At 38.3% G+C, this 72,089-nt stretch overlaps 4 protein-coding genes across 6 annotated transcripts in view; 2 read left to right on the top strand and 2 right to left on the bottom strand.

Moving 5' to 3' along the window:
* The window catches only part of LOC135467820 (general transcription factor IIH subunit 1-like), a 12,248-nt gene extending 4,184 nt beyond the window's left edge, over nt 1-8,064 (top strand). For both annotated transcript variants that reach the window (XM_064745697.1, XM_064745696.1), the window contains exons 6-14: nt 198-291; nt 1,229-1,375; nt 2,411-2,490; nt 2,952-3,218; nt 3,679-3,882; nt 4,314-4,404; nt 5,460-5,575; nt 6,253-6,345; nt 7,216-8,064. In XM_064745697.1, the coding sequence (XP_064601767.1) occupies nt 198-291; nt 1,229-1,375; nt 2,411-2,490; nt 2,952-3,218; nt 3,679-3,882; nt 4,314-4,404; nt 5,460-5,575; nt 6,253-6,345; nt 7,216-7,299 (1,176 nt within the window). In that variant the 3' untranslated portion in view covers nt 7,300-8,064. The remainder of the gene's footprint in view (nt 1-197; nt 292-1,228; nt 1,376-2,410; nt 2,491-2,951; nt 3,219-3,678; nt 3,883-4,313; nt 4,405-5,459; nt 5,576-6,252; nt 6,346-7,215) is intronic.
* A 6,764-nt stretch (nt 8,065-14,828) lies between these two features.
* LOC135467881 (uncharacterized) lies at nt 14,829-33,141 on the bottom strand. The gene is made up of 14 exons (XM_064745790.1): nt 33,113-33,141; nt 31,430-32,006; nt 30,446-30,627; nt 29,236-29,319; nt 28,763-28,884; nt 28,044-28,132; nt 26,825-27,006; nt 26,027-26,251; nt 25,518-25,753; nt 24,890-24,991; nt 24,432-24,565; nt 20,413-23,834; nt 17,570-17,698; nt 14,829-16,874 (listed from the first exon to the last, which is right to left on the bottom strand). The coding sequence occupies exons 2-14, from the start codon at nt 31,815-31,817 to the stop codon at nt 16,734-16,736; spliced, it is 5,436 nt and encodes a 1,811-aa protein (XP_064601860.1). The 5' UTR covers nt 31,818-32,006; nt 33,113-33,141; the 3' UTR covers nt 14,829-16,733.
* An 82-nt stretch (nt 33,142-33,223) lies between these two features.
* Nucleotides 33,224-39,497, top strand: LOC135468966 (cell growth-regulating nucleolar protein-like). Its single transcript, XM_064747464.1, has 8 exons — nt 33,224-33,449; nt 34,408-34,544; nt 35,419-35,539; nt 36,307-36,414; nt 36,947-37,030; nt 37,359-37,665; nt 38,613-38,776; nt 39,305-39,497. Exons 2-8 carry the CDS (start codon nt 34,420-34,422, stop codon nt 39,440-39,442), a joined length of 1,047 nt encoding a protein of 348 aa, XP_064603534.1. The 5' UTR covers nt 33,224-33,449; nt 34,408-34,419; the 3' UTR covers nt 39,443-39,497.
* A 1,546-nt stretch (nt 39,498-41,043) lies between these two features.
* Nucleotides 41,044-59,402, bottom strand: LOC135466824 (catenin alpha-2-like). Of its 2 annotated transcripts, XM_064744532.1 has the most exons (22): nt 59,317-59,402; nt 58,351-58,501; nt 57,709-57,898; nt 56,963-57,129; nt 56,112-56,231; nt 55,341-55,430; nt 54,696-54,869; nt 53,800-54,003; nt 52,784-52,834; nt 51,452-51,532; nt 50,694-50,846; nt 49,833-49,925; nt 49,249-49,405; nt 48,684-48,884; nt 47,934-48,085; nt 47,498-47,564; nt 46,535-46,757; nt 45,705-45,810; nt 44,005-44,139; nt 43,591-43,683; nt 43,128-43,151; nt 41,044-42,641 (listed from the first exon to the last, which is right to left on the bottom strand). In XM_064744532.1, exons 2-22 carry the CDS (start codon nt 58,462-58,464, stop codon nt 42,486-42,488), a joined length of 2,751 nt encoding a protein of 916 aa, XP_064600602.1. In that variant the 5' UTR covers nt 58,465-58,501; nt 59,317-59,402; the 3' UTR covers nt 41,044-42,485. The 2 variants fall into 2 exon arrangements, with proteins under 2 accessions (XP_064600602.1, XP_064600603.1); XM_064744533.1 differs by lacking the exon at nt 52,784-52,834 and having other exon boundaries at nt 41,045-42,641.
* Between the last annotated feature and the right edge of the window lie 12,687 nt (nt 59,403-72,089).

The following is a 72,089-nucleotide window of genomic DNA, read 5'->3' on the forward strand; positions in this document are numbered from 1 at the left end:
GATTTTTGCCTATTACAGTATTAGCATTGTTCTATACGCACTTCTAGATTTTTGCTTCTTGTTTGATGTGCAGGGCAGGGAAAACTTCCTGTTTTGACAGGATTCGGTTTCTTAGCGCAGCGCTTCACAGGTGCAAGTCAAATTCTTTTATGGATGATTTCTCACGTAACTATATCTCTACCATTTTCTTTTTTCAGGCTGACATCAAGCCAGAAACAGATGGCTGTAATGGGGTGAACTATAATCTAACAGCTGATATCATAGAATCTATATTTAGAACATATCCCATGGGTTAGTAGGTTAATTTTCATTCATCTCAGTAAATTTCACCATATTGCACCTTAAGTTAAGTATTTTACTTGATTTTTATAGGGCCTCTTTGTGAGCTTTTTTTGTGAAATGTGATTAATTTCTTATCAGCCAAACAAGTGTTGACAAAAAAGTGGTGTTTTAAGGCCTTTATTTGCTTCAGAAAGTGCAGTAATTATCCAACCACTAGCCTGATGTTTAGAGCATCCGCCTCGAAGTCAGAAGACCTTGGATTAAGCCTGGGTCAGTTCAAACGGAACACTTTAAAAATGGTACTTGCCGCTGCCTTTGCTTGGCGCTCACCACTGAGAGGTTAGGGCAAGGAAATGTGACTGTTTGGCCTGATGACGGTATAAAGTGACTGGGCAGAGTGTCATATCTGGTGTCTTCGTCATGATACTTCAGTGGCCAAAGCGCTTTGGCCGCATAGGCTTGCCTGCCACAAGAATCCACAGTATATGTACACACACCTAATGACTTGAGGTTGTCATATGACTGCTAATTGTTAAAGTACAATATAAAACCTCAAGCATACATACATACATATACATGCACACGATGAATCATCGATGAGACACACCTTTCATATTATTGTGCTCTACATGTGTGCACGACACCTAACATTTTGTTTAACACTGCTTTCCCTGTACTTGCATACAGTAATTAGCCCAGGACTGACAAGACACTATACTGAGTCACCTGTCACAAGGAATGTTTCACACTCCTAACTGTATGACTGTGCAATGGTGAGTACTTGTCTATGGTACTAGTTGACACAAAAAAAATGGCAATCTCACAATGATATCACACAGTACCTATGCACTACATGTTGTTGTCGTATAAGGGAAATATTCTTGAGTACAGCGTAAAACACCAGTCAAATAAATAAATAAATAAATGTTCTGGTTTCCTTTTACAGTAAAAAAGAAACATGCTGAAAATGTACCATACAAGATGACAGAAAGTGAATTTTGGACCAATTTTTTCCAGTCACATTATTTTCATCGTGATCGAACCAGCTTGAGTAAAGATTTATTTTCAGAGTGTGCTAAGAGAGATGATGAAGGTAAGTTGAACTACATACACAGCATATGCCCTTATCAAGTTTTAAATCTCCACAAATCGCTTTTCTTAAAAATGTTCATTGCTTCTCTTTACAGTGCATTTTTATAGAATATTCTCCAACCATTTCCACGGCAGAATTCAGGACTTAAGCTAGTTTGCCTACATACTGGTAATCGCGTTTTCCTCTCCAAAGTCAAATTTGATTGATATTTGGGGCAAGATATTTCTCTATTTGACAAGGTTTATAGTCTAGGATATTGCTTATGAGTAAGAGTGTAATGTAAATTCAAAATTCAATTCGGATGAATTTGGTTTGTCATAGCAACTGCAGCTGATTGGTCCCCGACCAATGATCCTGCCAGTTCAACTGCTTCTGTAGGCCCAAGTTTACTCCACTCATAATGCCTGTGCATCATCCTACACCATGACAAAGTGAAAAATTCATCAATACTACATTGAAAGCAATCAAATGCTAGTAAATGAAGTTGAATAACGAAGCAAAAGATACACATTGGGGTGAAATGACAACTGATGAGGATTCCACAAGATAATTTGTTACTAAATATTTATAAACCACTTCATATTTTATACTTGAAAGAAAAAACCCACAATCTGCTTCTAGTCATATACTGGTATGTTATGGTAGAAGCACAAGAAACATGTACAGGGCCCAGTTGTTCAAAAGTGTATTAGCTAATACTGATATTAAGTCATATTTTAACTTTAAAATTTTAGCCAAACTCAGCAGTCAATGCGGTTTTCCAAAGTCAAAATATAATGGCAGCAGTTTTAGCTCATTTTTAATATACTGGTACACAATTTTTTAGGCTAAGTACAAAATTGAAAACTTAGCTTAAAGTTAAAGTTAAATCTTGTATTAAGTCTTACACCAGTTTTTGAACAACTGGGCCCTGGTCTACCCTAGCTAATTTTGCCTGTACTTAACTGAATTATATGTTGTTAAAACATTTCTACTGGAAGTATCTACAATCTCAATTTACTTGTTATCTTACATTTTCTTTTTGATATTTTGCAGATATACGAAAAGAAATTTCCAAAACGGTCAATAATTCTCTACTGGATTTAACTCAGTTGAAAGATAACATAACAGATGAGGTAAGTTCTGAGGTACCATACATGTATGTGGAAAACGCTTTGGGCTTAATTTACAAGAGTAGATATCCTTATACCTAGAAGCTTGTTGAGATCACCTTTTTGACCAAATACAAGGTTGAGTATGTTTCAAAGGCCTTATCTTTTAGGTGGCCATTAGGGTATTAGTTAGCTGTATGAATATTCTCACCCCAGCCCTGACTGGTGAGGCCACAAGCTTGAAATTTTCTCGTGCTCCGTCACCTGTTGCTTCCAGGCCTGTAAATTTGTCACTATCAGGGGCAGGGCGGTTGTGCAAATATTAAATATTAAAAATTAATTGGAAATTTTACAACTTTGTTTTTACACCGAGTTGTCTATAACCCAAAAACGTCTTCATACAAACCAGAAAACTGAACTGAGCTAAACTGACAGAGACCCTCCTAGTTTTCTTCAACAATGTGTTTGACATTTGTATTCTGCAGGAGTTTGGGAAGAATGGAGAAGACGGCAGATCAAGTAATAACTTAGCCAACTTGTCATTGATACGAAGGTTTAATCATCACTCCACCATGGTATTAAAGGCATGTGAATCTCAAGGTGAAGGGCCAAGTGCATCAACGAGTGGACAAGCAAATGGTGATAAGGACACTAGTGTAAACAATAAAAGAAAAGGGAAGCCAACTGATAATGGACTGCAGTCAAGCACCAGTGCAGATACTCAGGCTTCCAACAGACCAGCTGCTAAAAAGGTACTTTATTGTCTTCTACTTTGAAAAGAAAGAAAAAGTATATATGTTCATCAGATTTCAGAAAGGTGAGGATTTGTCATCATCTGTACTTATGATAAGGGATAAAAGTTAGTGGATGATTTTGGGAGTTTTGCACAGGTCACCACACACTAAATAAACAAAACACTAGAAGGAACTCCTTGTAAAACTGGGTAATTTTCTTACTTTGGAACTGATTTACTGGATAAGTTTCTTTCTGAGAATCTAGGGATGTCAAACTGAAATGTTCAAAGAAATATTCTTGTTTTTGCTATCATTGATCAACTCATGTCCACTTTACCAACGGTGGGACGATTTGGGATACCAAGTATAATGAGTTGAATAAATACAGCCTGTTGTCCGTAGTATGTGTACTGTGGAATGTTGGTTGCTTGATCTGAACATCAGTAACTTTCCTTTGTTTGTTATTTATGTTAATTAGGTCAAACTTAAAAATGCGGAATTGGAAGATTTGGTCGATGAGGGTAAAGTGCAGTCAGCTTCTTTGAGGTTATCCAAGATGGAACGTTATTTGCATGGCCCCACACCAGTTACAGCAACCACCTATACAACAGGACAAGATTTTCTACAAGCTTCTGAAACCGTCTCAAGAGAAATCAACCAATGGCAACCTCAGATTCAACAAGTAGGTTTAGCACTGTCACACAGTGATGTGAACAGTATATGTTATTTATTTACTTATTTATTTATTTCTATGTCACTTCTAACGGCAGCCAACGTTATGATGGGAGAGAGCCAAGCAGAACCGAGGTAAAACCCCCAAGACCATCCGCAGATTGCCGACAGACTTATCCACTCATGAAGTGGACCTAGATTATTCTCCTGTCCTATAACATAAGATAAGTCTCTGGTCGAACAAGTCAGACGCTTGTAACGATAGTGTAAAAAAAAGTTACTCCCATGTCTCAAATGGTTAAAATAGTGTCTAGTTATGACTGTCAGTCCGTTGACTAACAAAGTCATCATATGTAAACTTTTCCATATGTGACTTGTATGTTTGTGAATAGATTTTATTTTGTGTGCTGTGTCATCATTTTCAATTACATTTGTTCTCAGAGTTTGTCAGGCACATCAGCTTTATGTGTTCTGGGAGAATTGTCACCAGGTGGCGCCCTCATGACTACAACAAGCCAACATCAGTTACAGCGTAAGTTTGTTTGAGGTATAAAAAAGAAAATGGTAGTTAACAGGCATTGTAGTAATGCAATAAGTCAGAGATATGATCTTTATTTGATTATTTTTCCACAATATTAAAATTTCAAACATTTGTGGATTTCACTGTTCTAATTGTTCGTCGGGGACTATTTGAAAATAAGCTGTTAACAGCACTTCTAAGGTTGTTTGTGCATTCTGGATCTTGTGTTCTTCGGTTGTAGGTTTTTTTAAAACCATTTGCAAGCCTGTATGTAACACTCTGGAAAGTTCCTCATTAATTTGTCAAAAATTAATCTGGTTTACTCCATACACTTCAATTTCCCCAACCAGTAAAACTTTCCTTGTATAAGTGAAAAATTCTTGAGTATGACATTGAACCACAAAATGTCAACCAATCAAATGTTATACGGAATTGTGTGTTGCCGGAGACAGAGTATTCTTTTTGAATTTTATAACCATAGGCCGCACTGAGAATTATCAATGTATATTTTGTCTGTATTCACCTAATCTGATACATCAGAGAGATCATCTTTATTATCTGTTAATACACCTTCTTCACATTTTGTGCAGACCTGACATACAGTCATTAATGTATGCAAATAATATGCAAGCCTGCAGTCTGAACTCGTTGAAGTGTCCGTGTGATTTGACTTCTTAAAGAATCATGATCATGTATGAATTTTGAGGTAACGAATGCAGTGTTGCTGAAGAATGCCGAGTCTCGTAGCACAAAACTGGAAATATGGTCTGTTGTGGTTCATTTTGATATTTAGTACACATTTAGTATGTGACCACTTATGTTCAGTTTCTCATGCTGGCTTCCTCTCCGGCCTTACGTGAGAAGGTCTGTCACCAACCTACGGATGGTCGCGTTTTCCCCAGGCTCTGCCTGTTTTCCTCCCACCATAATGCAGGCTGCCGTCGTATAAGTGAAATATTCTTGAGTACAGCCAATCAAACCAAATCAAATAAATAAATAAGTAAATATGTTCAGTTTGTTATTTCAAAACAGAATGTCTAATCTAAAATGCGTTTTACCCGACACAGAAATGGTATCCAGCCAGGTACAGGTGGAGCTGCAGCAGTTATACAACGCACTCTGTGAACTACTCAGGCACTTCTGGTCCTGTTTTCCTACCTCCAACAAGTGCCTTGAAGAGAAGGTAAGAATTTTTGTGTCACGTTCAGCTCATGCTGGCTTCCTCTCTCCGGCTGGAAGGTCTGACAGCACCCTGCGAATGGTCGTGGATTTCCCTCGGACTGTACTCTGTTTCCTCCCATCATAATGCTGGCCACTGTCGTATAAGTAAATTATTCTTGAGTACAGCGTAAAACACCAATCAAATAAATAAAGGATTTTTGTGGCTGGTCCTAGATGAACATGACAGTTAGTAAAACAATGGAAAATGACAATATGTTTTCACAAGCAGCGACATATGCACTTTTCAAATTGCACCACACTATCATAAACATGGAGTAAGTCTACACCAACCGTAACAACAACAACGACACTGTCTTACCACATACACGTAACTCATTGTCTCGGCAAACATTATTGTAAGAATGTTCTCTTGAAACAAGGAACTATATTTTGTACAGACAAAGTGTCAAAATGCTGGAGGATATAATAAAATCTTATCATTTTTAGCTGCAACAAGTAGCTGTATAAATCACTCTTGTTTATCTGTCACTTGGTCCTTCACTTTATAAGAGGCTGAGTGCAAGAGGATATCATCTTTTGGCAAGATGTTACATTGTTGTAAATTTCTGCTCATTTTTATGCTAAAGCATATTGTCACTGGTATGCCACTGATATTATACTTATCATTTACCTTGGCAGGTTGTTAAAATGCGAGCCACTCTGGAGAGATTTGAAAATGCCAAGTTACAGCAGTTTAAAGATAAAATAAGTCATAGTCACTACAATGTAAATGTAAGTATGTTTTATATTTTGTCAACACTTTTGAGTCCATATTTTCAAACTACGGATGTTGAATGGGCACTAGAAATTACTCTTTTTCAACATCTGTTGTATGGCCGTGTCTGCCTTGTGTCACCTTGTATGAAGTCTGAGCACTAGCTATATGGTAGTGGGGCCTCCGTGACTCATTCGGTTAGCGCGCTAGTGCAGTGTAATGACCCAGGAGTCTCTCACCAAGGCGGTCGCTGTGAGTTCAAGTCCAGCTCATGCTGGCTTCCTCTCCGACCGTACGTGGGAAGGTCTGCAGCAACCTGCGGATGGTTGTGGGTTTCCCCCCGGGCTTTGCCCGGTTTCCTCCCACCATATTGCTGGCTGCCGTCGTATAAGTCAAATATTCTTGAGTACGGCGTAAAACACCAATCAAATAAATAATAAAATAAATATCTATATGGTAACAACTCAAAAAGTTTCTAAATTCATTTTGTCTCAGAAATGATCTTATCTGTCTGATTATGAAACATACATGTATTTGTAAACAGACAGGCCCTTGACAAATGGGAATGTGATTCCTGCCGATTTAAGTCATGAGGTTTGTGTAGGTATATGTCAAAAGAAGAACCTTAGTTTCCACATGCTCAGCAAAATGTAACTGCAGTCATGGTATGTTTGCTTAAACTGTACATCATTGCTAAAATTGTCTCATATTTATTTATTGATTCTTTGAGTGTTTTGTCATAATCAAGAGTATTTAGCTTTCTTTGATGAAAATTTTTGAGAATGGCATGAAACACCAATTAGGTAGTAAATAAATAAATTAATATATTTGTCAGTTACTAAGCAAAATATCTCCTACTAGTATAAAAGCCCAATCTCTTGTTTCAGTTACTGGGTCATATGGAAGCTATGCTACAGGCTGCCTACGGCAAGTTTGACACCTGGCAAGCAAGACGACAAAAGAAGAGATGAGAATACTGTGATTTAGCAAATTTTGACTTCTAAACTAGCAATTTAGATTAATATAGTTATATACGAAGTGTTTGGACCAGTGCAATTTAGACTTTATTCAGTGTGTGGACGATTGTCAGAGAAGATCAGTGTTTCGATATGCCAGACCTTCACTTCAGTGGTTGAGCAAGGTACTGGTATCAGTTTGGACCAGTGCTCTGCTGAAAAAGCCACAGTCAACCAATCACAGTATGACATTTGGTTTGAATTCCAAGTAAAATAAGTACTGTCTGGTACTATTATTGACAAAGGTCAACTTTGTGACATCACAATGAAACTGCAAGATCTAGGGTAAGCAGCCACCTCCTAGAGTAACTTTGTGGTCTTTAGAACCACATGACAGATCTGTACAGTTTAGCATGTTTTCAGTGTAGCATGGTAAATACTTCTATAACTGCTCAAGCAAGTCTGTCTCTTCCACTGACATTTATGAGGGACCTGCTTGAAAGAATGCCAAGGCCTTTCACATTGCAGCCAACGGCGCACACATCTGGGGATTGGAGACTCGGGTCTAAGCCAGGTTGACATTGTTCTCTTGTATTACACAAATTCTGCTTGTATTACACAAATTTTAATTTACTCACAAATTGTCACCACAAAAGTAAGAACAAACAAAAAAAAAATACACGCTTTATCCTCCCCATGGACTCCAATGGCAAATCTATCTTGACCTGAAAAGGACAAAGTCCTTTTTCAAGAGTCCTGTAACTCTGATTGTCAGTTGTGGATGGTATGTTCTCTGTTATCTGAGAAGATGCTCAGTCTCACCCTTTCTTTGATGTTGTCATTCATGATGAGAAGAGAACCCATTGCTGATTGGCTGAGTTACTTTCCATTCACATGCATTAGCCAATCTCTTGGGTCCTTTCAGAATAGTGTACGGTACTCCGGTCTTCTACTGAAGAGGCATTTTATGCAAGCCTTCACATTTTGAAGACAGATGTATACAGCGTCAGTATGAATAGTTAGGAACACATTACCACAGGAATTTCAACAGGTCATAACTACTCAGCCTGACTGCCAGATGCTTTTTACCTGGGCTTGTGACTTTAAAAGGAAACAGGTAACAAATAATATAACCAGAATAATGCAAGTCAGAGACATTGTTTTCTGATGTACTCAGTTACTCTACGAATCATCTTCAAAGAAGAAATTTTTGCGATGGACGTAGAATGCGCCGTGTTAGAATACCACACACATATGGTTAAAAGGGCAAAACAGGGCTGGGGTAACATAATTTAATTCCATCTCTGAAGTGCTGCTTACTCCCACCCTGTATACTACAAACACCTCATTGGTTTGAAAGGTCAAACCCTGAATGGGTGACCTCTGGTATAACAAGAATGGATGACAGCACCTGTGACCTGAAATTATAACCTCCATATATAGTCCATGACATGATGAGTGTGAACTGTTGTCAACCCTGTAGAAGGACTAAACGTGTTGTATGGTGTTTGATTTTTGAGAGTAAAATACAATGTGTTAAATACATTTTTGTCTCCCACCCCCACCCCTATACAAATGGTTATTGGATCTCTCAGTGTCACTCAAGTTATTACTGTCACTCAAGTTATTACTACACCACAGAAAAATAGTTTAAGAATTCCATTGTCTAACACAAAGTTTATTAGACAAAAAGTATCACATAGGAATGCATATCATTGCATTATATTACCATGATCATCCTCCTATGTTTTAACTCAATCGTATCATACTCATTTAATACTATTCCGGCCATTATGACAGTGAAAATTCCAAGGTATCATGTACCGGTAACGTTAATAATAATGGATGTAAAGCTAATGCTGGATATTTTTCTTGCCCATTGATTATTGGTTGCCGGAGACCTTGAATGTTATGAATTAAAAAGCTGAAATAAGCATAATTCGTTATTCCCAAATATTTTGGCTTCCAGTGGTATGCCTGAGATGGATTATATGTTCGCCTGTACATATATATTCCATAAGGAGTACACACTTCACACGGTTGTTTTGAAAGGCTTCAATTGTTTGAATTTGAATGGGGGATTTTTTTTTCTACACCTTATTTTAAAGTGCTAAAAATTCAAAAAGTATTAAGACATTTACTGATAGTGCTTACATTATGTGTTGTTTTTTTTTTCCCATCAAAAATATTGGAAGTAGGTAAAAGTGAATGAGGATTAAATATCTACATCCTTAAAACTTGCAAAACTTTTTTTTTTTAAATGAAATGAAATCCTGTGTTTGAACAGTGACTTGTTGAACAATCTTTACAGTAATTCTTATGTTAATACTTTCCCAGTTCGGGATTTTTTTTTTTTGCAAACTGCATCAGTCTAAAATAAGACAAAGAAGATGAAACAAATGAACTGTCCCAGGTTGGATGAAGATCTGATTTGGGTTATGAATTCAGCATGACATTTTAACAGATGTGGAGCTAAATACAGATGGTTTTTTAAAATATTACCTTAGTGTTTCTAATCATTTACCTCGCAGCAAAAACAGAATGGTTAAACTGCAAGTATTTCAACAAAATTTATAAAATGCAATTAATCAAGCTCTTTTACCAACTGCACGAGAGAAATCCCATGAAGCTATGGCTGATTTACCATGAACTTGTGATTTTGAATGCTTGCCCTAATTACTGAGGATTAAAACAGTACATTAAGGAAGCATATATGGTCATCTAAAAAGGATTAATTCGGTTTTGCCGTACAAGTTTCTTTGCCTCTGCTGGCAGACTCAGGGAAACATGTCAAAATAGAAAATACACAGTTTCGTCAATCAGTATTATTTAGCAGGAGTTTGTGTCAGTGGTAGGCCTGCATGTAGTATATATGTTGACATTTAAGAATAAATTGCAACTCTGGTGTAAATGGTGCATACCTATGCGCATGTATATGGAACAACGCTGCCCCATGTATCAGGTCTGGAGTGTTTACATACTCTTTACTGTCTACAGATTCACTGCACAGCATCATGGTTGTCTCCTCCTCAAATGTAACAGTTCAGCCTTTAGAAGCATGAATGAACCACGAAAAGGCAAGGAGTTCTAAGACTTTAAACCATGACAAACCAGGACGTTTTCAGTAGATTGTATACGTGCTGTAATTATATGGTTTGTCAACATTTTGGGGGGAAGATTTAGTTAAACCCTTCATGAAATAGACACAAGCTTTAGCAGATGTGACAGGCTGATAACCTTTACTGTATATTTTACTGTCAGCATTGAGTCCGGTAAAAATACTTACGTTTAAACTACACTGTACTTTGCTGGGAAATGTGTGAATGCAATGTTGATTACATGTACCTCTTTTTACACCTTCACAGAACAGTGTTAGGAAATGAACTGGTGATATGAATGATATAGAATAGCAAATTTGTTTATTTGTCCATTTGTTATTGTAGTATAAAATTAAATGTTTGTTTACACCATTACGTCTGTTTTATGTGGATCATTGTTCACGAGTCCAAAGATTCAACGATTTACTAATTTCGATATATTATCAGTATTTTATGCCAAGCCGATTGGTGTGTGTGATTGATGCAGTATTAATGTTGGTGGGTGGAGGATTCAGGCTTTGAAGGAAACCATCAGTTAGCTGATGAAACGCAGGACCTCAAATATGTAACAGTAGTTATCTTGGTAGCGCAGCAGAATGACCCAGGGGTCCCTCAATAATGCGTTCATTGTTGGCTTTTTGTTTGGTCATACCTGGGAAGGTGTACATGTACCAGGAAACTGCGGATGGTCATAGGTTGGATCGGGCTCTGCTTGGTTTCCGCCAACCATACAAGTGAACTATTCTTGAGTATGGCGTGAAAACACCAATTAAAGAAATAAAACACCAATTAAAGAAATAAATAAATCAAACCTACAGCGGAGCCAGTAGGAGCTGGACGTGAACGCATTACCTCATTAGTCGAGGGAATAATGGTCATCTGGGACAACTAACCGGGGGGGCCGCCGTGGCTCGTTTAGCGCGCTAGCGCGCTGGGTAATAACCCAGGAGCATCTCACCAATGCGGTTGATGTGAGTTCAAGTCCAGCTCATGCTGGCTTCCTCTCCAGCTGTACGTGGGAAGGTCTGTCAGCAACCTGCGGATGGTCGTGGGTTTCCCTGGGCTCTGCCCGCTTTCTTCCCATCATAATACTGGCCGCTGTCGTATAAGTGCAATATTACTGAGTACAGCGTAAAACACCAATCTGATAAATAAGCATATCAACTTAACCGGGTGTAACGGCCCCTTAATTTCATGGGTTATCACAAAATCCAGTAATAACTCGGCACAGTTTATTCCATGAGTTTTCAGTTCTTATGCTTATATCAGAAATGCCCTTGGACTTCACTGCCATCGTGTAGGTGAAAAAATTCTTTTGTATCTTTCTTGCGTATGCGAAGGACTTCATTGATATGAATTCAAGAGTGGGTCATAACCCATAAAGCAGCAAACAAAATTCATTTAAATTGACATGGTCGCTCAAAATTTGAATTTTTAAAAAAATTCTGAGTGCGACGTCTTAAAGTTCGTTCATAAACTAAATTACTCACGCTGAAATAAAAAGTATTCATTCAGCATGTAATTTTTAGGATCCCGAAGAAGTCTTACTGTTATTAGAATTCAACACAAAGTGGGTGCACCATTTTGCCTCATTCTCTGTGATACCGACTTTCGATCAGTCGACGAATTCGGAAAATTTCTAATATTTATACACATACATGCAGAGTACATCAGCGTGAGCAGCATTGAGAAAAGGTTACGAGTAATCTTTTTATTAAACTAAGAGTCAGAAAGGTTTGTCAGTTCGAAGTTTAACACCCTCTGCCTACAACAGATTCGCACCCACCTATGAAGTCGTAGTTTTGCGACAGTTTGTGACTTTCACTTCTTGATAAAAAATACCCGATAATCATATCATTCTGTAATAACCCAAAAAACACTTAATATTTGGGCGACCAAAATCACTTTAAGGGTCAAATAAAGGTCACCTATTTTAGAGCTGAAACAGACATTTCACCACTGTGAAAATAATCTACCCTCTAATCATGCCAAACGACAACAGATCTAAGATCCACAGAACTCTGGGAATTTTGGGAAACTGGTCTTAAATGAAAATTTTAGACCTATTATGTTTATTCGAAAGGTAGTTTAGGCCTGGCTCTAGATCATGCACTTTGCCAATCAAGAAGCCCAAATTGGTTATAACGGGACGAATTCTAGCGTAGAAAAACCAGTTTCAACGGACAACCTGGCTAACAGTAGGGAAACCAGTAAGGATTGGACAACATTTCCAGGGTGATGGACATGTTGGTTAAGTGGAAAACCCCATCGGGGTTAGGGAAGCCACATGTAACTCTGTGCTACAATCCTATCTGGTGAAGGATACCTTTGTGAAGTAAAAAAACCAATCAAGGTTAGAGAAACTGCTTGTAGCTGAGCGGAACAATCTAAGCCGGGAGAAGGAAACCTTTGTAAAGCGGACAATTCTGTCTAAGAGGAGAAAACATTTAATAAAGTGGCCAGCTCAGTCGGGGTTAGGGAAACTACACGCAGCTGAACAATCTGGGTGAAGCAAATCTGTTGTCGGCAATCCAAACAAAGAAAAGGAAACCTTATAAAACCAGTCAACTGGAGGCCAAAATGCATTTGGTGATCCTGATAACTCCAGGAAAATAACCTGGATTTAATTCCACGTTTAATAACCCAAGTAGTTTTGGAAACCATTCTCAACAGGAAAAAAACAACCGGAGTTAATGCCAGGGCCATGATTACAGGTCATAATAACAATTAATTAGAGTAACTTAGATCAACTCCTAAAATAGGAAATTGAGAATCTTCTCACCTGTCAAGCAGTTTATTTTATTTTTTTCAACATGGTAACAATTCTTGTCAATCATCTGTATTGAGTAAAAGAGACTTCTGTCAGCAAAGCACATAAAACACATGACCACGACTGATCCACGTGGTAAAGGACCTGGTTTGGTAAGGCTGGGAATCTGCCCCAGTGCAAGAAACTGTGCGCCTCAAGCAGCGAAACTGACTATAGCTGTGAGGTACAGCTACCGACACACTCGTAAGGTTACTTCTTTTTTTCAGTTGGTTTTTGCTTTTCTTTTCCTGTTATTGACAAGCATGCGACTTGTAAAGCTCCAACCCTGCACTGACGCGATGTATAGGTCATAAAATCGAAAAACTGTAGCCGGTTTCAGTCACGCTGAAAGATCTTTTCGTTTGCATTAGACACTGAAGAATTGTGATAATCGCTATACCACAAATGTAACTTTCTGAAAAAATATGCACCAGTGAATTAAATAAATATGTAACAAATGTAGCTTTCAGCCTTATACTTCCGCTACGCATAACATGTTCATGATAGCTAGAGGGCCACACGTATTCTCAAACAGGATTCACGTATGATTTCGCTATAGTTGTCAAATGTTGCGTAATACCATATCTTATCCAGTCCGATTCATAACTATTTTATGCAAGACGCCCTTTATCTTTACTCGCACAAAAGCATGTCTCCAAAGGAAAAAAATGGCCACAATGATTCGAACTCTTCGTACAGATGTCACCTGTTCTTTGCAACTTCATTAATCCACTGTACTGTGCAGGATGCCTGCGAGACTATGGCAGAAAGACGGATTTTAGGCTTCTAAAATATGACAAAACTGATCACATTATAAAGTTTATATTTCACATGTGAAGAAAAACTTTAACAAAAAGTAAACTTTTTCGCAGGTAGAAATACACGCATGAAAGTTTGTCAAGACACTTTTCTGGTTAACGTGGATCATTCTGTAAATTTAAACCACAATGCCTCGTTTGAACGAAAAATTGTCGTTTTTGATCGAGAGTGCATTTTGGGCGGGTTATTACTAAGTAACCAGTCCTTTCATGGCCATATAACTTTTATGGGTGCTTCAACCAAGATCCATTCTTCGAAATCTGCACTTTCTTATTGTACCTCTCCGGGGCCGATTTTCCCCTTTACCGTACCAGGTCCTCTACAACGGTGACCAGTGGGTCTTTCTGAAAATGCAATGTCCAACAAAAACTGGGACTTAGTGGAGTGCAGTCACTAGTGAGAAATGTTTGCTCCCATCAGATCGGATACAATGTGATTCTCCAACACTGTCCCAGTGGCAGGAGATCCTAATCAAGGACCAGACTGAATAATGTGTCAATGCTGAGTGTTCTTTTTTTTTTTTTTTTTTTTAAGCAAAAAGATGACATGTTGGGGGGTGTGGATGGGTGTGACGTATAAAACGAAATGAGCTGCACTGAAGGGCATTTTACATCGGAGACCAGATTTTTGAGCTAGGCTGTCTCTCTCTCTCTCCAGTAGGAGAAACCATAATCTTACACACCTGTGAATGGGCTTGAGATTGCCATGTTTGGCCTAAAGAGCAATTGTTTCTTCATTCACATTGACTAGTGTTTAATGCTGTAATCTGTCACCAATGCAAAGCTGAGACAGGTACCTGACACTCCTCCTGACAAAGCAGCCAGAGTTGGAGTAAAGACTGCAGCTGGATTAGAGACTAGCTGGATTAAAGGCTGCAACTGGATTGAAGACTTAACCTTCAGAAGGAACTGCTCATTGAGGCTGAGATACAAACCTCGGGAGGAAAATTCTGTAAAAATCACCTGGAGGTTGAATTAAATTAACCACATTTAAAACTGACATTTAAGAAATCCCCAGCGTCAAAGTGTAGTTCCTCTTGAGTTATGGTACAGGAAATCTCGCAATATATTGCTGATATTGATCTGTTTGTCTACTATAAATTTGGCACGATGAACTGGCATAAGTAGCAGGCTTACTTGATGTCGTACGTATGTCCCTTGGACTAGAGGATTTAGAGCACACTTATTCAGAGTAAGTGTGGCCATGTACAGTCTGTAGGAGTGCATTTCAACTGGCCTACAGAATGTTGCCAGATTATTTGAATTTTGTTTAACATCATACTCAAGAATTCTTCACTTACTGTAATTCTTCAACCTTTTCGCATGTTTGCAAAATGTTAATTCAAGCATATCCTAAGGGCATTATTAAAGGCATTCTAGGCTGACAAATTCCTACTTTTTGTGAAGCACTGAAATTGGACAACCCAATTAAAAAGGTGCATAAAATCGCACTGAAAGTTTCTCTTTCATATAAGAAAAGGTTGAGGAATTAGGGTATATGATGGCAATTAAGTTTTAAGGGTGGAGAAAACAGGAGTGCCAGGGATATACCACCAACCATGGACAAGTCTCTGACTAAAGCACCCACCCACCTACGACTCGCACACATTGAAAGACAAGAGGTCTTTTAGAAACGTTAACACTGTGCAAATGGCTACAGGAGCATCAATGACAGCTTACTGTCACTAAGGCACCATGAACAGCAACAGTAGGAGAATCTACTAATTCCCTGTCTAAGGCTAGGTTTGAACCTACAACTCTCGGGTCTTATCGACTGAAAGGCAAGCACCTTAATCACTCGGCCACGACTAGATTCTGAGCAGTACTCCACTTTCTCAATGTAATGTTTCATGGCTGTTTATGAAGTATACCACTGACATGTTAAGTAACAGGTAAGTTAATGAAATAATCTACTAACAAGATGTAACAACTTCTAAACAGGACTTCAAGGTGTCATCTTCTTGCATCATTTCTATTATTGCACCATTTATAAATACTCAACCAGCTGGGATGCCACACTTAAGAAAAATTCTATAAAAATCCCCAAAGTTTAAACCACTTTAGTGAGATTTCAAAAAAAATTAATGTTTATTGATGGATTTTTTTTTTTGACCAAACTAAATAAATGTCTACGAGAAAAACAGCGCTTCACCCCAGTTTGCTCACGCAGGATTCAGCCTTCTTCAAAAATACCATTACTCATGTAGTACTGTTCTCATACCAATACAGCACATGATAAATAAATGGTGTTTCATCCTAAACAAAAAAAAAAATGACTTCATGACTTTGCATGACAAAAAAAAAAAAAAAAAAGTACAATTAATGTCATTTTTCTGAAACGATTCATTACAAACTGTGTTGGTTATTTATTTTTCATTTCATGTGCCATATCACTGGTTGTTTCATGAGCATGGCAACCCTGTGGGGGGAAAAAACAAAACAAAATATATATCCAATAAGTCACAGATGACCTGCATAAAGTGTATATACAGAAAACATTTATTTCGTTGAACAGTGAAGCTCATGAAAGAAAGTACTGCATATCCTTATATCCTTAGTCAGGGGTGAGGGACACCCACCACCGTCCACTGCCCAGATATTTTAATGTACATGATTGTGTGGGCTGGATGGTTGGAACAGGTTCAGTACTGTACATGGCACTACTTGCTCCTATTGGGTACTTCAAATTTGACTACATAATTAGCACTAGAAGTCCACAGGCCATCACCTGGATATCTTGGAACGCGATCGCTCGCCATTCGATTTTGAAGTCTTTTTCTTGGCATACACAGCTTTTTCTACATATGCCTCAATTAATGACTTAATTTTAGCTGGGTTGATGTCTCCACTTTTACTGTGACAGATCTGAAAATAAAAGAAAAACAAAAATTACTTATCTTACTAACTCTAGTATGTAAACGATCATTCCATTTTATATATTGTAAGCAGCAAATATCTAAAAAAAATTAGGGATTATCTAAAAAAACATGTGAACATTTCTTAAGTTACTGCACTTACTGGCAATGATTTAGGATGCCATCTTGGACTGAATAGATAACTGGACAGCTTAACTTTATTTTAATCTTGCTGATCACAACAGAAAAAAAACTCTCCTTTAAAACACGGAAAATTAATCACATTCAGGTTGAGCGTAGTCTAAAAACAAATTATGGGAGGGAAAATACTGAAAAAATAATTTGGACAGGCTGATATGGTGAAGAATCTCTAAGCATGGGTAAGTTTAAATGGACAAATCATCTAGGGCCGGTTGTCTGAAAGTGTATGAACTACTACTGATATTAAGTCAATACAATTTTGGTCAAACTCAGCAACAATGGCGGTTGTCAAAAGCCCAAGCATAAAAGCAAGTGATTTACTTCATATCTAATATACTGTTACACAATTGTTTTTGAACCACACGTAAGTACAAAATTGAAACCATGGCTTAATGTTAAATCTGGCATAAAATCTTAAAACAGTTTTGAACAACTGGACCCTGAGGATAAATCCTCGACAGTTACAAGGCAATACAGCAACAACAGGTTTTCACTTATCCTTACCTTTGGAACGGACTTCCTCAGTATATCCTTATACTCCTCCTTTGAGATCTTTTTGCTAGCATAAAATGGTTTGATGGCAAGTTTGACCTCCTCCACCACCCGTTCTTGTAAGTGAAGCTTTTTCATATACTACAAAAACAGTGACATGTAAGTCGTTATACTCATCAGGGAAAGAAGCCAATATATCTGGTCAATGTTACAGTCAGGGGCAGGTTTCGTGAAGCAAACTTAGCTAAGTAAGCCCTAAACTATTGTAACTATGTATGTTGTAGAGATATGAAGTGAACTTAGCTTTAAAGGGCTACTTAAGTCTAGGTACGTTTCGTGAAACTGGCCACAGAATTCTGAAAGTGACAACTGTTAGTCTGATAATAGAGTACTGAATAACATTTCCTCTTAAACTTTGCTGGGTGTATGTAATACTGATTGCACTGTACCACACTCCCATTTCAAATATATTCACTTATTTGACCAGAATGCCATACCATTTTACATTTACCCACTTACTGATTAAGGCAGGAAATACATGTTAACCCTGCATCTTGCCAGGGAATTGACATATACTCAACTTAACTAGTATTTAGTGCTTACGGTAAATGACCTAAAGTTTCGCCCCGGGACTCATGGGATCCTAGGATTCATTGTGAAGATTGTGGTTCTTACTGACTGGGCGCCGCAGGAGAGCATCTGCGATGGTCAGGGATTATATGGACAGTCCCCGAATGTAATTCACAAGCTCACACGTCATTGAGCAGTCAGTCTTTGCTCCTGCCACCAACAGTTCGTGTTTCCCTCAGTTTTACTTCCCTCAGTACATAAAGATTTACTTCACAAATGGTGCACCTTGACTGTTTTATGATCACCATTTTATGATGAAAGGGAATTCGGGAGAAAACTCCCTGGAGATTGATGAGCGTAAGCGCGACAACCCAGTACCTGTTAATTTGTACATGTGGAGTGTCATGTCAAATATCTGTTGACATGCATGCAGAGCTCTTCATGTACAAAGCTACAATAGGGCTTAGCATTTACTTGCCAATTACCAGCAGATAATCACTCAAAGTGTGTTTAGCATCTGTAAACAACACAGACTAATCCCGTATGACTCCCGATATGCCTGACTTGCACACAGCGCTATTGAAAAGGGGTCATAGTTCAACATGGTAGTTTTCGGAAATTGCGTTTTTTGTGCTTAATGGGGGTAACTCTTCTGCAATAGGTGGACAGTTCCGATTGTAATGAAAGAAAGCGTGCATGTAGACTGACATACCAGTACTGATTTACATGGACACAGGAAGCTGATGAAAGATGTTTCTCTGTGAATTCATTTTTAGCTGAAATACATTTGTACACATATTCATTGCATAATGAGAACTCTCAGCAGACAACTGCTCACCAGATAAAGTGTGAGGTGACTTCCACGTAGGGCTAACCTAAATAATCGGTTTGTCTGCAGTGTATCTTGTGCATTTTGTTTGGCGTGGTCATGCTTTCAGACAGTGTTTGGAATTTAAAGGTTTGTAATAGGCATCACCTGTCTTGATACTTTCTTTGATTTTATTCATGGGTATATTTAGAGATGCACATGTAGGCCTACTAGTCGGTTGTCTTAGACCTGCACACCTCACTGTCAGTGACTTGACCCTATGTAGTGAGGATTAGCAACTAGATCTGTGTAGTGCCATGCAGGGTAATGAAACGGGCGGGGGGCTTATCACTCTCTTTTGTCATCTTCCTGCCAACTCAGATCGTGCGAAAGTAATCAACAGTAACTCGCGTGCGAAACTTCAGGTCATTAAACGTATGCCACCTATTCCATTGACAATTTCACATAGGGAATACAAACTTTAAAGTGCATCAAAAAGTGATTAGATACACAAATGTGGTTAAATTGATTCATGTCATAATCAAGAATTGCTTCAAGTATACAATGTTGTGCAACCATATCAGAAATTTTTTCACAAAACATTTCTATACTTGACTGTTTTTTTATCTGGCAGCAAAAACTAATTTTGTCCGGAGGGCAAGTGATCTTTTTTTTTGATCCCACGTGACAATTAAGAAGATTGAAAGTACTAATTTTATTAAATTTTCCCTAAAAAAGGCACTTTTTCCTGAATAATTCGAGGGGTGGCAACCTGTATCAGGCTATGAATCAGTATTTAGCATTTAATATACGATGGCAGTCAGCTTCATGGGTGGACGTAATCAGTGTGCGTACAGTATATCACTGACCTCAAGATAGCAACTAAACAACACCCTCTTACATCTGATGCAGATTTTCACACGAGATATCTGACCAATTCATGTAACGCCACCTCAAGAGTCCCACTACTAGGTTTTACCACCAAGCAAGATTCCCACTTTGTACCAAGAACAATACAGATTTATTTATTTATTTATTTATTTATTTGATTGGTGTTTTACTCCGTACTCAAGAATATTTACTTATTTGACAGCAGCCAGCATTATGGTGGGAGGAAACCCCAGGGGAAACCCATGACCATCCACTGCTTGCTGGCAGACCTTCCCACGTACGGCCGGAAAGGAAACCAGCATGAGTTGGACTTGAACTCACAGCAACCGCATTGGAGAGAGGCTTCTGGGTCATTGCGTAACACCACCTTGGCCCCACACTAGAGACAAAAATATCGCCAACGCGCCCGCCACCCATCCCCCCCCACCCCCAACAACTATTTCTGGGACTGAACCTACACCTCAAATGTCTAAAAAGAGTGTTAATAATGAAAATCCCTGATAAGTGATAGTCTGGGGAGAGACTGAGCCCTGAAAAGTGGCAACACTCAATGAGTACACTCATTGCAATCCCCTCATATACTAACCGTGCCAGCCTTCTGCTTATTGGTCAACTCCACCGCTGATGACGGAAGGTCGTCCGTTTTATTCAGAAACACCACACTGCTGATTTTATCAGTCATGTCCTCTTTTTTATCTTTTTCATAGTCCGGGGACACAACAATATTGTCATCATCATCCAGGGGAGACATGTCCATATCTACCACCTCCATTGTCTCACTCTGCCCAGAGGTCAAACCCTTTCCCCCTGGGCCAGACCGAGACGCAGACCCAGACAGAGTGGCTGTTGGGGGGAGAGGCACTTTGAATATTCCTTTAGCGCCTTCACCACCAGTTTTGCCACCTGCCTTCCCTAATCTATTACCTGCCCCATCTCCTCGTCGAGTCAGACCAACCAGCTGAGCCTGCAGGTTTAACAGCTTGCTTATTTCATTCAGGGGATTCACCTGGCCTGCCTGGGTGGATGCTGTCTGAGCATGGCTGGTACGAGGACTGGATTCCACTTTATGTTGCTCTGGCCCATCAGCAGACTGGGGCTGTAGTGGGTTCTGCACCACAGCATGTCTCGGGTCTTCACGCACTGGAAACATAGGGGCAAAGTGACGAGGGCCTCCCATGCCTTCTGCAGGAAGCCCCTCAAAGCCACCATTCACAGGATTGGGACGGGACGGGATCGGTGACGGACCTGGGGGAAATGGACCGGGAAAGCGAGGCACCATGCCCTGCTCTTTCAATGGATTTCTTTCAAAACGGTTTTGCACTTGGATGACCCCTTGGGGGTCCACATTGGGCCAGCCAAATCGAGGCATTCCACCAGGCACTTGAGGCAGTCTTGCAAAGGGAGGGGGTCTGTTGAGGAGGAGGGGATTCACAACAAGGTGAGGAGTGGGAGGTACACTGTGTAGGCCTGGGGGAAATCCGGGAGGCAACATACCCAGGCTCATCGGAATTTGCCCAAGGCCTTGCGGTGGCAGAACGCTAATCATGCCTGGTTCTCTAGGCAGAAAAAAACTGCCGTCTCCTAGCAAACCAGTACTGCCACCACCTGGGCTCTGTAACCTGTTGCCCATGACAAAGTCTGACCTCTGGTGGATGCCCATGGGCATGTCCGCAGGCACTTCCTCGATATTCTTCTGGTCCAACACTGGTGGGCTGGCTGTGTCCGTCGGCACAGAGGGATCATACATGGTGTCCAGCTGGGTGTGATTCACCTCCATGGACTGACTATTTTTCAGGTAGGATGCAGGAGTCGGAAGTAAAGGAGCTGAACGAAAGGGAATTTCTTTGGGAAACACACCCTTATCTGAGTTGCTACAAAGCTGTGATTCAGAGCTTGGAAAAATTGCATTTTCACTGAAATCACCCTTAGCACTTTTTTCTGTTGACTCCTGAGGATTGTCTTTGGTGAACGGTAAACTAATTTTTGCACTCTTGCTATCATCTAAGTCCGCTGCCTTATTTTCCAATTCACTCGGCCAGATGCCTTCATCTTTAGCAGATTTAGAGTCACCAGCAGTCCTGTCCTCACTCACTTTTTTAATGTCTACCCTGTCTGAGGATTTGCTCACAGATTGCTTGATACTAACAGAAGTCTCACTAGGCCTATCTTTGTCTTCATCTGCCCAGTCTGTCACATGAAACACTTCCTTGAATCCTGAATTCACCTTCAAATCAATTTTATCCTTCACCTTTGGTGTTAACTTTTCACGTAAATCTCCTTTGAATGGGCTGTCTAGTTTCTCCCTTAAGTCACTTTTACTGCGAGATTCGAGCTTTTCCCTTAAGTCTACTTTTTCTAAGGATGAATCATGTCTTTCCTTCCAGGAATCACTTCTACCTTCCTTTGAACTACTTCTGTCTTTAGATTTATCCCCAACTTTGTGGCTGGAGTCTGCTTTGTCTCTTGAGTAACTCTTAGAGTCAAGTTTACTGTTCTTGGGGCTGCGTTTCCGTCTCCCAGAAGAAGAGTGTTCGTAGTCCTCTGTTTCTTCCTCCAGTCCTTTGTCAGAGTTTCCATGACTCCTGTCCCGCCTCTTCCGCTTGTGGCGCTGCGACCTTTCGTGCCTCTCGTGGTCTGACCTTGACCCTGACCTACTTCTCACATTTCGCTCGTGTCGTCGCTTACGTCTGCTGCGATCTTTAGACCCTGACCTCTGTGTGTCTTCTTTGGACCTCCACTTGTCACGTGACCTTCGCCGATCATGGGAACGACTGCGGGATCTGTTCCGACCATGTTCCCGGGACCGACTTAGCGACCGGTCGCGTGAGTAGCGTTTGTTGCTGTGTGAGGCGTCCCCATGAGTCACAATCAAGCCTCCTTTGTCCATCAGAACAACGCGTCTTTTATCAGATGCACCAGATCGCCTCCGAGAATCGTCATCGTCATCGGACAAGTCTCTCTGTCGACTTAAGCGACTTGACAATTTCTTGTCCCGCCGGTCACCTTCCAATCTCTTCCCATCTTCACTTCTTCCTCTCGACTCTTTCTTCTCCCAGTGACTCTTGGACTCTGGGAACTCCAGCCTCTGTAACACACTCCTTCCCTCCTCCTCCCCAGCCTCTTCTTCGTCTTCATCCTCTATAGTGATCACCTCAATCGGATTTGGCAGCTTTTTCTTCTTGGGTATCCTAGGGAGTTCGGATATGGGCACTCTTGGTCGCGAGTCTTCTCTTGAACTGTCATCACTGTCCACAGAAAGCACATGGTCATAGTGAGCAGAGGACACAGCCTGTTCACCTGAGGCATCCTCTGCAAGTTCCTGCTCACCCTGCTCACTTTGCTCACCATCCACAGCCTGGTCTTCACCCTCCTCCACACCTCCACCAGCTTTCAAACTGTCCTCTTCCCCCTTCTCCAGCTCACTATTCTCTTGTACAGTTTGGTTTTCTTTCCCAATCTCTGGTGAACAAAAGCCCTCTGAGGAGGGCGTGACTGGAGTAGCAGGTGTTCTTCCCCCACTATTGTCAGAGTGCTGGGCTGAGAAATGGGGTTCATCCATAGTTTCATGTACAGTGGGGGACACAGGTTTATCCTGGAACACCCAGCCTGGGGGTGGGGACTTGTTCCTGTCACGGCAAGGTGAGACTCCCCCAGGGGAATCAAATTCTCTGGCTAAGCCCACTTCGGCGACCAGCACAGCTTCCCGTGGGTCCACCTCGCTGTCTGTATATGGGGATTTATTCAAATCTGCGTCCGTATCCACAGCACTCTCCTCCTTCCTCCCTTCAGACTCCATCTCAGTATCCTCTGTCCTAGAATTCTCCCTGTTCCTGAGGTTTTCTGCCTCGCTAGGGGTGTCCTCCATGCTGATGGTTTCTGCTTTGCTAGAGCTCCCCTCCATGCTGGTTGTTCCTCCTTTCTTAGGGATGTCCTCTTTACTGGGTGCTTCTTCATTTTTGCTGCTTCTCCCTTTGTCTTCATGTAGTGGTTTGTTTGCTGTCAGACTTCCTGTTCAAAAACAAAAACAAAAACAAAACAAAAAGTGAAAGAAAAGTATAGACAGAATAAATCTCCAGGCTTAAGTATATATTTTGTTCCGATTTTTTTCCTCCAACCCCTGAGTTGGTTTAAGATGTAATTATTTCCATATTTACTACATGTACAATGAATGATCTATAATTTCGCCTCGGAAAAAAATGAACATACCCTAATTCCTCAACCCTTTCGAATATGAAAGAGCTATTTTCAGTGCAATCTATGCACATTTTTAATTTGATTTTGAAGACAAAAACTACAATGGTTGGATTGGCGAGTTTCAGGGCTTCACAAAAAGTGAAATTTTATTAGTCAACACAGAATAATGCTTTCAGAATATGCTTGAATAAAAACCTTGCAAATAAATTAACATTAATTACTTTACCGCGCTGAAATCTAGTATAGGATAGGATATCACACAACCTTTCAAACAAACCTCAAAACAACTTTTCCAGACCAACAGAACTCATTTCCTGTATATATCTGCTACAAAGCCTAGGCATGAAGATCCATATGTTCTCATTTATCATCATCAACGGAAAGCTTACTCAGCACGTAAGACCAACTTACCATCCCTGTTGATTGTGATATCTTTGCTGGTCAGATTGAGTAGCTTCTGCTCCTGCATGATTGAACCCAGAATGTCTATCGGTCCACAGGAAGTGGACGGTGCAACCACAGCAGGCATGGACGGCTCTTTATTGCTACAAGGTAACCATTTCAATTCATTTCAATTTCAAGCCCATTCTGTTCATGTTATGCTTGTCATGTTGAAAGTGAAATAAACTCATGTTCATGTTTGAAATATACCTTCAAATTTTAATGCCTAAGTACGACATTACTCAGTGTTTCATCATATGTAAACTTGATGTTTAACACATACCATACGGCACATTACACAAAGTAGATATTTCAGGGTTGCAAAACACCAGAGCTTTTTAAAGATACCAAATATGTTCTATTATTTACATGAAAAATCGTTTAGAAAATGTCAAATTCAACCACACTTTTTTTACTCTGTAACTTACCATCCCAGTCGAGGTGGTTTTTGTACAGGACGGTGAGACTGAAGCGCTGACTTAGAGTACCTTGAGGGGCCAGGCTGTGGCTCTCCATGACCAGCTTCGTCTCTGTCACGATACAGAATATAACATGTGAGGAGCAATGTTACAGCTTGAGCAGGAGATAAATGTCAAACACATACACCGATTGGCTGACAATGGGAAGAGAAGAAACACCAACTGACTGACACTATGGACAGAAGTACTAACTGCCTGACTCTGGAGACTGGAGACAGGGCACAATAACATGTACAACAATGATAATTTGTCTTAAAAGAAGTGGGGGGAGGGGGGAAATTTGATGTCATTTGCAATACTTCATGTCAGGCAGCTACTAAGCAAACATGAATCATTCAGAACTAGGGGCCGATTCCACACAGCCATTTCTGACTTAAGTCAAAATTTGAAATACAATTTTAAGGCTAATTCTGGGGCCCAATAAATTAAAATTTGGTTTGTTATCTTTAGGCAAATGTGTCTACATTTCAGCTTCTAGTACCAAAAACTAGGCATTATTGGGAAGTTTATACATTTTGGCTTAAGTCAGAAATGACTTGTGGAATTGGCCCCAGCTTCCGTGTGCGGATGCGCTTACCCGTCCTGGAACGAGAGCAGTTCATCCTTACAGCCCAAGATAGACAGAGAGGAGATACCCACTGCTGCTCGCTGCCCCTCCATGCTCTTCTCTTGTGTCATTTTCTGCAGAGGGATAGTACGACCCACAGGGGGTTTGGAAAGGCCCAGTCGGCCAGCTATTCTAGCCTTTGGTGTTACTGACGGGGCAAAAGCGGCACTTCTGGGAGAGTAAGAGCTAGTGCTAGGTCGCACGACCTGTCAACAAATTCAGCAGATTAGAGTAGTTATGTAACTAAATTGAGACAACAAGTATTCAATCCCTTCTTTTTCAGCAAATATGGATATATCACCAATTAAAGGCCTGAAAGATATGAACTGGTCAAAAAAATGACCTACTGGCTGTCTTTAGTGCCAGGAATTACTATTTATTTGACATGCTACTCAATATTAAACTAACTATGGACTCATCTGAGAAAAGTCTGAATTTTTTCGCCCATTAAATAATGTACTTACTGCATATGGGCTTACCCGTTTTTTCTTTTTTTGTTTGGAAGGTTTTTTGGTCTTCCTTTTAGTTGTCTTCCTTCTGGTGGTCTTTCCTTTGGTAGTTTTCCGTTTTGTAGTTTTCCTCTTTGTTTTTGTCTTCCGTTTACCTTTCGTTTTCCTTTTTGTTGTCCTTTTCTTTTTTACTGGTGATTTACGAGATTTGGCAACTTTCTTTGCCTCTGTATTTGAACTCCTCGGAACATCATCCTAAAGAAGAGGAAAATCAAAATGTGTAACTAGACTACAACAGCTCCCAAAATGAAATTATATTTCTGCAATGCAAATATGCCAAATTGGAGGCAAATAAACAGCCACACTAAATAACAGTATTTTTATTGAAAACAAAAGAAAATGCTCAAATCAGGTGAAGTTATACAACCAAGGCACTGAAGTGCTCAGGGTCCAACTACACGACTTGTTTGTGAGCCGAATATTGCAGTACCCATGTATATGTATTTCAGTGAGCAGTCACACTTGATTTGTATACTAATCACATAAATAAAAAACAAATACCATAAAAATTCTGAATTTTTAAGAGTGAAGTAAGCAGCATCTTCCAATATTCAAGTTACTGACGAACGTTTCCATGAGTGAAACACTGATATATGCACACTATGTAGCTCAAAGACAAGTGGTCTTTAGTTAATGTTTAATTGTGCAAACGGACATAAGAGTGTCCTCGACCACACAGAACCAACAAACACAAGAGCACAAACTCCTTTCCCAAGGCCGTAATTGAACCTGTACAGTGTCCTAGCAATTTTAATCCTATTTAATTACCTCGGAATCTAGCATCATAGCAATAGCTGCGCGGTTGGCTTGTATGCGTGTTCTCACTCTCTCACTAGCTCGTGTACGGGGAATCCTCCGTCTTCTGACCCCTGAGGCTTGCCCAGTAGCCAGAGCCCCTTCATCCTCCGTGCTCTCTACTCGGTCCTCCAAAGATTCTGCCGAGGACCTCTCTGTACAGATTAAGTATTAGCCAGTTAAATACATCTCATCATAATCTCAGGATCAAGTTCAAAACATATGTGAAAGGAAGCAACGACAAACTAATAAGAAATGAATAATTCACTTTAATACATTTGAGGGAGACTGGACATAGCCCCTGACGCTAGGCCATTACTAAACCAGCCAGACCTGGATATGATTTATATATTTGATTGGTGTTTTACTCCATACTCAACAATATTGCACTTATACGATGGCGGCACTGCCCAAACCACAACCATCCGATGGTTGCTGACAGTCCTTCCCACTTAGGGATAAGGAGAGGCAGCCACCATGAGCTCGACTTGAACTCACATTGGTGAGATGCTCCTGAGTCTGCACCAAGCTGGCATGCCAGCCACCTCGGCCCTTGTGTTTCAAGAATAAACAATTTACAACTCAAGATTGATTAGATCACATACTTACAACACTTAAATTACAACACCTGGGGCAGATTCGACAAAGCTGTTTCTCAGCTGTCAAAACATAAACTCTATTTACCATGCTTAATTTTTGATACTGAAAGCTGAAATTTGGATACTTTTGTCTTAAGGTAACATTGATGAGGTGGGTGTTTCAACTTCTGAAGCCCAAAAATAAGCCTAAGGATTGTAAATACTGACTTTGTGGAATCTGCCCCTGAATGCACGGTAACACTGGCTACTTCTGTGGTGATTTCCCTTGTAAGATGATGGCAAGGCAAACATCAAAATTTGCCACCGACGTTTGATTCTCTGTAGTCAGAATGTGTCATTTCATGTGGTTTTGACCGAGTCAAGACCGAGTGGTTTTGACCGAGTCAAGACAGGATATTCGTTTAACTTTGGGAGTGGGATTTGTTACAATTTGAGGCAGAGCAAAAACACTATGGATTCTTTCAGTGAAGAAAGTATGTTTGATCTGAATTAAACCAGCAGCATCAGCTGCTGTCAGAAGGATAGGGCATTTTCAAGCCTTGGAGTCCATTTCTAACAAAAACTGAGAACACTGACATCATGAGTTTACAGACCTGTTGCATTTGCGGCTGCACACTCTGGGCAGAACCACTCCTCTACTGGTACATGCTGCAGAGCGGGGTCCAGGCATTCACAGTGGTACCTGCGGAATATAACACAATCACACTGATCATAATGCAAACAATCACACTGATAATAATGCAAACAATCACACTGATAATAATGCAAACAATCACACTGATAATAATGCAAACAATCACACTGATAATAATGCAAACAATTAAACTGATCATAAGGCAAACAGTCAAAGCAAGTGGCTCATAGAAACATTACCTCTTGACACATTTTTCCGTGAAACGTACAACTAAAGGTCAGTATTAAGGACACATTAATGCAGCTGCTAGTCACACATGATTGACATGTCTTCTGGTATTTATTGATCCATTGATTTATTTCATTAGAGTTGTATGCTGTACTCCAGAATATTTATTTTGTACAACAGTGGCCAGCATTATGACGGGCCGAAAACCCGGCACAGCTAAAAAAAAAAAAGAACCCACTGGTTGCTGCCAGACTTTCCAATATATGACCAGAGAGGAAGCTGTGAACTCACAGCAACTTGACTGGTGAGAGTGCCCCAAGTTCTCCGGTTACACTTTTCAGTCTTGTCAACAATGCTTACACACTATAGTATTTCATCACCAACATCAAAACCAATTTTCAGTACTTGTTTGCCAGCTACATAGTGGTGATTGTTTGCTAAATTACTCACCCTTTGTCACAGCCATCACAGAGCAAAAGACGGTCCTCTCGATCGCACTGCTGACAGACTTCGCAGTACGTAACATCATTGTCTTCATCAGACTCATCCATACTCTTGTGGTCAATGGGAAACTAAATGAACAAAACTGGCAACATCATCACATTGTTTTTGTTTTTTTTCTATTTATGGGGGGGGGGGGGGGGCAAAAAAATTCCCGCACATACTTCATGTACCTCTACAAACGTTCAATTCTTTCTACCAAAAGAATGATTAAGGGTTTTTTACTTATTCAAATAAAATGAAGATGTTTTGGAAATTGCTAAGTATTAACCTGATGATTAATACTACAGATCTGGCCTAGTCAATTAAAAAAATTACGTGAAATTCATTCATTACACATGTGGTACATTTGTGGATAATTATTCTTACTATGTACGAAAAGTTAGCTTGATGACACTAAAGCCATCAAAAAGATCACCTACCTTATGGTAAACTTCATCACTGTTGGCATGCTTTGCAAGAACTAAAATAAATACTTGTCGATCCACTGGGCAAGTGTTTACCTTCTACAATACAAGAAGATAATAACAATGTAAATTATTTTGTTCCGACATCAGCCTTAATTCTTAATTACCACTCACTGATTAGACAGATTAAAATACTGATACACTTGCTTCTCAGAGCTGCTGACCACACCCACAAAACGTATATAAATCACACTGGGGCTTAAAATAGTTTATAACCTGAGCAGTATATCTACTGAATGGGCATAGAAGTTCTGCTGATCATCTTTGTGATGCTGCTTCCATAGCACGTTTTTGTGACAGGAGACCACTGTAGTGGACTTTATTATACCTAGCTTTCTTTATGTAAGTGCAAGAATGAATTATTCTTTGATAAAGACTGTAAAGACAAAAGTCGTTATATGCATACTGAGAACTGAGAATGCTGAACAAGCATCGTTGACTGTTTACTGCCACCAACACCCCACAATCAGTGAAATTTTGGTGTTTAAATTGTTGTAAATAATAAATTACAAATGGCAACATAAATACCTTTTCTTTAAAACTTGGTCACTTTTTTCTTATTTTGACTCTTTGATTTCTGGCAAATTTTTTTTATAACTTTTCCAACAATGATAATTTAACATTATCAAGTCATGGTAAAATAAATAATAATGATACTGGTAACCAATTCAAAATTGAAATTAAAAAGGATCAGGAATTTTTTATTTTTTCTTGGTTAATGGAAAACATAGTAATTTTAACAAAAACCAACATTTGATAGAAAATAGAATAAACAAAAAATTCCATCAGAAGTTCTACAAAAATTTAGATTAGGACCCACTTTTGGAACGATCGGTCAGGTTACCCCCAACTTATGTATTTTTAAAGATGGCCCAACTGAAAGTCGCCCCTTCTTGCACACAAGTCTTGCTTATCGTTAACTGAGTACAGTGTGAGGCAACATTCAATGTATCTCTTCACATGTAGCCAGATATTACAAATAACAGAACTTGACAATTGTTTTAATAATACACATAAATATACATAAGATTAGCAAGTTACTTTTACACCTTGATAGTTATGTGTTTGCCAATGTTGAGACACTGAAATCTAATCATGGCACAATTTTGGAAGAGAAACAAAACTCAAAAAAAAAAAAAAAAAAAAAGCAAAAGCAAGCCCTTACAGTAGCCCATTCCATGATACAGTCCAGACAGAAGTTGTGGTCACATGTCTCAGGATTGCCGATATCCTGACCTCTGAACTTGTTCAGACAGATGGGGCAGTTCTCTGTCTCATCCCCAGAGTCACTGTCTTGGTGGACTTGATCCAGGGGCTCCTCCTCACCATCTTCATCAGTCTCCCATTCTGAAAACAGACATCACCGCTTCTGAACCCCTTCACACCAAACTATTTACAAAAATGCTAGTATGTGTACTGAAGAAAAATGCACAGCATAAGTATGTGATGTAATACTTTCTATGCCATAAAGCTAAACTGCAATTAGCAGAGTTTGAGGTAGCATTGTCCATCCAAGTAACATTTGTTTAAAGCACACATGAAATGCTTGGTTTTTATTTCTTCATACGTATTATATGATGTGACCAAACATATAAAACTTCAAAGCAGTTCATAAGCTTTCTTCTTGAGGTAAATAAATGGATTCAACCTTTGTTGTAGTGTTGTATCATCATTGGAGATAGCTGTCAAAACTACTTTGTTGGCAGGAAAGCCTGAACTGAGGGCACTCAGATGATCTCACATTTCCAAGTATGTTCATCCAAAATATGCATAAAATAGAGGGATTAAGAAATATAAAATACGCCTCAAAAATGACTTTTTTTTCCTCATTTTTTTGAGGCATACCTTTTTTCATCTTCCTTATGACACAAAACTTTTATAGTATGCTTTATGTCAGTTTTATGGATGGGAAATCAAGGATGGCGTGGACAGGCAACATCCAGGCTGTAGGCTAGGTAAGTTTCTCAACAATTTTAAACTTCATAAATATTTCTTCTATAAAGAACATTTTTATACAACCAAAGTCTGTTAATTAATTATTTATTTATTTGACAGGTGTTTTACACCGTACTCAAGAATACAAAGTGTGTGAACAACCGACATTTTATGGTCACATAATCATAACATAATCTGTGTTTGTATTTACTACCTTCTCCTGCATCGCTCTCTTCATCTGCGGAGTTATCTCCCTCTTCTTCCTCCCCTTCACTTCTGCTGCAATCTTCCTCCTCGTCCTCGTCTTCACCATTATCATCCCCATCTTCACCATCATCTCCATCCTCATCGTCTCCATCCTCCTCATCACCATCGTCATCTTCACCATCATCACCATCCTCGCTCTCCTCATCCTCACTACCTTCCTGTGCACTGTCAACACCTCCAGTATCAGCATCTGCCAGGTCCATGTCATCCAGTTTACCTGCAGTAGCTTCCTGTTCAAATGCCTGGCTCTTTTCTTCTTTTTCTTCATAAGCCTCATCTATAACCATTGCATTTTCATCAGAGCTGGCATCAGAGTTTTCGCCTCTGCTATCCATGACATCCAATGAAATATTCACAATTATCTGCTTATCCCTTCATTTATTCAGTCAGGCAGTTGCAATGCCTTGTTGGGAACTTTTCTCTTTGCTGTGAGACATGAATAATTATGATTTCCACTACTATAGAAGTACATGTATCTTGGATTTTAATCCAGAGTTCTTAGATTTTCTGATGGTATTTGTTGTCTGAAACAAAGACATTTAAATAAATGTAAAAACATTCAGCAACATTCAAAAATGAGTATTCAATGTAGTTAATGTTTTGACTGTTTACAATTGTCTTTCGCACTTTGCAGAAGCTTATTTCATATCTACTACCATCACAGTCAAGAATAACCATTATGAAATTCCTTCATTATGATCACCGTCTGCTATTGCAGTTCCAATCTTCTATTTCTACACAGAGTGATGTGCCAAATTTGAGTTCGGCTTACTTTTTCAAAACCTCACATACAACACGAAAAGGCATTTACAACAGTACATTAATGTTGATATTGAAAGGACAGCAACTAGAGTGTTTTTAATTTCTTTTTTATTATATTACTTTGTATTAAATATATATTGGTTTGCACATACAAAAGTCAGTTTCTGAGTAACACAGCATGGACTCTTTGTTTTGGTCAGCATTTGATACTCTGTACAATCTGACAGGAGATAGAGGAGTTGTGTTTAGTTCAGAGAAGTTGAAGACTTTCATTTCACTACAGGAAAAATTGAGGTAATGTACTGGTCTTTCTGTTTATGAAATGACTGAAATGGCATTTCTTTTTACGTGTGCTGCTTGAGGTTTATGTTCTGCAATTTAAAATCATCATTGATTATCGTTTCGCTGAACCAGTCCTTTCATGCAGAAAAGCCGTTTTCAAAGCTTAAACCATCATCATCATCACACCATCCCGATTTTACGCTCTACACATCAGCCATCAAGGAGATTGTGTGTATTTAGCTCTTGGTATGCACCTACAAGGAAACCAAGCCAGTTCGGCGAGTGTTTTAAGTTTATTACAAAATAAGGCCGTATTAAATGTTGTCTGTTGCAAATTCCGGTACAGGGTTAAAATTATCTGGAAGTGACACTTGCCGACACGAGTTAGTAAGGCATTGTTGCTTTAATGCTTTTTGACTGCACGTGAACATTGCTTTAAACATCACGTTGTATTCAACGTTTCCACGCAAATGTAATCTATCCAGCTCTGACAATATACACTGCAACTGCTGGTTGGGTCAATCTTGTATTGGCCGGGTCGTAAATTTGCAAATACAGGTAAAAATCTTCAAGAATTTCGACCCACCTCTCAACAGTCTCAGTTCCGCCATGTCGTCAATATTTATGCAAGTGCCCGGATGTTAAGCGGAAATGTCGGTACATTTTATTACGAGCATGCGTGTTTAATTCAAGACAGTTATTGCTTTATCGAGGGTGTTCGTGTATGACGTTTAGTGTTGTAATTCGCCGAATGTGAACAAAAAATCTAAATCTGATTCTACTTAAGACAGTGACCATCGATATCAATGCTAAAGATGGAGCGGAAGAGAATAAACTGGAGCTGGCTTGTTGTAGCGGAGATCTTTGCCTAAGGGAGGTAACCTGGGAACGGCTCATTCCTCGTGGACGAAATTTGTGGATCGGTAACTGTCTTTGTTCGTTCTTATTGTGTGCTGCATTAACTAATGACATGATAAATATTTATTTCACACAAGTGAAGGGCTATGATTGTCTTCTAAATTGTACATTGTTCTGCTGACACACTGGCACAGCGATGATAGGGTATTATCATCCGTGATTGATTATGAGAGGTCCAATTCCCGAGGTAAACCAGCCATCCCAAGCTAGACCGAGAAAACTACTAATGTAGCGCTCAACATCGGTGTAACCTACGTCCTCTAGACACTGTACATCTATAATGGCTTTGTATCTTGGACTGCAATGGTTATAGATGATGGTTCTTTCCCTAGCCCAATACAGTGTGACTGTTTTATACTGACTTGAGACTCGAGATACATGTCGATGTTTAAATACACCTACCTCCCAACCACAGTAATAGCCGAAAAGAGCTAGAATTGGCTAAGGCAATGCCCACGCAACTAAAACCCACCTCCCACCATAAATAATGGTGGACATTGGATGAGTGAAATATTCCATTCGTACGGCGTAAAACACCAATCAAAAAAATAAATAAATAAAATTCAGCTACAGTAAATATTTAAATCGTATCACACATATACTTGTTCATGTTTGTAACCTGTTTACATATGGAAACAGACCAAGTTTAAATAAATATCCAGCACGTAAATATCATGACGGCTGATACAGTGAGAGATTGCAGAAAAATGCAAATGATAAAATTGGCAGATATGATTGCTCACAATATGGTAGTTCAAGGCAAAGTTTTCATTACACAGGTCACAGGCATTCTTAAAGTTGTTGACTTTCATTATGAACTTGATGTCATCTAAAACTGTACTGGCACTTACAATGAATATTTGCTTTCTTTTTGACTTGGAAGATAATAGCACCTTATATAGCATTTTATAAATCAAATGTACACAGTAACAAAAATAATACAATTTATTTTTTTTTCTACAGTTTGCTGACAAAATGGTAGTTTTCAACTGTAATGCTTGTGGCGAGTCCTTGAAAAAGAACCAGGTGGAGAAGCACTACCTGACAATTTGTCGTCGCTGTGAAGTTTTGTCTTGTGTGGATTGTGGCAAGGACTTTTGGTAAGCAAAACATGCCTGGGTGAGGTGTCCACAGTCATGTCTAGTCTAACACCAGTGAGACCATTAAATAATGTGGAGTGTGTAAATTTGTATTCAAATAAAATATGCTACTGCGTGTATTATGTTTCCTGATTAAATTGTATGGGATGTACATGTATATGCATGAAGCACAGTATCATGCCTTGAATGTGTGAATTCTATCCAAAATAACCACCACACCACAGACAGATGCATTTATGGGAGAACTAAGAGCCAATGTGCATAGTATCAGTGCAGCCACGGATAATGAGTATGGTAAAATACAAAATTTTTGTCAAAGCCTGTTGCTGCTTCAACCCCGGTCTTGGACATTGAACTTTTGGTTTGCGCTGCGCGAAGCATTTGTTGGTGATGATTGAGTTGTCTGATGCTTGTTATAGGCCACTTGTTGTCCACCAATATGGTTTGCATATATATATATGTCACATGCCAGAAAGTTCATCAGTAATTTACCAGACGTTGGTAAAGGCACTCCGGTTTCCTTCACCCATAAAACTTGACAGTTTTGTAACAGTGAAACATTCTTGTGTGTGACATTAAACGGCAGACGAATAAGTACTTTTATTGGCTCCAGCCGATGTCCACAAAATATAGCCCAGTCAGTACTGATCATCCTTGGCCTTTTCTGGCATCTAATTGCTTTGCCAGGTCTTGCTTGTAAAGGAATAAAAACTGCTTTAGGCGATGTGGTGAACAGACAAATAATAACAATGTACAAAAACCAAAAAGAAAAATTTAATGAACTCATACCTTAAACAAGGCAGCCTATATTTCTGGAAATGATTCAGGAAGTTTGAATGGCTTTTAATACTTCTTTGTGGGTGTGTGTTTGCAGGGGAGACGGGTACAAGGAACATACTAAATGTATCAGTGAAGAAGAAAAATATTCTGGCAAAAATTACAAACCTAAGGCCAATGCCAACAAGGGAGAGGCCAAACAGGAGGCCTGGCTTGAGGTGAGAACACACAAAAAGCTGGGCTTGCATATATCTATTGTGAAGGACTGTAAGAGCTGTTAAAACTTGCATGGATATGGTGCAAGCATAGGTTTAAGAACTTGCATAGGTCTGGAGCAGTTGTAGCTGTAAGGCCTTACATAGTGCTAGGAAGATTGTAAGAGCTGTAAAGCCTTACACAGAGCTTGGAAGATTGTAGAAGCTGTAAGGCATTACATTGAGCTAGGAAAAGTGTAGCTGCTACGCCTCACATAGAGCTAAGAAGATTGTAGGAGCTGTAAGGTCTTACATAGAGTTAGGAAGATTGTAGGAGCTGTTAGGCCTTACATAGAGTTAGGACGAATGTAGGAACTGCAAAGCGTTACATAGAGCTGATGGGGGTGTAGATGTAGTTGTATAGAGCTAGGTGGGATTGTTTGTGTTGTAAGAAGTAAATGTAAGTTCCTATCTGACTTTTGTGATCTGTGTAATACAAAAGTATTAGCAAATAAGCTGTTGTTGCCAGACATCTAATGCCAAATAAAGACACAAACTTAAATCAAGCTCTTGTTGGTTTGGCTGCAGCTTAAAATCAGTTTAATTAATTTAATAATCCCCAGGTTCTGTCAGGATCTTCAGTACAGCGTAAAACACCAATGAAATAAATAAATATTTTAATAATTATTTTCCAGTATTTTTTACAATTAAGAGGTGTAAATACTAGGAAGTGCATATATTAAGAATTATGTTTTGTTTGTTAAAGCGCATATGCTCTTGTTTGTTTCCAGAAAGTTCAATCAGCCATAGATCAAGCTAATACAGAACCAAGAGTAAAGGCCGTGTTAGAAACACTTAAAGATTACCCCAACATTCCACGGAAAAAGGCGAAATTTGAGGTACTTTTGTCTCTTACTTTCAAACATTACCTCCCTTGTCATCGAGTTTGTATAAAGTAAAATATTAGGACTTTTGCACAGAAGAAAATATTTTCTAGGTTACATTATAGATGTGTAAGTCCAGTAGCAATCATAATGGGGCTCACCAACCTTTTAGAAAGAAAGAAAAACAGTGTAACCCATGGAACAGCAGTGCTGCCTTCTTGAATAACAATACAATTGAATAACAAGGTTATTCTTGATGACTTGGGCACTGTATTGTTAATGAAATCACTATTGAAGCAGTTACATGTCTTCTCAGTGAGGTGCAAGATTTGCCTCCCTTTGTAGCTGGTTGGAGAACACCCAACTAGTTGCTCTGTTCAGGTTGTATTGATGTTGATAATTCCTCGTTCAGCAGTGATGTAGACACTAAAATTGAAATGTGAAAAAGTTAAATTAGAATCAAATCTGGAAATCTGGAGGGATGCATTTTAGAACCGTGGAATAAAAGGAGAAATAACGAAGGTGTTTCTTGTAAATCTTCGCGCAGAACTTCCTTGGGAACAGCCTGAGAGTGTGGGACAGGTCACTAAGCTCTAAAGTCTGGAATCTTCTGATGGAGAACATAGACCAGGTAAGTATTTTTGATGTACAGTTTTCAAATGGCCCCAGTAATCAGTTTGGAAATTAAGAAGCCGTTTCATATATCCTTGAAACAGTTTGTATCTGGAGATAACTATCCTTGCACAAAAAGTGTCTGAGTGCGATCTTAGCTTGAAATGAGTTTACTGCATGAAAGTCAGTTTGGGCCTTATTTTGTCCATGGAGGTATATGGATATTTTAACAGTATTGCTATTGTATAAATTTGTGCTCATCATTTTATGAAATGGTTTCTGGAAATTCAGGATGAACTTCTGTTGAATGATATTGATACCTGTTTTCATGAAATGCTTTCTTGCAGAAAGACAACACTGCTCCGTCACAGACCAACTACACTGCCGATTCAGGTTTGTGCACAGACAGCAGTTCCCGTAGAAACAAGGACAGTAACTCATCAAACAAAGATGTCCAGAAGCAGCCAGAGAAGGAAAACAATGAGAGTGAAAATGTGGACACCAATGTGCCAAACAGTGGAAAAAATAAAAAAGAAAGAAAAAAGAAGAGGAAACATAAAGAGAAAGAGGACATTAATGATGAAGAGGCCAGTGATGAAAAGAAGGATGATAGGATTTCAGAAAGGCTAGGGGATAAAATAAAAAATGGCAAAAGTAAGTGGAAACTAATTATTGGAAGAAATAACAAAAATGTTGAAGGAAGAATTTGCAGTTGGTGAAGGAGCTTGCCATGTAAACTTCAAATAGAACTTTACAGATGACCTTTTTACAGTTTTCTGTTTGACCCTGATCTCATGTTTCAGAAATGGCTGTGGCCGAGTTGATAGGGTGCTTGACTTTTAATCCTATTCTTAACCATGGAATAGTCCTGCTCAGAATTACCTCCCTTGTATGGCAGCTACTAGGATGTAACGCGAGATTAGTTTTGAGACATGAAACTGCAAGAAGTGAAACCTCGTCTATTGAACCATACAGTATGTAGGATATGTCACGACCAAGGACAAATATTATCGAGGCAACAGAATGTAAAAAAACAACATATCAGCCTCTGAGAGTCGCATAAATGTTGAGAGATCTTGATTGAAGTCGATGTTTTTCACTTTATGACTTTACCAAAGATGTCTATTGTATTAAATTTGAGCCAGTATTTTGAAATTACCTACGAATAGATTCAAAAAAATATATAACATTTATCCTTGGCTTTCTAAATGTTTACAAACTTAGGATGTGTTTTAAAGCTAGATCTTCAACTAGCCTATGCTGCTTTAGCTCCAAAACTTGATAATAAGCCTTTTTGTGAGGTCCCACTGCTTACTCCTAAACATGCACATTTGTAAACCTGAGAGTGACCTCAAGGAAGGTAATTCAGTGCGTCGCTATTTGGTTATTAAATGGTCAACAGTGCTCTCATGTAGTCTTACATGAAGTTCATCAGAGACAACTTGTTTTCCACCAGTATGAATTATTGTCACAATTTCCTCATATGTAGGCTTCCCCCACCCTTGAAATTGACCACCATCATATAAGGAAAAATTCTTGAACGTGGCATTAAAGCAGTCATTTAAATTATAGTTATTAATTACTCAGCTTTAATGTTGTAGGAAAGGCTGATAAAGTGGACCATTCAGATGCTGTGGAAGGGGAAGGCAGCCCCAGTTGTAAGAGGAGTAAAACCAAAATCCATTTTGATTGGTCAGAGGTCATATGTGACATTCTTCGATCAAGGAGTGATCAAGAAATTTCCGTGAAAAAGTTGAAGAAAAAGGTAAGTACATTTAAGGAATCAACAGTTCAGGATTTTTCTTGGTATAAAGTTAATTTTATCACAGTGGGTCTTGAAAAGTTTCCGTTTGACTTTTGTGCCTCTTTTCAATGTTAACAAAATTATGTCCTTCGTTGTTCTGTTCTGGAATTGGACACAGCTATTATTTGGACTGCTCAAACCAATACGGGACATATATTGCAAAAGCAATACTCGTGCTCGTTAAGAGTGCATCAGAGTGCTCGTTAAGTTAAGATTGAAATAGATATGAAAACATGCAGTATGGATTGTCCCAACTACACAAATATACTTCATGTTTTAAAATTGTTTTAGTTTGACAGTAAAGCTGGGGCATGTGGTTAACTGTGGAAAACACAATAACTAAATAAAATTCTCAATATGTTTCAAATTATTGTTTGATGTACAAAAAGATTAAGAAATCCTGGTAAATAGATTGATTTGAGAAACTCTATTTATAGGTACTATGTGATGGTCGCTATAGTTTCCATTTGTTTTTATCCTTTGTTCTAGGTTATTGCTGAGTATCTATCACAAGGAGGATTTGTGAAATCGGAAGAAAAACTTTGGGCAAAGTTTCAGAAAAAAGTGACGAAGAATCCCAATTTGAAAGTGTTGAAAGACAGGGTGAAGTTAGTACATGTACAGTGATGATACAACAGAAAGTTAGTTAGGATTTAGATGTGTATTATAATCATGAAAATAAAAAAAAGAATGCTTGAGCAAAATCTTCAGTTTATTTTGGTCTTTTTCTAACTACATGTATGAACTCATTCTCCTCCTAAGATGGAACTTATTGCAGCCTCGCATGGCACTCAGCACTGAGAATTTAGATCAAGGATGGTTGGCCTGGTGTCAGCATAATGTGACAGGGTGGAGTGTCCTATCTGGTCTCTGCGGCGTGATGCTTCCGTGGCAGCAGCATGGACTGTCACAAGAGGACACTTTACATGTATATGTACACACACCTATTGACTTGTCATTATCATATGACTAAAAAAATTGTTAAGTTTGACATAAAACCCCAAGCATACAGACATACATACACAAATTGGAAGCTGGATTCAGTCTCAGAACCGTGTTATGCCTTAGAGTGGTACTTTTCCTAACTTGACACTGCATCAAAAGGAATGCCCATCAGTTTGGTGTAAGCACTAGGTCTGACAGTGAGTGAGAAGGTGTCGTGTGCAAGGCATTTGAGTCAGGAAGCTGTGGGACTGGCCTGCTGCAAGAAGACACTGTTGTGACATGACCAAATAATTGTGAAAGTGATACAAACAAGTCAGCACCAGTTAACAATAAATGTAGCCTATTGGTAAACACTTGGCCAAACTTGACTAAAATTAATTTGAAGTTAAAGCAAGAGAGCATGGGACTTAATGCATATATATACATCAATAAAGTATCCCACAAGGTCTGACAGCAAACTGCGGATGGTTGTGGGTTTCCCTACGCTCTGCCCAGTTTCCTCCCACCATAATGCTGGCCGCCGTCGTATAAGTGAAATATTCTTGAGTATGACGTAAAACACCAATCAAATAACTAAATATCCTACATAATGTTCAAAAAGCATATCTTTTTATATTTGTGGTTTTGCATAACTGAACAGTCAGTTCAAAGTTCACAAAAAATCACCCACATTGAGAAAATAGAAAGAGCAGCAATGTTATCGATTTTTACCATTATTTCTCCAACCTGAGAATGCAGCTGCTTCTGTTAAGGTCCCGTGAACCCTGTTTTCCCTGTCAGCCATGTGAGCTTGGGGTACGAGTGGCCCTAAATCATGTTTCCAGTTTGTCTATCATGGCGTATCCCACAGCCTTATATTTATGTATTTATTGGATTGGTGTTTTACGCCGTACTCAAGAATACAGCCGGAGAGGAAGCCAGCATGACCACAGCCTTATAAGATTCCACATTAAGCATGTCTGGACAAAATATGTGCAGCTGGTTGGATCTGTTTCGGCCTCTAGTCCAATATAAATGAGGTTTTATTATTTGTTCTTCTCTTTTAAATTATAATTGTCTTGTAAAGGACATCTATATGAACATCACAAAAAATCACTGTTGAAAGGCGACCTTCAGTTAAAACACATTTTACAACTTGGCCAACTGGTATACCTGACAAGTGAGCTAACAGTGTACTAAAACACTTCTGCTATAAAACGGACAGTATTCTGGTCCAGAATATAATTAAAACCCAATATTTTTTTCATTTATTATCGGATATGCAGGAAATGTAAATTTTCAGAAAAATATCGACAATCCAAGTGTATCATTTATTTTTTCCTTTTTGCAGCTATTAACAATTTCTTTGATAACTTCCTATGCTACAAACAACACTGCCCAGTGCTGACTGTTGAGCAAGATGTCACCACGAACAGAAGTATTTTTAGTGCACCTAGAGATTTGGTAACATAGCCATTGATTGGCCAATTCCTGGTTGGGGCATTAGGCACCAATGGCGCTTGCTTGAAACAGTGCACGAAGAAATCCTGTTGCATGTAACATGAAATACAAAAAAGAAATCAACTACATATATGTTCACATTTCTTACTTTTATTTGCAACGCCACATTTTAACAACTTAGCTTTTGAAATGTGTAAATATATATTACAGTATATGTTTCATCCTAGATAAAGTTGCACAAATTCAATATTACAATGTAGCCAGCTAGATATGCTTTATGTTTATCTGAAAACGTTTTAATTCATGATATGTGTAAATAATGTATAAAATGAAAAAAATTGCGATGCGATATGCAGTAGTTTGTGGCATGAAGAAATCTTCAAGCGAATAAAAGGATGTGATAATTAATAGAAAATTGGTAACTTCACAACCTAATGAACTGTATGTAATGTCTTTTGCTCCAATTACATTTCAATGATTTTACAACCAATGTTCATCTCTTGTAAAAAGCTAGATATAAATACAATTGAATGCGTTTTCATGAAGTTGCCCTCTATAAATCAGTTGTATGCATATCTATATTAAGAAAACTACCAATACATTAAAGAGTGTTTAAAAAAAAAAAAGATGTAGAATGGTACAATAAATATATGAAACAAATTTAAAACATCTCTGCTAATTCCTCCCACTTTTTAACACACAGGTCTGTTTTACTGGTGTAATTGCACTCAAATTGTTTCTTGTAGAATTTGTAACTCCAATCTCTTCACCAACTCTTTAGCTTCATTCAAAACATAACTTTGCCAGGTTTAGGGCTAGAATAATGTTGAACATATATGTGCATGTATAGCATGGTGTGTATTTTGAAAATGTTAAAGCATATAAATATTGAAAAATTACAAAATGTGAAGATCTATGCCTATGCTAAGTCTAATCAAAGGCACATTTACAATGCTGCAAGAGTATGACATCAAAAATCAGGGCAGTTCAACACAAACTTGCAGATACATGTACAGAACAATTACTATAGAGCAGTGCGTTGGAGAAACGTAATGAGCAATGATGATTACAGATTTCACACATAGAAAAAATCAGGAAAAAAAGTGTAAACCTGCTCTCAAAGCACCAGATCGAATCTTCCAGTTTTGTCCCATAAAAATGTTTAGTCCATGATGATTTCATGATTCCAGCTGACAATGCCATACTGTTTTGCTTTGGTCAAATTACAGTTTGTGTGAGCCATTTGATTAAAACTGTAAGTTGTAGATTTATTGTCTCTCAGTCTTCACCCAAGCTCTGTGAATTCACTCAGAGCTTTGACAGGTTCAATCTTCTTCTTGCGAGCACTTTTACGGACCTTAGCATGGCGCTCATCCGGATCTTCTCGCCTTACCAATGGCTTCTTCTCTGGGGCTTTCATCTTCCATAATACCACAGGTGTCTGAAAGAAAGAAAACTTCACTGAACATATAGCTCCATGGCTGGTCATCTAGGACACTGCATGCGTAACCCTTATATTCTAAATGTTCACAAAGGTAACTGTAGCATGCACAAACTGTCAACACATAATTCACTAAAATTAAGCAACTATTGGAAATTGCTGAATTTTATACAGTAGTACCTTAAGCTAGTTTTCCAAACCTGACCCAGCTGTGATTTTACCTATGATGTAATGTTGTGATGAATGAACCAGGTAGTCAAAAAAAAGACTGATTACTTCCTATTCACATCTATACTGTACTACAATTAAACCTGACACCTGACAATATCTATTCTACCTCACCCATTGCAGTGCCTGTCAAGCTGCATTTGTGAATAATTATGACATCAATCATAAATCATACTTGGGAGAGTTCTATAATACATTTAATTACTGATGGTGAAACTATGGTTATTGTTTAAGATTTCACAGTGTACATGTACTTACATTGACGCCTGCATGCTTTTGATACTGTGGACAAAAATAAAAGCAATATTTAGACACCAGGAAAATATATAGTCCTAAGCGGTGAACCATTACTGCTTGGTGAAAGAGACGATGCAATACAATTATAGATAAACAGATAAAATGAAATGTAAATTCAACATCCTTAGCTATCCTACTTGCTGATATTAAATCAGTTTTTACTTTGGAAGCTATGAAACGGAAGTTAATCGCAAAAATATGTTCATATCATTTTGAACTTCAAAATTTAAACTTTGTATTTTACAGTCATAAGTTCTTTCATTATGTTAGAAAAATAATACATATATTGCAGAGAGATATTTATCAAAGCTAGTATGCCAGAACTCTTTAAGTCCTACTTTAATGCAAATGAAGCGTTTAGGTATTGAATGTTACATGACTATGCTTTCATGACAAAGAAGCCTTGTGACCAAATCTTTCCTACCTTGGTGGAGGCAACATAACAAGCCTTGACAGTCAGAACCACAGCATTCATCAGATTCTTGGCAGCTTGAATGAGAGACGTTGCACTGTCCAGCTGTTCGAGAAAAAAAACATAAACATTGCATCACAGAGATAAAATATTCACAACCAAATTATGGAGAAAGGCAGATGTATAGCAAGCCATTTGCATAACATATCAAAGCAGACAGGAAACTATCAGAATTTCAGAATAATATATACACAATTACTTTAAACTTTTAAATCCGCAAGACAAGCACAACTTTTGTTGTTGAATTCTTTTCCTGCCAATTTTGTTCATATTTTATTACCGAAATTATAAATATATAACCTCAAACAAAAAGGGACCCAAACAACTACAGGTTTTCACATCTTGTTGCAGTAGGTAAGCACTTACTCCAGAGACGATGAGCTCCCCACTGACACTCTGTACGTCAGCCTTCACCTTACTGGTAATGTTCAGCTGATGGCAGTACAATGCTATTCTCTGTAGATATGCTACCAAGTCTTTCTTGGACTCTGAATCTGGACACTGCATGTAGAAGAATGTACAAAAGAAAATATTACTGCGAGTACAACTTAGAACTTTGTTCATAGAATACATGGAACGCCTGTTAACAACTGCTACACACTGGCTCCATTGTTTACTGTGGGTTTACTGTGCGTACCCACCTGTTTGCTGGCGGATCACAGGTGGCATACCAGGTGTTCAAGTGACATGCATTGGGTGTTCAAGTGATGCATATCGGGTGTTCAAGTGATGTACAAATTTCGCATATTCCACTTAAAAATTGGCTGCTTTATTCACAGGGATTCATAGGGAAATTGGATCCCCATGTCTGCAGTTAAGCTCTCCACGATATGAGCTACTAGGTATTCCTCGTATGCTACGGCTAGTATAAGCCCTAGAAAGCTAGTCCCATTACACCCATCATACTACCTTTTCTCGGTACTGACACTTTCAGAAAAACAATAACACAGCATTGGCCATAATGCCCTTGTCCCACCTATTTAAAACAACTAAAGATAAACGTTTCCATTTTCAGTATAGCAGATTAAATTTTACAAGTTAATGAGATTTACTTTTTCAAGCAAATTTGTTATTTACAATAATCAGAAAATAACTACTAAAGCTTCTAAACGAGTTTATTATCATTTATTTCATTATTTATTTAAACCTGTACATAGTACATAGCTAGGGATTTTTTTTTGGCCTATGGTATTTGTTCACGAAACAATACGAAGTAAACGCATGAGGTAAACCTAGGTAGTTTTCACTGCACCATGTGTAATGGATAACATCTTAAGAGCTTCATATAAGACCACATCAATATCGCTAATATATTAGTGAAGTAAGTTTTACAAGCCTACACATGTGCATCACATACATTGGTCCAGCTTTAGTCAATAAAACTGCGATTTCATGAAAAATTGACTCTTGCCAAACAATGAAACCACTGTGTAATTCAATTACTCCCTTTTGTGTTGGTGTCCAAGATATATGATCACCCAGCCTTGGCCGTCTTTTGTCATCTCAGTCACTTTGCGACCTCTGTGACAAAAGTTTGAAAACCTCAACCTCAGGCAGTAACTGCCACTTAAAATTCTATGATAAGCACTCCTTAGGTCAGATAAGATTATTTATTTAGTTTGGTTTACGTCAAAATCAAGAATTTTGCAATTATACGATGGTGGCCAGAATTATGGTAGGAGGGAACCCGTCATCATGACAAGGTTGCAGGTAGACCTTTCCACACCTAACCAGAAACCTGACTTGAACTCACAGGGGCCAAATTAGTGAGAGGCTCCTGGGTCATTGTGCTGTGCTAACATGCAAACCACTACGCCACGGAGGTCCTCAGGTAAGAGTACTTGCCACTATTGACCTTATTATCAATTAACGATATAAAATTGCAAAAATTTTCCTTAAGACTTTTCAAACATTAACAAACATGTTTTATGGCAAACCCACAATTTTTGTTTAAATTAAGTTATGAACCTGAGCACTATTAAAGTTTGTGCTACTCAAATTATATGACCATCTCCCCTCCTGCAATCCCAACCCCCAGGGCAGTTTCATGTCCTTGCTCCACCCACCTGATCTGCAATTTGACTGGCCAATTTATCCAGGCCTGATCCGGATTCAGAAATCTTCTTTGCTGCACTGATCACATCCATTGTACTTTTCAAGGGCCCTCGACCACTACAATAACAAAAATCACATCAGTTCTAGTTCACCATCCTTCTAGAAATTGAAAATCAAAAGCCTGTTAAAACAAAACCTTGTGTCTCGAAAAAAAAACAACACAACCTTTTGTCTAGACAAAAACAAAACAAAAGATCGTAATGTATCACTTGCTGAAACTTACATAGTTTACACTCAAAAGAAACCTCAAAACATTCTCATATGCTTTCAACCCTCAGAATCTGGAAAAAGAGAAATGCACCTAGCGTTCGATGAAATTTGCTTCTCTTTTATCTTAATTTCATACTTAAATGCTTTTTTAGTTCTTTGGTAGCCTGTATGGTACGCTGTTTTGGTGATCGGTCTTGCCATTATTGACCAGGAATGACTTTGATCATACAAAAATTTCTGTTTTTATGCCTATTTGTACCAAGACATAGGAACTGAAACGTCCACAATGACACTTATCACGTTATTCAGATTAGTCATTCTTCAACCTCTTGCAAGGTGTTTATTCAGAAATATTCTGAAGGCATTATTCTGTGTAGACTGATAAAATTATACTTTTTGTGAAACCCTGAAATTGGCACATCCAAACAATGCAGATTTGTCTCCAAAATCAAATTATAAATGTGCATAAACTGCACTGAAACTTGCTCTTTAATATGCAAAAAGGCTGAGGAAATAGGCAAATGAAGCTTTTGCATTCTGCCAAGCACAACATGTTCCTTGATGTGCTTACCGCGTGAAGTCTGTCATCTCCATCATGATCATGCACATCTGTTTGGCCATGACGATGATGTCGTTGCCACTATCATCCCACTTGGCCACTTCACGGTCCAGCTTGGCCTTCTCCTCGCGGAACTCCTCCACCTGAACCATGATCTTCTGACGCTCCTCCTCTGGCAGGTTCCTCATCATGGCCCGGTCACTCTTTTGCCAGTCCTCCTGCTCTGTGTGGCTTGCTACAAGTGCAATGCATATCATTACATCATACAATCAAGTTGTGATTACAATCAAGACATAAAAGTAGAGTCTGTAAAAACGCCTGTCCTCAGTAACCACAATGAAGGTAGAACTGTGTCTGTAGAAACACAAAAACACATGATGTACCAGGCCTCAGTTACTGACACTCACAGTACAGTGAACACAGGTATTCCTGAATAAGACAGAACTAGGTCTGTAGAAACTTCAAACCGCAGTCTCCAGTTACCAATAATCACAACACAGACCATTTCAATGCAGGCATTTAAAATCAAGCTAAACACTAGATTTGCAGGAAGAGCCTCTCATCAACGTAATGGTATCACACTTAGACACAGCCCTTTTATAGCTACATACACATAACTACCATGGCAACCAGCTCTGTAGGTATCAACGCTGCCATTACAGTCACGTTTTCATAGCACTAAGAAAGCTTTTATGCCAGCAAGACTCGGTCCCATATTCTTGTTCAGGACTAATGGCTTTCTCAAATCTTACCATGAAAACTATTAAATCATCACTATGTAACGTGTGCTTAGTGAAAGTTCATGCTGTACACATTTTACTTTTGGGTTTAACAGTAAAGAGTAAGCCAAATTCCTTTGGAGAGCTCCTGCTATACTTACATGTTTGCTGTTCACATCTACGCCTAATCTTCTAATCATCAAACTCAAATCTGTATCTATATATCAAGAGCTAAAGCTACACATATCATACTCACATCTGCTTCTGGTCTCGTACTCATCATCATACTCAAATTCTGTGTCGGATTCAATCTCATCTGGTCCCTGTAGAAGAAATAAGGAGGGAAATAATAATGTACCAGACCTTCAAGACTGTGCTCTTCTATCAAGGAGATGCTGGACTGAGTAATTGCCACGTGCATACTCAACAGAACTTAACTGGGGTACAGAGTAAACTTCCATGCAATAACACAAGGAATATGGTCATGGTGTTTGTAAGGCCACATTCATATTTCAAAAGTGTACTCTAAAAAACTGTATTTCACTTTACAATTTTCATTTGCTAATTCTCTATGCTACTTACAGTCTCTATAAAGAAAAGAAAAGAAAAAAATCCACCAGGCAAAATGGCTCTATCTCTGATTTGGATTTGTTGAAGTGTTAATGTATTTCAAGTCCTTAAGTGTTACTTACTCTGTTAAGGAGGACAGCCTGCCTGATGTCTCTTACACCGTCATATACAAGACGACTGGCATCAATAAACTCATTCTCATCAACCTCACGCTGCGGATTTGAGCTCAGAGCATCTACAGCAATCTCCACCTTGGCCGCAAAGTTTGGCATCACTGTCAGATGAACATTGTACACGTGTAAAATACACAGCTTGTCTTCATTTATCTTCACATTAATACCTTGTCTTCACCTTGGCTTATTTACTGTTTTACACCATACTCAGGAATTTCGGACTGATGGAGGTCAGTTTCATCAGCCAAGTAAACCAAAGAACCCGGGGTGAACCACTGACATTTGGCAAGTTACGAGCGAACTTTCCCACGTGTGACGGAAATATGCACACCATATTTATGCAAAATAAGTGGTTTTCAATAAAGTCAACCGTCACACTACCATCACTGATTGCTTATTGTAACCAAGGCCCCAAGAAAAATGAGATCAGGGAAATCTACAAATTCCCCAAGGCCAGGATTGAACCCAAGCCTTGTATCCTAACAGTGATGCGTCTTTGTAACAGAATAATCACGATGAGGTCATGTTTAAAGCACTGCCTCATCGTCAAGTCTTACTGCACTCACCCAAGTAAGGACTGAACCACTGCCCTTCCAACCACTGGATTTCCCTCACAGCACTCGATGGAAATTCTCAAAATCAAACTCTGCCTCAGTTCCCTGAGTCTCCCCCATCTTCTCTCTCCCCTCTCCTTCTTACCTTGATCCTTCAGCATGGTGACTGACTCATTCACTCGGTCTGTGTACGGCCCGGGCTCGTAATTGTCCATCTCTGCTGACACAACATTACAGACTCGGGCTGAGCGCCCCCTGATGGCCCCGGCAGTCCTATCCAGGGTGTCAGCATCACCCTCCTGGAGGGCAATCACACACTTGTTCACATCCTCCAAGATGTGGCTCTCTGAAACGAAAACCAACATTGCTGAAACATGTACACACTCATCTCAGTGATAGTCTACAATTACCCTTTGTTTCACATAATTATTTACTTATCTGATTGATGTTTTATGTTGTACTCAAGGGTAGATTTCATTTGTACAACAGCACCCAAAGGAATAGTCGAAGGAGACAGGGCAGAGCCCATCCGCAGTTTGCCGGCAGACCTTCCCATGTATGACCGGAGAGGAAGGCAGCGTGACATAAAGAACTAAATATCGAAATGTTTGACAGTTCAAGGCTGCATGGCATCATTTACTTATTCAAATTTTTCTGGATAACACCTTGATGTTAGATGTTAAATTATACATAGACACTGTGGAGCCTACCTGAGACAGCGAGGAAGTCGTCAATGGTGGTGATGTCATCGACAGCCTCTGTCAGCAAGCGAACTTGTTTCTCCCAGGCATCGCGGAACATCTCCATGTTGTCCTGCGCAGCTTTAGATCTCGGGCGAGCGGCTAACACACGGGCAGCATTTATCACCTAGATCAACCACACACAAAAGATCAATTCAATGCAAACAACAATGATCCTTACTTACATCGATCAATTTGTTACATGTGAAATTGCTATTTTCATGCCTTATTTTCAGAAAAGTCTCTTTGTGCCGTGTTACTATAAATCTTCTTCAAAATATATGTTCTAAAAGGCCAGTTGATGCATAACAGATTCCTTCACCAGAAAACTAAAAAAAAAATGATGGTATTATCACAAGGATGTTCCGTTTCACACTTCCACCACGTTTACAAATAAATTATTTTCTGTTCATTCTGATTCTTGAATGGGACAACTTTGTTTCGAAATAACCTTCCTCTGGACATGGTCCCAAACGTGATATAAGTCAATTGTGGTAAAATTGTGTACAAAAAAAAAAGGCCATCTTGCTTTATGTAATGAAAATAAGTGTTACCTGTGGACAGAGGGTTTCTATCTCTGAGGCGGCCAGTCTGACCATCTTCACACCTTCCTCATTGTTTGACATAGAACACGCCAAATTAGCAACCTGACAACAGCAACAGAACATGTTTTGGTGTAAATGGTATTCCGAAAATGAGATGAAATGAGATGCTTGATAATATTTACAGAATCTACTAAATAAATTTAGCTCTATTAATAGTGAGGATATCTACTCAGAACACAAAGTATACAAATCATCACAAAGCGTATTTTTTTAATTTATTTTATTTTAATCTCTCTTTAATCATAGTTGATTAGTGTACAGACATCCTGCTACAACAATAGGAACCTGTCAATCACCCGGCAGCAGGACCTTGATGTCATTTTAATGATGTCAAATGTGCCTTTCCCAGTTCATCATGATGATGTCACATCAAAGACATCACAACGTTACAACAGAAACTCATACATTGTTACTGTGTAAACGTTAAGTTACAAGCCATTCTTGATGTAACAATGACTCTAGGTCCTATTTCACACTAGCGCCACCTCATGGGATTAAAAAACATGCCGCAGCCTCCCCACTGGAAGTCAGGGTTGGCAAACTTTTTTTTGCCATAATATGTTCTTGCTTTTAGAGCCTCATTTTGGAAGAGGAACTTTGGAAAATTTCTTCTAACATTTGTTATATTATTCCTTGAAGATAAACAAACACAAGAGTTTGTCAATTTCATTTTCCTTAGCATTCCATGACTCTTAGAAACAGTCGAATTTCATGACTTTCTAGGACTTCCATGACATATACAGGTAGAAACACTTAAACACCTGATGTCCCCTCATTCTAGTTTTCTCAGTCAAGTACTACATCACTCACCTCAACCAGTTTATTGGCATGTTCCTGAAAGACTTGTGCATACTCATCCACTTCCCTCTCGTCCCCAGCCTTTGCAGCTTCTATGAGAACCAGCAGGGGGACATTGGTCTCCAGGAAAGAATCGGAGACGTGGTCCACCACAGCCTTACGTAGCTACACACCAACAAATAAAACATGTACTAATTTACTTGACTGGTTGGAATTTAAAAATGCTGTACCCAAGAATATTTCACACTCAGGGTTATGGGTGATAGAAACCGGAGTGCTGCAGACAACTACTGCCCTTAGCCAGGTACATGTGCCCAACAGATCTTCTGGTTTAAAGCCAATGCTGCATTATTGTGAGCTATACTGGAGTCTGTAACATCAATGGTTAGTGACTGATCTGCTGCGCCAATGGCAACATTCCAGCTTTAATAAATGTACTTTTAAAATACATTTGTTTCACACAAACTGTTGGTCAATTAGGGGCAATGCACTTTTTTCAACTTGAAAACATAGTTCCCAGCCATTGGCATTGCTATCTAATAGACAATCTCGTAAGCATATTGTAAAATTTTACAAGATCATCTGTGCTAGCATCTGGTGTATTTGACAATCAAAAGTTTATATAAACCAGGATGCTCCTCTTCAATTTTCGGACATCACAGACTAGAAAAGTCTTTTCCATACAAACTTACTTCACAAAACAACTGCATTATTGGATTCAGTAAATGTCAGCTAGACAGCCATACAATTAGAAAGTAACATAAACTGACCTGTCTGCGAAGATCTCGAGTCCTCTTCTGCATGTTATCTATGGCTCGGTCCAGCGAGTCACTCACTTCTCTCTTCCCAGCCTATCACCAAAACACCACAGCACAGAATCATTACACATAACCAGTCTAGCCATACCATAAACCTGACTTACAACATGTCGTTTTAGTTGCCTTAAAATTGAAATCTTACAGCTGCTGAAAGAATTAAAATTTGTTTACATCAGAGAATAAGCTTTCTAGCGAGGCTTTAACGAAATGCAATTAAAGTATCAACAAAAGTAGCCTACCTGGAAGAAAATTTAAATAGATATTTGCATCTCTGCAAGATTTGGTATTATTTCGTTTTCAAAACAGGATTTACTGTTACTGTCAGAAGAAAGTCTTTACTGACTACTTTTTGACAAGTGATGTACTTCTTAGGCTCAACTGTTAGTAATAATACCATTCTTGAAAGTGTTAAAAAAATATATGTTCACGGAATCATTAGATATGAAGTGAATGTCATTCGAAACCACTGGAAACTACTTCTGAATCAAATGACTGGCCATGCACAAAATGTTTCTTTGTACACAGGACCACAACAAATATCACATCTAAATGTGGTTTTCATTTCAAAAGTGCACATACTGAACTGGTTTGATATTCCGAACCACACAAATGCCATGTGGCAACCATTCACTGTATTCCACGTTTGGCTGAATGAGACATGCATGTAATTGTAAATCTCCAGTATGCAAACACATGTACGTGCAGTTTGGTATGGTCGGTCAATTGCATGACAGATTGATGAAAGGAGAAGACAGTTTTAAACGAATTTTCACAGAAATACTGATTTTTTCTCGCTGTCAGTCATGTTGATTTGTTACCTGAGATTAAGAATTCACATAAAATACATTCATTATAAAAGTGTCAAAGAGTCAAATTTCCGGTTATTTCAGCTTATTTCAGCCATGAAGCAAATAGGATTCTGAACATTAGTTTGCTAAGAACTCATCTAAATTTCCAAAACTTTAGTTTCTTCATTTACTTTTCATACAGCACTAAGAGTATATTTATGTAAATATATAAACAGTTGTAACTAAATCTTGAAATAATGATATCCTGTCAAACAAAATTTCACATGTATCAACTTCAAACAGCCAACAGCGCAAAACAATCATTCAATAACACAAATGAACCAAAAAAAATAAAATAATTGTAAACGAAGATGAATAAAATCAAAATAAATCACCACACACTGAATTCAATGATATATACAGGTAAAGAAACAAATCCTGCTTAAATCTAAACAGTATCATTCCAATTCACAGGGAAAATACAATCTGTAGATACCTCTGTTACCTGCACTCCCACATGTCTAACTTGTTTTTTACGGCGTCTACACTGCATATCAAAATTAAAATGCCACCAAACTTATGCAGTTCATATTTTCCTTTTTGGGCACAAAATAATAAAAACATGTTTAATAATTTCACTCGATGAAGCGAAGCAAATCAAGAATACGTCATAACATAGAAATTCGCAGAAAGAATTTGTATAATGGTAGGAATGAAGGTACATACACATATACATATGTGTGCAAGAAAGAAAAAATGAACATAGGCAGAAAGGCAGAGAGCACTCATCAAATGGTCAATGTACGAAAAACTGTGAATACAGACGAGATAATAATGGGGGATATAATAATATCAAAAGATTATGAAATGGTCTGGCTGAAAGGATCAGTGATATCCATGCTGACGTTTCTTTGATAACAAGGAGAAAATAATATAGAGAAACTGGTGTCAGAAGTATTTACTTTTGCTATGCAAGATAAATTTACGCTACGTCTTTCATAGTTCCAGCTGTATGACATATGGTATGATAGGGTAGGTTTAGATGCCAGGCACAATTTAATTTTGCAGTAAAGCAAACAAAGGAGAAACATGTGCTTTGTATTCTTCAATTTTTCCTATCTGATTGCCCAAAGGTCTTTCATTCAAGTCATTTAGGAGAACAACGTTCAAGACACTCATATCAACCATCCCAAAGGAGGCAGCCTTAACAAGCAGAAATTGCTCTGTAAATTTTTTACACAGGTAACTAACTTTTAATTTTCTGCCAAAGTAAATAAAGGAAAATGTGACACACTGGGAAATCTTCCGCTAAAATGAAATATATATTTGTGTTCTATGAATATCATGTCAAACACAGCCCTTTCAAGAAAACCACGCCATGTTTTACTATCACCAAACTGACAAATCCAACAAAAGCTATATGGAGAAGAAACTTGAAAACTCTTCCTAGTTCTCTATGTACCATCATCCCCCAGCAAAAGGAGAGCTATTGTTATAGACAGAGCCACTTACATTATTCATGTACTCAGACAGCAGATCTTGCAGAGCCTGTCGCACAGCATTGCACTCCTGGACGATGCGCTCCCGCCGCTCATCGCGTGTGCAGGACGAGTCTGCCATCAGTGCAGCGCCACTGATGATGCTCTCCAGCCGCTCCTCCAGTGACGGGCGAGAGCGGACCTCGTTAAATGACAGTGGATCCATGATAATCTTTTGCTGTAAATTGAACAGGTATTAACATCTTAATACAACTGTGGATACAACGCAACAAGAAAATAAACGTCTATCAGAACAAACCAAAAATGGGGCCCCTTTCAAAAACAGTTAAGTGAAGTTTCTTGTAACTGTTTTAATAAATAACATCAGTAAGGTTATAGCACCACAAGCTGAAATGCTTTACCAGGAAAGTTGTATAAGAAAAGAACATTCATTAAGCTTTGGGAAATGGGCCACAGGGTATCATCTTCAGGTATTATCTTAAATTAGAGAAACAAAAGCTGACAAAATTTAAGGAAATCTCTGTAACAATTTGTAAAATCAAGAGTTTAGCAACAAAATGTGGACATATCACTACAGTTTATACTTTCACAAACTTAACTGAAAACTACAGTATTTCACCTTACGATTAGCATTTTGGAAATGACACATTTTTCTTGACTCAGAATGATTAATCCACCTTATTGGGCCACCTGAGAGAGTGTATTTGTACAGAGCAAATTTTAGGTGAAATCCAGTATTCCCTTCAAGCACATTTTAACAGTATAAAAAAAAAACAGAAAGTAACAGAGAGGTTGAGCAAAGCCTACTACGAACAGGATGCATAAAGAAAGAAAATGTCAAACTGTGATCGCATGTATGTATTTAAAACACATTTTCAGGGAGTGCAACATTTGTTTTGTCAAACTTACATCAAGTTCATCCAGAGCTGAGGCCAACTCCCCAGCCCCCTCATACGGGTGGGCCTCGGAGGCTCCTGTAGCTTGAGCCACTCCTGATATGGTGTTTACTGCATCACACACCTGCTGGAAGGCGTAATCTCTGTTAGCCTTGGCTGGAGCAAGCTCAGGGTGACGCACATAAGCCTACAAGGGACAACAGAAGAATAATACTAAGTTTTTCCAGACATTATATACTTTTCATACATGTGCAGCCCATTATTGCTCATCATTGCTAATGAATCACACTGAATGGTTGTGGAACCGTGTTTCTACTCATTCTAATTTCTTTTCTAGGACATTATTTATTGTTCATTTAAATATGGAAAATATAGTGGACAAGAAACCTCATTTACATCTAACTTACAATTTGCAGTTGTGTTAGAAATTCGTTCAAAACACTATAAAACGGAATTTAGACAGGCTGTAATAAATTGGGTTATGTAATAGGCCTAATATATACCATCCTATGTGCAAATTAAATTTGTTATAAAACAACCGAAGAATACACAAACACTGTCAAGGAGCGTGTGTTTTGGTATCGCTTATAACCAATGTTTCCTGCTGGCAGATTTCAGACTTCTTTGAATGGGCCAGATTGCATGACCATACATGTACCTTAGATGAGGTGAGTAGCATCATACTGTTCTTCTTGAGCACAGCTCTGGCAGCAGCCAGATCATCACGCCGTCGTGGATCCTTCAGGTCCTAAAGGATACCAATAAAACTCCAGACACTGATTATAAAATATACATTACAATTAATAAACATCAGTTTTGCAGCAAAATGCCTTAGAGTCTTTGACATATCCCAGAAAATAGGATCGCATCTTTAATAAGCAACGACTGATATCCAGCCAATGGTAGCAGTAATAAGCAGATTTCTACATCAGTCCATGAGCCTTGTCACTGTTAGAAGGAAAGAGACCAAATGTCTAGAAAACATATCTTTTTATTTTGTGACATTGCACAACTGAGATATGACAAACTAAGTGAGGGCACAAATCCTGAGAAAACAGAAAGAGCGGCTAAGACATCAGTTTTATTCTATCAGACACAAACATGCATCCATATGACCCGAGGATGCATCTATTTCCTCTTTCACTCCCCAGACCTTGTTCTGCCCTTTAATCTTATGTGACTGGGGTATGAGTGACACAACATCGTGTTACATGTTGCTCTAAGATGACACACCTCATGACCTCATATGAACTCCTTATTAGAAGTTGATTCATAGAGGACCAAGCACATCAGCCAAAAAATGTCTGTACCCGTTTAGTTCTGTTTATAAACTCTCTCCCTAAATAACTCAAACTATAATATTTGTTGTCTTTTCTTGTAAACCAGCTGTATGGATGTTTCCTATGGAGACATTAAAGGTATAACTTACAGCCTGACGACGAGCAGCTTTGTCCTGGAGCTCAGCCATGTTTCGTCCAAAGTCATTGAAACTGTTCAGGAGTTCTTGTTGACTGGCAGCATTTCTAATACGATCCAGGTCATCTTCAATCTTAAGAAAATGAAGAACATCCACATTCATTTGTCAAAGTTTCCATAGCCTACATACAGGTACATACATAATGTAAATGTAGACATTTGTCAGAGGCCAGTTGTTGAAAAGTACGTTAAAGCCAGTCTTAAATCTTAATATCGGTCTCATCCTAATACAAAGTAAATAACACTTTAGTCTGGACTAAAGTTAATACTGGACTTAAGTCCTAATACACTTTTGAACAACTGGGATCAGACTGAATTAATTGAGATGACAACAAAAATTAATGAATGGCCAATCAGCTGTTCATTAGCAACACTTTCATGAATAAAAAATATACTGAATCTGATATAAAATTTTGTTAATGACTATGTTACTCATTTTGCCTCAATCTGAGAGTTCCATTGATCGTAAAAATATGTTTTGAAGTTTGTTTGGAATGTGGGGTCCTATCCTAATTACAACATTTACTTATACAAATCAAGTCTGAAAATAAGCAAGGGAACAAAGACAATGTTGTGCACCCAACAGCATTTTGATTAACTCTTTAATACAGGACAAACCTGCCACGTACAACATTGTAACTTTTTTCAAGAATGTGAATAGCTAGGAAATTTGCTATCATGTCATGCAACAACTTAAAAATGATTTCAATGCTTGCAATTTACTTTTTGGGCAAATCTGTTATGTGAATATAGTATCGTGTACTCATCATTTGGAGCAATGCCTGGAGTATTCTGTGAACTTACAACTCTTAATGAGAGGAGAAGCAGCTGAACATCAACCATGTCAGCGATGATGAGGAGGCGTGTGACGGCAGAGAGGAGTGCACGGGCAGCCCTCACCATTGCCCCTCTCTTCATGGACGAACACGGGTCATCAGCAAACTCCTGGGAGGCAGTGCCCATCACATTACCTTCAAAGACAAACCCCGGACAATGGTAAATGCACACACAAGTCATAGCAGCAGAATTTTGGCCATATAATACCCCATATTTTTATAATGATTACTGAACCATATGAACTATCATAAACAAGCAATATACTGAACCTGTGCAAAAAACAAATGATTGAATAAACAACTTTAAACCAGGATTCCCGCATATGAAAGTAAATGTTTTTTTAATGACTCTCAACACGTACCATCCTACGTTTTTACCCATTTTCCAGGGCTATTTATTTCCACTTCAAACCTTCATGTTTAGAATAATGAATAATATCTTGGCAGATTTTTTATCAACATACTATTTAACACAGTAAACTTAAGTGCATTCAAGGGACCAGTAAAATCGTAAGGACAAGAAAGTTATGTTTTTTTTTTTAGGACATGATTTCATTCTACGAAGGATAGCAGGTCCAATGTCACTCTAACTGCTGGTGTAGTTCTCTCACTGAGTATTAAGTTGACCTTAGCTACTAGTAGCACCTATAAAATAGTTCTTTAACATATATTTGAAAACATTTAAATATACCAAAATTTGCAAGCTCTGATCACCTGTTTTACAAACTTCCTCTACAGCTGCTTCTAACTCTGCTCTCATTTCTGGATTGTCTGAAGAAATCTCCTTCCCTCGCTCTATGAAGTTCTCTGTAGCCTTCTGCACTGCGGCACTGAGGACATGAGCTTTCTTAGATCTGCCTTTCTTTTTGTTAGATGGTCCCTTCTGATTCACCAATGTGGTTACCTTGACAGTGCAAAGTGAACCAAAGCAATTATGCAATTCTCACAGATATTCTATGTATGAATTCGAGCTCGCTCACTTCACATAATTTGAAAATCTGACAATGAACTTATTTTTGTTCAGATACAGGTTGGGTGTTCTGATACCTTTTGCTTTTACCATGTTAGATTTATAATTGGCCATTATCTGCACATCCATGTCACTTTATTACAGAGAACGAGACGCAGAGGTGGCAAAAGCAAGTTAATGGGAATTCACCTCTTTCCACACGCAATGCAAATCTACATATGATTGTTCAGGATTTTCTATTACCCATGCAGTGGAAATCGATAATTTGTGAATTATGATGGGTACTCTGAAAGAGTCCTGTCATACATGTACATTTTGTTCATGATCATTTCTATTAATTCATTACCTATAATTTGATTCTCAGTTTAGTATTAAATCACCAGTACCTGCGTCACCAGGGGTTCCAATGTTTTTTCCACAGACTTGGTTCGAATCTCCAGATTCTTGGGGTCCCATTTGAACTGGATGATCCCCCCGGCAGGGGCTTGCCCACCACTCATGGTAGACTTCAGTATGCTCTACCGTTCCCACTTACTCCTACAATGATAATACAAATACAAATATTTCCAGAGTCTCACAAGTTCACACGAATTTGGACATCTTCATGGAACGGAATGGAGCTTTTCCCAACGATGATTTTACAGCACTTGCTACAACAAATATACTTATTGCATGGTCAGACCTGTTAACTCAACAGCGATGTTAGGAGTTACTGTACAATCCGTGTTAGTTAGCGACAGCTCAGGTTGTCTCACTTAAACCTGAGTGAGTTCATGAGACTCTCTAATGGCTGATTCCAGCTGGTTTATATGGAAGGATCTGTTCCATCAATCACACAAGCAAAATGTCTGAATGTGTTCACAGCGCATGCACTGTTCGAATAGTAGATACCTGGAATATGTCATTGTCACTGTCGCTACTGCTCTTATCTACCTGCAGTCTAATCTATTCTCTCAACAAATACTAACATATGATGACAAAGTCAGAGAATATTGGACTGCTTGTAGATAAGAGATCCTGTGTGTTAAACATGCGCACAACGTAAATGCAATCGACAAAATAGAATGCACAATCTATCAAATTCATGTTATACAAGCAAATTCCATAATTTCCTGAGTAAGGTGACTTACAGATACAAAGTATATGATTACGAAGGTCGAATGATAGCAAGAAAGCCAATCGAGTGTATGAGGACTGACTTCGTATTACGTTGTTGTTGCACGAGTCCCCTCAAAAGTCCACGCCCATTTATCGAAGTATGTACTCAGTTTAAGCAGTAAATATATGGATATTGTCACCAATATAACAACACATCAAAAATGATCATCAAAAAATAGAAGAAAGTTACACACCTTTTCCAAATATCCTGTGAATGTTCGCTTTTGTAAGGCGTATCATTAAATCGGAATGCAGTCACGTGACAGCACCAGTGTCACGGTATTTGAAAACAGTAGGGGAGATAACCCCAAATAAATTTTCTCTTTCATTTTGTATTCTTAACAAATTCACAGTTTAAAATGAACGTCATTGATTTAATGCATTACAAATTCTACCACAGCTGTTCAGAATTTTCGCACGAATATTTTTGAGATGCCTGAGGTAAACGCCAAATATATTAGGCATATATTAGTATTGTTACAGTTGGACTATAACGGCTAAATTCAAGCGCGCAGGCCAATATATACGTGAGGGATCGAAGTCCACTGGCAACTCAGTTTAGAATATCCCCCCCTTATATTCCCCACCACTATTTAGTCGCACATGGCGGTAGGGTAATCAAATCATAAGTGTTAAGAGGTCGTTGTGGGCATTTTTTTTCTTTTTCTTCTTTTCAGTGCAACTCGTATAGGCCTATCACAAGTTGCTTGTTTCCTACCAACATAATCAGTTTAGGCTTTTTAGTCAGAATGTAAGCCTACCTTTATATTGATAATCTCATTATTAATGTAATTTAATTGAACCTTTTGTAGCATTATTACAATATTTTTCAGCAGCTGGGGATATAATACCGCCATACTGATCACCATATAGGCCTACATGTATATACCGGTACATAGTGGCTGGGTAGGCCTACATAACCTTTCCACGATATGGCACTTCGGCAAAAGGTACATGTACAAAACAGGATGTGGTTTTATAGACAAAACAACAGACATATATACTCGTGTATTTTAATGTTGCTTCACATTTGATTACCACTGCAAAATGCCGATATGGCTGTAGAACTTCACAGTATATGTACAATGAGGAACTCCTGAAACTCCTTCCCGTCTGTATCAAGGCGGTCGAAAGCAGTGAACCCGTTTGTTCTTTCCGCTATAACGTCACAATTATCAACGTGTGCTACCTCGTAAAACATATAGGGAATTCACACGCACTGCAATGTCACAGAAGAAAACGATGCGTTCTGCTGTCACGTGGATGTTTTGTGTAAGATGACATCTCATTACATGCCATGTGGATCCTGATAGGACCCTACGATCAACGCGGTGTTTGTAGCCTACGGTCAACAGTGACCATCCGACCATGGTCTGCCCACCATGCGGGGACAGTGCGGCCAAGATGGGCATAGGATATTCTGCTCGGATCCGCAGCTGCACTGTATTAGGCCTACCTACATACATACATACATACATACATAGGCCTGCCTACATACATAGGCCTATCGACACCAGGCCGTGCAGGGGTATTCACACGCCTAATTGCTTGAGCCTATATATTTTCACAAACAAATTCCCAAGCGGTCAAAATTAAACACCTCAAGTGAGTGGAATATTCTGATGAAAGTGCACGCAGCCATGTCTGACCTAGTCTAGTTCAAGTACATTTTTACCAGTAGTGCTCAAAATAATGTAGGAAGACTTTGAAAAGCATATAGTCCGGCCTAGACGCCATAATTAATAAGCTATTCATAATTTTGGATATTTTCTTGAAAGAAAAACTGTTCAAAAAACATATATAAATAAATAGAAAGAAAGATTACTCGGGAATGATACAGACCATGTAATGGAAAACGATCATGCGTGATATCATGGGCATTCTGACATTATCCCCACATACATGTTTCTACAGCCTGCCCTTATAAGAGTTTTGACACTGACAATATATCTTTCATCCAGTGAGAGGGCATACTGGTAAAAGAGTGGGACAGGCCGAATCATGGCGTAGCGTTGGCTGTGTACATTAAGCATTCAAATTCAGTGCATGCTTAGAATCCCCTTGAATCTGGGTTTGCTCTATTCATTCTCAAAACATCTATGGGCAACATATGAAATAACTGCGGTATACAAAGAAAAACGGTTTCTCGATGTTTTACATTTGCACATTTCTGTAATGCGCACTAGTTCCCTACAACAGAAATTTTCGACGTGAAAGAGAACAATTGGATAGTTTTGATACCAGGGACCGGGTTCATGAAGCTTACTTAGCCATGTATGCCCTTAGCTACCATGGCAACGTATGTTGTAGAGATATGAAGTACACTTAGCTAAGGGCTACTTAACACTAAGTGTGCGTCATGAAACCGACATCTGGTGGATTTGTTCCCTTAATTTCCTTGATCTTATTGAACTTTCAGGGAACATATAATATGAGGCTGCATGTTGGCTCTATCTGGTTTCTTCCCACCATATAATGATGGCCGCCGTAATTGTGAAATATTCATGAGTACACGGCACAAAACACAAATCAAATAAATACAACATATACTTTGTGCCGTATAATGATGGCGTTAAATTGTCGTCGATAATAATCAGTGAATCTGAAATGAAAAAAAAAATGAAAAAACATTTAAGCTGATACATTCATTGATTCATGAATAAATGAATCCATTTGCTAATTTAAAAAAAAAAAACGAAAGCCGTGTTTTTAATACCATGTTATATTTATTAAACTATACTTTATTAAAAATTCATAATACACTTTATTGGTAACGGAATTGCGCCATTTAACCTATTCTTATACATGGGGAGTTCTATAAGGTTATAGTGATCATATCCATTCACTGCCTGTTTACAGTGTATATCGACGGTGTACAGCCCGTTTTTCCTCGTTTAATGCGGCTATAATAAAGACTCAGAGAAAATTACTCTGTTGATTTTAACAGAATGTCTGCTGTTTGAGTGATATTAAAATGTTCTCTGCTATTGCAACAGAATATTCTCTTAAGTATAATACATATATTCCATTAATTCAACATAAAGACTCTATTGCGGCCTCCGTGATCGAAACGGTTAGCACGCCAGAGCGGCGTAACGATCAAGGACCCTTCAACCAATGCAGTCGCTATGAGTTCACATTATATAACAGAATAAATTCTAGCCTCACTCCGAGAACAGGTTTTCTGTTAAACTTAAGAATAATTTTTGAGTGAAACATAAAGTAAACTATTAATGGTTTTAAAGTAAGTTGTTTTCATGGGTGGCGTTATATCTACTTCCAGAAACATGCCATTGTAAACTGGTTCAAAGATCCTCATGAATATTGACAATACTTCATGGGTTCCAGTACCATTTTCGGAAATTTGTCCTCAATTCACAATGGACAAACTCTATATATAGTTTCTCTGCGTCTGTATAGATTTCCTGTATCCACACAGCGTTTCGTTGATGCTTCCTTGTTTACTTTTGGGACACAGAAATGGAAAATGGCAAAATGGTTAACCATGGCTTGCCGCGGTGAGTAAAATACATGATACATTATTATTTTCATGGATGTTTAACTTATACCATCATAATGATTAATTAAAGTTGCAAAACGAGACTGGACTCTTAACTGGCCAAGTTTGTCATTAGTTAGAGAAGAAGAAAAAAAGGTAAAATTTAATGATTTCAAAACATATACCTCATATGGCTAGTGGATCATGCAGTGTTGAAATATTGAAATCAGCCATAATGATATATAGTTATTTTTGTTCTTTAATTTATAGTCTGCATGTATAGTTCGGAAAACAAATACTGTATACGTATAGGGGCATGTGTATTAAAGTAGCCTATGTGACAGTTTTGCCAGACAGTAAAAAGGACTAATATGTAATGTAAGAACAGTCAGATTGGTTATATCGTTTCAATTTTTTTTAGGATTGACAACATAAAGCGCATCATCATACTGGAAGGTGAGATCATAGAAGATGCACGATGAAATACTTTTCTCGTAATTTATATTTCATGGGGTCGCTCATTGAATGAATTAGACATTTTTTTGTTGTATTGTTATAGAATACAATGTCTAATTCATTAGGCTATACGTTCACAGCAAATGGAGTAGGAAATGTTGTTTTCCTGGAAAATATATCCCGGTCCTTGCAGTATTCATCGATTGTAGAAGTACTGCATGCATGGGATTTCAAACATCGAAGACTATTTGTTGATTTCTTCCTTATATTAGCTATGGTATATGTCTGTTTTGACGTATAAACTCAGTTGTACTGTATATATATGCAACGTGCATGACTCCCAACCACTGACACAATAAGTTCGAATCCCAGCCTTGACTGAGGACTTAAGAGTGGATATGGAGTAAAGGCCTGTATGAAGTATTTTGGTATTGCATATTTCAGTGATGTATTATAAAGAGGTTGTCTATTCGAGGTTAACTCTGGTCAAGTTGGTATAGTTACGGTCCATGACGTGTATGTTCTGAGCAGGCAATCGCCGTGAAGAGATCAAGCCATATGTACACCAATAACAGTCTCGTATAAATGTACCCAGTTATTGTTCGAATATGTCGCTCAGTGAATACTGTTCAGGCTGCGTTCGGAAACAAAGTATACGGATACATGTATATACGTATGTATGAAACACTGCACTGTCCTTTCCTGCCCTAGTTCGGTCGTATATAGTTTAGTATTGTTTACAGAATTAAAGAATTAAAACATAATTTAATTCTACGATGATCGATTATATATGTTTTTTTTCTTTTTTGGCGGGTAAATGAGAACCAAACTGGAATATCCAATGAGAGAGTTTTGATGAAAACTATTTTTACAGAAACGTGATATATACCGGAAGTTTAGTGAATTCCAGTCGTATGTTATATGGTGAACATATAGTTCGTTCTCTGCATATATCAGTCCCTCGAATGAAACAAAACTACCTGGCAAGTATGCATACAAAAGCTGCGGAGTTCAGTTTAAATCACACCTCGCGATATTCACATGAGACACACACATACCATAAACCCACTGTGGTGAATAGACAGTCACGTTTTTTTTCTTTTTTAAAAGAATTGTTGTTTAACACTTACTGAAGACTTTTTACTCTTAGGCCTACGATGACAGACATTATTTTATGGGTGGGGGAAACCGGAGTGCCCAGGGTAAACAACTAACCTAGTTATACTGGCACGTTATACTATACTTTTCCATTTGTGACAGGACATCCTGTTGGAAGATCTTAGGTCTCCTGTGAATTTCATTCAATACTACATGAAACAATATCTTCATCCACTTATAGCCACCAAAGGCAACAAGAATAATGGAAACAGGTACTGTTTTTGTCATCGGAAATATCCACACCATTTAATACACTGAACCAAATATATAAACCTATTGTTGCCAATTTCATAACTCTTGTTTAATTTGCTAATAAACAGTATGGTTTCCACTGTTGGGTTTCATTTTAGTGATCTTATATTCATGAAAAGCAAGAAAAAAAACCTATTTTTAACTGTCAAAAATATTTTTAAATATTTAAGATCACTAGCATAACACATGCTCTGGAATTAAAGATCATCAATAAACATTCTTAGATACTTCAGTATTTATTGTCAGTGCTTGATAAAAAAAAAAACAGTAAAAGGTGGTAGTCAACTAGAAAACTTCATCACCATACTTTAAAAATCCAAGTGGCTTTCAAATCAACTATTTAACTGCAACCATACTTGATCTCCGCAGAAAAAAGTCAAAATATTAAACCTACCTAAATAAAGCAAGGCCTGGAAATTGTATTTACATTAATGTTGTCAGTCCTGGTAAATGCAGCTTAAGAAGGAAGTCTGTGCAAAAATCCCGAAAATGTCATTACTACACTTTAAATGACAATGGCTTTAAAATTAACTATGTCATTAAAACGACCATGACACTTCAAATCCGAACAATGTTAGAGAAAGATTTCAAGATATTAAATATGACCTGGAAATAAAAAGGTTATTTCTTAGAAATCTGTATGATACACATTATCATGTGAATGCTTGTCTTGTCAGCCCTCGAAAAAGCAGGAGAGTCAATATAAACATTTGCAGATTTTTCCCACAACATGCTACAAGGGCTTTAAAATCAACTACTGGATTACAACTACACTCTAACTCAAAACAATGAAGGTTTTACAATTATTGTATGTCACTAGAATAAAACATGATTCAGAAATTCATACTAAACATTCAACATTATGGAATAGTGAACCAGACAAGCAGGGTTGAATTTGGAATACGTCAGGTGAATAGCAATAAAGATCTTCCTTGTATATCAAGGTATCTTCATTCTATTTAAACTTGGTCAGTAAGTGAAGCTGGCATGTCTGAAAGTCATTTGTGTCATTTTGCATGCTTGGAAAGTTTAGTAATAAGGCTAATGACTTTTCTTGGCATTGGGATTTCATGCTTTAATCCAACAGTAATCTTCTAAAGAAAAGTTAAACTATTATAAACAGTTCGTGGATATGCCTGATTAAAACTATAATAAACCACCAACAATCACACACGTCCTTGAATCAGATCAAAGAGATCAGCAATTGCTTCATTGTCTACAAATAAGGTATACTCTGCTGCACCATCATTTCCGAGATGGTCACCACTGTATACCAGCAATGGTGAGCTCACATGCTCTGGCTTCTGAAACATATAACAGACACAGCACCTAATCAATGCAGCTAACAAGGTATTGTGGCAAAGACTATAAGACTAAGAATAATAGAAACGCAATAGTACGCACCAAAGTATGAATAGATGAATGTATATCCATATATATGGAGAAAATATGTTAAGTTTGGAATGACATGTTAAATATGGATTATTGCTCTATTGGGTGTGTTGCGCTCCTTGAACACAAGCCATCTAGAATGCATTACACCATCTAACCTGATACAGTTAAAGGATACACGGCACGCTCGATTTTTATTACTCAATACCTAGTATATGATGTGGCCTAATATATAAAAATACCAAAACGCTTTTTCACCTTTCTTTTTTTTCTTCATAAGGCTTCAGCAGTCAGTCTGGAAATAATGTACATGTAGCCTGCTGTGGTGACCTCAAGGGTGACAGTGAGTGAGTGAGTGCTTGGGGTTTAACGTCGTACTCAACAATTTTTCAGTCATATGACGACGAAGGAATCCTTAGGGTGCATGCACGTGTAATGTGTCTCCTTGTTGCAGGACGCATTTCCACCGCTCTTTTATTTAGTGCTGCTTCACTGAGACGACTTACCGAAGGCAAGTAAGCCGCCGAGCCATTATACTGATACGGGTCAACCAGTTGTTGCACTATCCCCTTCAAGCCGAGCGCCAAGCGAGGAAGTTACAACTTCCTCTTTTAAAGTCTTAGGTGTGACTCGATCAAGGATTGATCCTGGATCTACCGATCCCGAAGCTGACGCTCTACCAACTGTGCTATCTGGGCCGGTCAAGGGTGACAGCTGTCATAACAACTTTGTTGGGGGAAATAGCCCAAATTGGGGGCCCTATGGGACGGTCACACAGAAAATATGCATAAAATAGAGGGCTTGTTTTTTTAAACTATATACTCATCGTTTTGTAGTATCTTTTCATGTATTCGTTGATTAAATCTGAAAGCGGGGGAGATAACTAGGGAGAAGGCAAGTTAATGTTTGCATGAAATTCTTCACTTGGGTGATTTGTTTTTCGGCCTGAGCCAACTATTTGATACCATGGTTGGTTGTTAAACACCATACTCAAGAATTTTGCACTTATATGAGGGCCATCCTTAATTTCTTTACGTGTGCAGGAAACCAGAAATTTCGGTACAGTGGTAAAGCCCCATACCTTTGGCAAATAACTGATGACCTTCCCCACAAATGGCATACACACTTGCATGCCGTAGTGGTAAAAGATGTATCCTGCTGCTTTTTGAATCGAAGAACTATTGAGCCACATAAGAGTAGACTACAAACCAATAAAACCCAATGCGAGAGGATTACCACCAATTTTTAATGTCATCATAGAAAAAAAAAACTTTGTCGATCCACGTTATATGTACGTATGGTCAAGTTTAAAAATGAGTGATACAGGAAGTTTGGCCAGCTAAGGTAGCCTAGACAAGAACTGTACTAGTCCACAGCCTTGAGCTGCCGTCCCTCTAAAGTGAATAGACAGAAAAATAATTTGTGAACAAGAGCCCAACCGCTGTGAAATGGGTCTATTGCTCTTCTTCTAATTTTAATCTTTCTTGTAACTAATGACCAGTTGTGTTCCGGTACAAAAACTTTTGACAGGGTCTGCTTTCTTTTCCTGCCATGTGTGGTCCATGCACTGCATTATAAGAAAATTAGTCAATTCTTGATCATGAGTAGTGTAAGTGTCACATGACTAAACTTTCCATGCAGAAGTCCACCCTCAAGATAACCTTGCTTTTATGGACGGATGAAACTTGGAACTTGCACTTGTTTGCATTTTGTTCAGAATAAATCCAGATTACACAATGCTATAAAACATATTTTGTTTGAAACCTTATACTAAAGTTATAGGCAATAGTGTTTGGAGGAAAAAAAAGACTTGTCACTGCAACAAGTTTAAAAATTAAGACTGATATGTAGGTTGCCATGGAATGGCTGTAAATACAACCTACCCTTTTCAACAGGGACGTGATAATGGTGAAGGAAAAAAATCGGATTTTTAATTTTGTTAGATATATTTAAGCTACCACACGGTAGTTTTGAGAAGACGGTGCCAAATGACACGTGTTCACTGTGAATTTCCACAACGACAATATCCTTGCGCACTGATTTCTGTAGTCTGGTTCCCTGAATGTGACCAGTAACCCAAGGGCATGCCCGCCGTTTGATAACTTCCATATTGTTCTTTATTTCCATAAATTCATTTATTAATTTATAATTAATTAATTTATTTATAACTTCATTTGTTAATTTGAATTTTATAAATTCAAGCACATTCAATAACTGTAGGCGAGATCAAATTTAAAAGGATAAAAATGAAAGCACCACTCCAAACATAATTAACATTTTTAGTTAATACATAGTCATTACATATTAATCCCAACAAAGCAATGAATAAAACATCACGAAAGGAAGCTAATATTTGACCATAACACATGGTCTATTTCGTTAAACGCACTGACACTGAGTACTTGGGTAAACTACTTTCGGAAATTTCTTCACCTTTTTTCATGCCTCTATAATAGGCCTCTGGCGATTCTCACCAACAGACTCATACAAATGGTTGTAACTTGTAAACATACGGATCTTTCCTCATACAGGATATCTGGCAGGCACTCCTTCAAGACACCTGGCAAGCAGACAGCCGTAACCAACCAGCCCAGTTATAAAAAACAAGAAGACCGAAAATAAAAAGTAGTGAAGTCAAGATACCATGTTTGAAACAGATACATGCAGGGAAATTCAACTAACTAATGTATAGTCTCCATTAACTTTGTCGAAAATGATTTTTTTCCTGTTCTTGGATAAAAATATATCACCAATGTTTGAACATTAATTTGTTATGTCTGACCAAGAGATTTATACATTATAACTTAAGTGAGTAGTCAGAGTGAGTCAAAGATTTTCATATCGACCTACCCCACACGTTTTTGACAGCGTTTTTGAAATGCCCCACAAAGCTTTTTTTGTTTGTTTAAAGATGACTTTATGTAAATATGTTTATCTTTTTCTTATTTCTATTCAGGACAGAATGAAGTCATACCAAAGTTTCATTTCTACAGGACTGAAATAATTCTTGAATTTCCTTTACAATGTCTAAGACATGTACTGACAGGTACTTTCTTGATTTCTCTGAGAATAAGAATAAAAAGGGCAATTCCTCTTTTGTAATCATGGCTTTGAAATACAGTAATTCAAACCCTAACTCACATGCATTCACATGTTCAGTGTTTACCTCTGGTGTGCCCAAAGCCATGTTTAAATCATTGTTCTCCCGTGTGCTGTGTCTACATACAGCATATCAAGTAGACATGTGCAGTTGATAAAAATGAAAGTGCTTGTTTTTAATATGTTTTGTATAGGAATCAATTATTGAACATGTTTTCTGGCATTGATCAATTCCACAAGACAATCGAAAAGCATGCTGAGATAAATGTGTAACACGATAATGGCGAAGCAAAAGAGAAAAGTGCAGAGTACTAAAATTACAGCCTAGAAACTTTTGACATATCGCAGGTTATTGTTAACAGAAGTATCAAAGAAATGCACAACATTGCCTGTTTGATTTTAATGTAACAGATTAATTTTGAACTATTTAGACTACACTAACCCAGGCGCGCTAGCTGTTAGGCCTACCTAAGATTTCAAGTTTAACAAAAACTCGGAAGGTTAATGTGGCGCTACCTATAACACGAATAATTTGCCATTTAAAACGAATTTAACACATACTAGCATATATATGCAGATCACCCTATGCCTCCTAAATTACATCTTTGCCTGTCATGCCTTATCCTAGCTGTAGGCCTACGCCGTAATAATCAGTTCTGAATATTATTCCAGCTATTACATTTAACTGTACAGCGGCTATGTTGGAAGCATATCGACAGATATGAGAAATTCACAACATCAAAAAAGCCAACTTCAACATATCCTCGGTTGCAATTTAAATCTTGGTACGGTAATATTAACAGCCAGAAAATGGCTACTCGCTAGGTTGTTGTTGTTAAAACACACACAGAAATTGTGGTGGCGAGGTCTTCATGTGCATAATTTTATTCACTGATCCCGTGATTAACCCTATGAACATTAACACAGAATGCGACATAAGTAATGTTACACAGATATGGTCATTTCAAACATATGCAATAAACAATTCGTGTAGATTAGAGAATAATGCACATTTAGGTATCTTTAGCCCAGAGCGATGGTTATTAGTTATTATCGTATATACAGTTACTAATATACACAGTCTCGTATACACAGTTATACACAGTAAACGCTTGGCAAAGTGTGCGCACCATTATATTTTCTCAACGCAAACTACAAAGCCGAACACATCAAAGTATAACAATATTGTTGCAAACGATGTGATAAAGAAATTATCAGACAAATCATGATAAACTTAATTACCCCTGTTGACCAGGAACACACCATGAGATACACGGTGTATCCAGCCCTGAATACCATTACATCACACAGTCAAGACATCTATGTCTACCTAAATACACAAACATTAACTGTGTAAAGCAAAGTAACCATTAAATGGTACTAAAGACAAGAAATCCTAATCGGGCAATTTTGATATGAATCAGGACAGCTGAATTAACAGATGTATTGAAGTCTGGTACAATTGTACGACAATTCAGTGAAACATATCGACATAGCTGCACTGAAAACTACATGTGCAATGGTGGTAATACCAAATTATAACAAAATTCAACATAGAACGAACCATTTATCTCGCTGGAAGCAGTAGAAAAGTCTTGACAATTCTGAATAATAACATCAAATTATTTATGACAGAATAGAAAACAATATTTATTATATATTTATACCCAAGGGATAAATTAAAACAAGTAATCTGTTTATAACAGGCTTAGCGGTAGGCCTGTAGTTTTTGAGATGTTTAACAGGACAAAACAAACCAGCCTATATGGGCCTAATAAAGAATCTGTGTATATGGGTATTGGGTTCCCCCAATTGCTCTGTATTTTGATTGATCGTGTTTCGATCAATCAAAATACAGAGCTGACCATGCAATGACTCATCAGTGACTCAGATTATTTGTAAACTTGTCGACAATTAGTCACTTGACTTTTCAAAGAGCACGATGACTCGGTTTTGACTAATAACCACAACTAGTCAGCTGACTAATTCCAGTGAGCCTTTCCCTTAAGACGCATTCAAATTAGTCGGTTTGACTCGGCTGTGACTCAGATATTTTTCTCAATGTATATGGGATGAAATTGTGCGTTATAGGCTAAACTGTAATGCCTGACAAGTGCCGTGCGTTGCACTTTGTTTCTCTTTGTACATGCATATAAGTGACATTGGAAACTTTGGTTTGAAAGTGATCTCATTCTACAAATATTGGAAAGTCTTGTCAAGACTTTCGTGCAAATATTAGTCACAGCCAGTAAGAATACATGTTTTTTGTTGTTGTTGTTGTTTTTTTTTTTAGTTTTTTTTTTAATTTGGTAAGGTTCTATTGCAATTACTTTTCTTTAAATACATATCTATGAAAGATAGAAGAAAACCAAGCAGATTAACGTTGGTTGCCTGAGATATATGTTCAATATACTATATGGTGGTGATCCCACATTTAATTATGGACACTCAGAACTGTCAACAGATGTCTTAAATCTGCATTTGTTTACATGTCAGGGTTGCAAGAAGGTTATATATGGTGAATATGGTGAAGGAACCAAAGTTGTTTGTTTTCTTGTACAACTTTTTCATTTTACATACACGTAGAATGAGATATTAATTTAAAAAAAACTCATGATGACGATGTCTTCAGGTAATGCATACCAATTGCCGCCACATTTATATAGAGCTGCCTCACTAACTGAGAGGAAGACACCGTTCATCACACCTCTTTTGTCACCAGTGTTTGACCTTTTTGGAAGGTTTCTGCCGTCGTCATGACCCTTTACGTAAATACTTGAAAACATGGATCCGTTCGGCACTTATTCCGATTACTATTCCAGTTAATGACTCCGTCCAATTACTCGTCCATTGTTGCGGCGTGTAGATAAGCAATGTTCAACGAGACTGTGATGTGGTCATCGTATTTTTGCCCGTATGATCCCATCTTTGGTATGAACAAACCTATTTGTTGTAATCTTGATGTGAAGGTGAGAGACCAGCATTTGTGAATCATCCACCACCGATGTGTGATGATAAAAGTTCGGCATTTGGGAAAAGATTGACCGATTTTCTTCGAATGGAGTAAATGGTATTGTTGTGTCTATGTAATGCGTGATGAATGGCAAACCC

Source organism: Liolophura sinensis, chromosome 6, assembly GCF_032854445.1.
Source record: "Liolophura sinensis isolate JHLJ2023 chromosome 6, CUHK_Ljap_v2, whole genome shotgun sequence".
Lineage (NCBI taxonomy): Eukaryota > Metazoa > Mollusca > Polyplacophora > Chitonida > Chitonidae > Liolophura > Liolophura sinensis.

Excerpts from the sequence above, each read along its gene's own strand:
- LOC135467881 (XM_064745790.1), bottom strand. The coding sequence starts at position 31,817 with ATGGATAGCAGAGGCGAAAACTCTGATGCCAGCTCTGATGAAAATGCA. Across the intron at positions 30,628-31,429 it reads AGAGAGCGATGCAGGAGAAG|AATGGGAGACTGATGAAGAT; the intron begins GTAGTAAATACA and ends GTCTGTTTTCAG. Across the intron at positions 29,320-30,445 it reads GTATCATGGAATGGGCTACT|AAGGTAAACACTTGCCCAGT; the intron begins GTAAGGGCTTGC and ends CTTGTATTGTAG.
- LOC135468966 (XM_064747464.1), top strand. The coding sequence starts at position 34,420 with ATGGTAGTTTTCAACTGTAATGCTTGTGGCGAGTCCTTGAAAAAGAAC. Across the intron at positions 35,540-36,306 it reads AACAGGAGGCCTGGCTTGAG|AAAGTTCAATCAGCCATAGA; the intron begins GTGAGAACACAC and ends GTTTGTTTCCAG. Across the intron at positions 37,666-38,612 it reads TAAAATAAAAAATGGCAAAA|GAAAGGCTGATAAAGTGGAC; the intron begins GTAAGTGGAAAC and ends TTAATGTTGTAG.
- LOC135466824 (XM_064744532.1), bottom strand. The coding sequence starts at position 58,464 with ATGAGTGGTGGGCAAGCCCCTGCCGGGGGGATCATCCAGTTCAAATGG. Across the intron at positions 55,431-56,111 it reads AAGCTGCTCGTCGTCAGGCT|GACCTGAAGGATCCACGACG; the intron begins GTAAGTTATACC and ends GGTATCCTTTAG. Across the intron at positions 45,811-46,534 it reads GAGATGACAGACTTCACGCG|TGGTCGAGGGCCCTTGAAAA; the intron begins GTAAGCACATCA and ends TTGTTATTGTAG.